The 72,089-nt window shown below is 37.7% G+C and overlaps 2 protein-coding genes and 1 non-coding gene across 3 annotated transcripts; 1 reads left to right on the top strand and 2 right to left on the bottom strand.

Annotated features, from left to right (window-relative positions):
- Positions 1 to 2,096: 2,096 nt before the first annotated feature.
- On the bottom strand, positions 2,097 to 2,168 carry TRNAA-GGC (transfer RNA alanine (anticodon GGC)). Its single transcript has one exon. It is a non-coding gene; the product is annotated as a tRNA-Ala (tRNA).
- Positions 2,169 to 20,724: 18,556 nt separating this feature from the next.
- On the top strand, positions 20,725 to 71,855 carry Ddc (aromatic-L-amino-acid decarboxylase). The gene is made up of 13 exons (XM_089231314.1): positions 20,725 to 20,985; positions 38,012 to 38,237; positions 53,468 to 53,581; positions 53,744 to 53,863; positions 54,208 to 54,330; positions 54,468 to 54,611; positions 55,592 to 55,658; positions 55,769 to 55,863; positions 55,986 to 56,053; positions 56,386 to 56,476; positions 57,930 to 58,028; positions 58,181 to 58,282; positions 69,977 to 71,855. Exons 2-13 carry the CDS (start codon positions 38,037 to 38,039, stop codon positions 70,163 to 70,165), a joined length of 1,413 nt encoding a protein of 470 aa, XP_089087440.1. The 5' UTR covers positions 20,725 to 20,985; positions 38,012 to 38,036; the 3' UTR covers positions 70,166 to 71,855.
- Positions 60,760 to 62,596, bottom strand: LOC149087083 (uncharacterized). Its single transcript, XM_089231767.1, has 3 exons — positions 62,131 to 62,596; positions 61,457 to 61,559; positions 60,760 to 61,416 (listed from the first exon to the last, which is right to left on the bottom strand). Exons 1-3 carry the CDS (start codon positions 62,594 to 62,596, stop codon positions 60,990 to 60,992), a joined length of 996 nt encoding a protein of 331 aa, XP_089087893.1. The 3' UTR covers positions 60,760 to 60,989.
- Positions 71,856 to 72,089: the final 234 nt, after the last annotated feature.

The raw sequence follows: 72,089 nt of genomic DNA, 5'->3' as shown, positions 1-72,089 counted from the left end.
AGATTCCGAAGAGAAAAAATTAATGTAATCGAATAGAAAGTAAAACGTAAAATGGGAGTTCGTGATCACATGCAAACTAATTCAATATCGGGAGGGCACAGATATGCTAAATTTTGGAGCAACGGCAACATTAACGAGAAAGAATGGCTGAAAAACGGGAAGCAAGCAAGAAAAAATAAATTTTCCGAGGACAGAAGGACGTAGATGCAGTTGTGTATGATTGGTTTGGTTCAGCAAGAATTTACCCGTTTCTGACCCGATTATACAAGAAAAAGGTAGAGAAGCTGCTGAAGAAAAATCGGACTCACCAACTCAAAGCTCCAAATGGTTGGCTGAATCGTTTTTGTGAGCGTCATGAAATTGTACGATGAATCTGCTGATGCGAATGATAGAGTGTGCGAAGAATGGACTTTAAAATTGCCAAAAATTATCGAAGGATATTCGATATTCAAAAATTCGCGGAACCCCTGATTGTTATGAGGCTGTTTCACGGAACACCTTGATGATAATGAAGCAGTTCTTCGGAATTCAAACAAATTTTTGAATATTCATCCAAAAAAGTGTATCCCTTCTTCCGTTTCAACAGCATTAATAGCTCCACGGCAAAACGAAAGAACGCTTAGTCCCCGCCTCTTAATTTACATATTTATTGACTAATAATTCCACCATATCCTTATCGCGGACCCCCCGATGAGATTGAGGTCCCAGTGCCTTGCCCGGTCGAGACTCATCTGTTAAGATGCCCTTGGGTGCCCCGTAAAGTACACGTAAATTCTGTATATAATTCAAAAATCCTCCCTTCTAGTGAATAGAAAATTTCCAAATAAACATAGTTTTTCAAACTTTTAATTTCCCGATGAAACCGAAAATGACATTCACGAATTTCTGTAGCTTCTGGTTCGAAAATTCGATGTGAAAAAATGTCATATTACTGTTTTAAAGTTGTATATATTGATCTGATTTTTTTAACGACACTCTCTCGTTGAAATTCAAAATAAAGAACAGCTTTTCGAGCATCAGCCACAAGAAAGTTTTCTTCCTTAATACCGTTCACATGTGCAATATTGCTGTAGCATCCACTTGGCGACTTTTTTCCCCTCGGCCAGGAATTGCCCCTTCTTTGTTGGGATACTTGCGGAGTGTAACCTCTTTTCCTGTGATCCTTTGCTTGGAGAATTGAGCCTGCCGACCCACGTGACCTCTGACGACATCTCAAAAGTGGGATTGAAGTGACGGTTCATGTAAACGGGTTTTAGTGAAAATCCTTGAAGCGGGCTTCAAACCCGCTTTTCTCTATTCCCCATGTAAACTGGGCTTTTGAAAGCTCTCCGAGTTAAAGGATTTTTAAGGGTTTTGGGGCGTTTGATCTTGTGGAACCCCAAAAAATGCTGACACGGGTTCCGTGGAAATCCAGTTGGGAACCCATGACCTTGGGTATATTACACTAGTCTGCATTTTTTAACTTTTTGTCAGATGATTTCTTGAAAGTCAACGTTCCTGAATCAATTTTTGATGCTGATTCCAGAAATGGCTTCCATTTTTGTCTATCACGTCAGGTTTTCACAAAAAATAAGAAGTCATGTTTTCAATATTTTAATTAACGTAATCAGAAATCAATCACAATTTCATACAAATAATTTGGTTACACACTAAAAATACTGTAAAGAACTGTCCTAATAATTCCACGACTATTCTTTAATAAAACGAAAAGCGCAAACAGTGTTCCATTAAACAAACTTGCTCCTTTTTGACTTTCTTGCAGATCTTCCTTCATCAATTTTGTCCCTCTTCAACATCCAACAATAGTCCGCTATCATATTTTCATTCCATCTTCCCTGGTACCTATTCTGCATCTCTTTAATATCATGGTGAAAGCGTTCACCATGCTCTTCACTGTAATGTCCCAGATTTTCCGGAAAGTACTCGATATGGGAGATTAGAAAGTGCACTTTTACACTCATGTTACAGCCCAACTTCTTGAAATTCTCCAACAATGTTCCTGTATATAGAAACGTCCTCTCCACTTGTCAATACAAGATTCATCGAAAGACTGGTTATTTGTGGAGATGAAGATTACAAGGAAGAAAATTCATCACTGCCTCCACGGGGACTCGAACCCCGGTCTCTCGCTTGCCGGACGAGTGCTCTACCATCTAAGCTATGGAAGCAGATAGAATATTTCAATCTTGGAGCGTATATATGTTGAAAGGCACCGTACATGGACGGCGTCAACAATCAACTAATAGCTCGTGGGGGCAGTGATGAAATTTCTTCCTTGTAATCTTCATCTCCACAAATAACCAGTCTTTCGATGAATCTTGTATTGACAAGTGGAGAGGACGTTTCTATATGCATATGGCCATCTGGTTGGCCTTTGTCATTCACGAGATATTAGTTGATTGTTGACGCCGTCCATGTACGGTGCCTTTCAACATATATATACGCTCCAAGGTTGAAATATTCTATCTGCTTCCATAGCTTAGATGGTAGAGCACTCGTCCGGCAAGCGAGAGACCGGGGTTCGAGTCCCCGGGGGGGCAGTGATGAATTTTCTTCCTTGTAATTTTCATCTCCACAAATAACCAGTCTTTCGATGAATCTTGTAATGTTCCTGTAATTTGGATCTTTGTTATTCCCTAGAAAGGTTTCGGAAACAGATGAGATGGCGATCCATGTATCTTCTTCTCTCTCATTCATCATTTTTTTTTTTCAAAATCTTTGTCCTTCATCAGTTTTTTGATTTGAGGATCAACAAAAATTTCAGCTTTCAATTTTTTGTGTGTGATGGAAGGAAATTTCACAGAAAGGTGCTTGATGCAGGGCCCCATATTGTGGTAGAACCCTTACATACTGCTTCATCAACCCCAATTTGATGTGTAATGGTGAAAGCAAGATTTTTTGGGGGTCTACGAGCGGTTCGTGCATGATATTTTTAGTCCCAGGAACAAAATTTCTCCGCTCTGGCCAAACTCTCTCAATCCAATGCTTTTGCTATGCCCGACTGTCCCATTCACATAGAAAGCAAGACATTTTTGTGTACCCAGCTTGTTGTTCTAATAGTATTCCTATAACTTCGAAGTCACCACAGATGAGCCATTTGTGTAACGCATACTGAATATTTCTTTACAGTTCTTTCATGTTCTCGAATGTCTCTTTCATTTGAACTGAACGGGCCACAGGAATGGATCCATACACATTCCCATTATTCAGTAACACGCCTTTGAGACGGTTTACGGAAAATTCATCGCCATGCAATTCACCGCTAGGAAAATTCACCGACCAACAATTCACCGCCATGAAATTTACCGCTAGGAAAATTCACCGACTAACAATTCACCTCTAGGAAAATTCCCCGCCGGAAAATTCACCGCTAGGAAAATTCACCGACAACAGTCCGATGCGAGTCAGTTAGCGTGGGAGTGAGCGAGTGAGTGATTGAGTGAGCGAGCGTGCTACTGAGTGAGTGACCGAGCTACTGAATCCGTGAGTGAGTGAGCTACTGAGTGGATGAATGACCCAGTGAGTGAGTGAGCTACTGAGTGGATGAGTGACCCAGTGAGTGAGTGAGTGAAGTCACTCGCTCAATCACTTAATCACTCACTCACATACTCACTAGGTCACTCATTCACATACTCACTAGGTTACTCACTCACATACTCACTAGGTTACTCTCTCACATAGGTCACTTACTCACATACTCAGTAGGTCACTCACTCACATACTCAGTAGGTCACTCACTCACATACTCAGTAGGTCACTCACTCACATACTCATTAGGTCACTCACTCACTCCTCGCTCACCTACTCAGTAACTCAATCGCTTACTCCCACGCTAACTGACTCGCATCGAACTGTTGTCGGTGAATTTTCCTAGCGGTGTATTTTCCGGAAATGAATTTTCGGGCGGTGAATTTTCCTAGCGGTGAATTGCATGACAGTGAATTTTCCGGCGGTGAATTGTTGTCGGTGAATTGCTGGCGGTGAATTTTCCGGACACGCTTTGAGACTCCTCTTGGAGGAGTCAATAAAAAGTCTCCACTCAGTAGGATCATGTCTGTGCGGAGGCTGTGACGTCCATCGAATCCTACCTCCTGAACTTATGTGGACTGTCCCGCAGGTGCAGTCGAAACACCTGCCGGTTGGAAACACCTGCTCTTGTAGAGGTAGTACGCCGTCGTCTAACCAGAGATAAGGAGAGAGAGAGACGAACTGAGATAGAGAATGGATGTGCGACCAACGCGTGGTCCGCACTATAGTATTTAACTAAAACGTAGAATGTACATATATTGTTATTTAAAATTAAAAATCATTTAATCAAGAATAATGATTTGTTATCTCATTGGCGAAAATGAGTTCACCACCACTACGCTACAGGTAAAAACTTGGTGGCAGCGGTTTGGATGTTTCAAGTCGTTCCGAAGTTCCTCTTCGTAAAAGTCTTTGACTGTTGATGTCTCCAACCACTACGCTACAAGGCCTATCTCTAGGAGGTGCTGGTCACGATCCGTTTGTCATTGTAATAAAGTCTAAATTTATCACTACTGAGTAAATTTAATGTCATTTCTCAATTCGAAGAGATAAGAGAAGTTAGGTTGGAATTCAATTTTTGTTGCGCTAACCCCTCGATGAGGGACTCCCTGCGGTAGCATTTTTTTCTGTGGTCATGCCGTCGTTTGTGTTGTACCCCTGTGTCAGGTAAGTTTGCAGGGAGAAATGACATGTATCATGTAGCATAAATCGAAGGATTTTTGAGTCTACTGATTGCTATAGTGAAACATTTAGGAATATTGAGAAAAAGCTTATGTTAACACAGCAGTCATATAATTTAATTAAATCTGATTGTAAGAGATGGGAATCATTGCTATTGGAAATACCTCGAAATATTGTTCGAAATAATTTTTTACAGGAGTCCTTCAAATGAGCAGGAGATGAAACGAAATGCAGGACCGTCACAAAGCGATCCATAGATCAGACTTCGTTTTCCGACTAAAATTTTACAACTGCTCTAGTTCTCTTTTGGTGGCGTTACTATATAAGCAAAAATAAATCTAGAAAAATCTCAATGATTCGCGTGACATCTTTACATTTAGTGTTTGGCATCATGTTATTGCTGAATCGGAGCTGTCACCAAACGTGCCAAGTTTGTCGTTAATTTGTCGATATTTACAGAGATATGGGCCACTGATTATTTACAGGTAAAAGATGACGTAATAAATGATAAATATAATCACTATTTACATAATTTTCATAACAATATCTTTAAATCATCAGCAAAAAGTAAACAATAATCCAAACTATCAGCCAGGTCGTTGATAAATAGCAAAAAAGCAGAAGCCCAAGAATAGATTCTTGAGTCACATCAGAAGTGTTATGAAAGGCTATAAAAAAGCAGATTTATAGTTAACTCATAATAATCTCTCAGTTAAATAGGTTCGTAGCCATTTAAGCAGAGGAACACTAAAACCAATTTTTCTAAGTTTCACAAGCAATATTTAAAAATCTACAGCATCAAATGCTTTTGCAAAATCAGTCAGATTATATCAAGCTGCTGATTGATTATTAAGAGCACCAAGAGAAGTCCGTTATAACGACGATATTCCTAGTGATTGTGAACTGCCGTAAAACGGAATTTTAGTGTACTTTATGATGAAGTTGTTGGAACTCATTGAAAAAACGTTTTTTTTTTCACTTGCCACTCGGTAGCGTATTTTTCACATTTTTCTCTTCTAGTCACCATTGTCTTTGGTTTAAAATACTTTATTTCATGTATAGGGAAAAATTTTTTTTTCTTTGAAGTTTTTCTTTTTCGTAGTGAGTAAGAGATGGAGTGGAGGTAGGCAGCACAGGAAAAAGAAAAAAAAAAAAAATTCGATCATTCCTTTTTCCTGATCTCTCTTGAAGATCAATGGCTGCCGTATCCGTTGCCAATGGATACGCAACCATTACGCTCGGAAAAGCTGTCCAATTATATCGGCGGGGGGCACTTGCCCCCATACACGAGAAGAAACTTTTCTTATACGGTATAGTACGGACGGCGGCATTCTCTCACACCATCTTACTTACCCCTTTTCCTGATCTTTCTTGGGCTTTGCTCTTTATCTTAACTCAGAAATATGTGGTCGACACCTTTTTCATGCATCCGAGGAAACACTTCACCCATGACCGATCATTACAATGTCGCTAGGGTCTCTCTCCGAAGAAATAATCTTCATATCTATAAATAGTCATTTTTCTTAAGACTTACTTGTATACGTTTTTTTATACACCGTCTCAAATACTCGAATATAAGCCGGAAAAATCCAATAGAAATAAATAACTACCGATACGTTTAAGTGAAGGATGAGTAAACTCATAAATGTTGATTTTATTTTTGAAAATTTGTGATCAAGACTTTGTCGAAGCCTAGCCCTGAGGGCAGAGTAACCCAAGTTCCTGGCGTTGAAATAGCCGAGGGAGAGCTCGGCGAATTTTCTTGCATTCCGCACTTTGTCGAAGTTGAAAGTTTTGAATTGAAAACCCGGATATAACAATTACTCCAGAATTTCAATTGCTTGACATTTAAAGGTTTGAATGTTTTGTATGGATCACATATATGTATCTTTATACCTCATGTGAAAACATATTTTTTTAATATATAGGGTGCCTCATAAATAGCTTAAAAGTTTATAAAAATTGAAAGAGAATTGGCATTAAAAAAAAAATATATATATATGGTATTATTATTAAAAATATAACAATGATAATTATATATGTTACGGTAAATGTGATAAATACGGTTATTATGAATCATCAAGAATTTTGGTAAGTTTGATAAATGTCTCTAAATTTTTTTTTATTTTACCGGCGATTATGCACATCGTTGGTAAATGTAATAAAAACTAAAAAAATTTTACTTTTGCGTAATACCCAAGCTTCGGTCGTGTCGTTGGTAAATCGTACTATATGATATACATGATAATTCATACATGTATTGTATAATTTGTTATTATATCGGGGTACGATCGTAAAAATTTGTTATCATTATAGCGGGGTCCGACTATATTCATTACACATATTAGACTCGGGGCCATAACTAAGATTTTTGCCGCCCGGGGTAAACAGTATTTTGCCTCCCCTACAACTTTAAAATTCAATAATTTTTTAACGGTAAAAATTTTATAAATATATACTAAATCATTATTCGTACAAGTATTCTTTGCTTAAACAGTGGTTATCGCACGTTGCTCCTGTGGTTGAAATGGTAACAAATTCCAACGTAGATAGGTCCTATGTAAAAAGGTGTTTTTGGTTTCGTTTCGAAATTCTCCATATTGCTACGCAAAAATTTATAAGAAATTAAAAATCGTGATTTTATTCGATCGTGACCAGCGAATGATTATCGAATTACTTAGGTGGCCTGTGGCACATTTTTATATCACATGAGTGCATAGACACAAGATTAACAGATAAGATGGTAAGATTATGCTTATGTTTGAGTGTCTCGTGGCATATTTTTAAATCACCTAAGCGGTTTACGGAATATTTTTTAGATCACCTAAGGATCGTATTCACACCGACATGGTTTGAACTATAGTCGCGATTTTTTAGATGAGAGATCAACATAGATTGGTTAAAAACTTGAATTTAACCAAACCGTGTCGATCTCTATCAAAAAATTGTGGCTATAGTTTAAATCATGTCGGTGAATACCGTCCTAAGTGGCTTACGGAATATTTTTCAAATCACTCAAGTGATTTGAGCCTGTGGCACACCTCTGATCACCAAAGTGTGGCCCGCGACACGTTTCTAAACTAATGAAGTGGCCTGTACTCAACAAAAAAATTGAGCCCCCCCCCCCCCTATAAAGATAGGGTTACAACATTCCTCGAAGAGCGTCCAACTCTAAAAGGAATTGAAATTTTATGATTGAGATTTCTCTAGACATTAAAATAGCGAATGGCGAGCGAAATTCAGAATTGGTAGTGCCAAAAAAAAGAAAAGAAAAGCCACTTTCATAAAATAATTAGAGGGGAAATATAAAAATCCATAACTAGTCTAGTCCCTAATTAAAAAAAAGACTTTCTTAAAAAAAGACTATCTGAGTTTAAAGGTTCGAAATATCTGCCGAAGTGTGGATTGTCTTTCAATTTTTATTGCAAGCACGGTGCCTTCATTAAATGTATCTCTGCTGATACAACCATATTTTTGTGTCATCATAATTGCTGACTAAACAAAAAACTTCTAGTAAACAGATGTACAAATAGATATCAATACATCGCTCAATTGAAAATTGTCTACAACGTAGTGAACAACGATTTTTATAATATTTATAGATAACTTAGGAAGCGGAACGCACATGCATTCTCTAATAAAGTTGCTGACGATGCCAAAGTAATGGCAATTACTAGGTACATGCGATATACAGTACAAATGTGTTTCGCAGGCTATTTGGTCGAAGGTGTATAGAGGTGTATGACACGATCATTGACAGGCGTGCAGCTTAAAAACTAGAAATTCCGTAGAGGAATGCGTACGAGGTACATGTACGGTTGAGTAGTAGCAGCCTAAAAACTATATGATGACAGACTTATTACTCTATTTTAATAGAAATTGTTTTCCTTAGTTGGAATCACGGGGACAATAACGGTAACACTCAAAATTTTGAAGACAGGATAGACCATAACACATTGTTCCGGATAAACTCTCGCAAGCACTCGAGATGGCAAAGTACGAAGCAATTTCAAGGACAACAAAGATTTATTCTACAGAACAGCTATTTAGACGCGTTCACAAGCATCGATCTGATGAAGCACGCTAATCGCGGAGAGCGGCCTCTCTCACATGCAAGAGATTTCGAATTGTAAAAACTTAACAAAACTCCTTATTAGTTCTGCTGTGGCGGCGCTTATATACAAGCGAAGAAAGGTTCGAAGAGTTCTATAATATTCTCGTTAGATCCTATCCTTTCCCCGACAACTGAGTTCATCCAATGCAAACATATTCAGAAAATGTGTAGTCTCTTCATAACTCAAGCCCCGTGTGCCAATAAGGACACGCGTAGCTCTTCTCTGCACCCCTTTAACCAAGTCTATGTCCCTCTATATATGATCTCCAAAACCTTACAGCACACTCCAGTCCAGGGCGAACTAAGCCTCGGAAAAGCGGAAGAATGACTTTAGGAGAACGCGAAGAGACCTTTCTGAAAATGAAACTAAGCATTCTATTAGCTTTTTTGGCCACCGCTGAACAATGTTCAGAAAACTTAAGCCGCTCGTCAATGAGAATTCCCAAATCGGTGACCCTAGTTGCGTACAGGATAGATAGATAGATAGAACCGCTCACAGCCCCGGACTGATGCAAAGCACCTTACTTCCGTTACCTCAAAAGAGGCAGAGTTGTGTCGGAAAAGTTAGCAAAGATTTATAGTGGTGGCTCCCCTTGCCCCGTGCTCGCAAGTTTCGAATTACTCGCGTCGTTCTCCCCATGAAGACAGCCATCAACTCGATGCAACGTACAAGCCATTTGACTAAAATGGGTGACTGAATCCAATGACTAGGGAGAAAAATTGCACGTGCGCCCAGTGGCACATAAGGGCCGGAGACCGCAGCTTGGGATTTCAAAAGAAGGGTGGAAAAGACTTGTGGACAAGAAAGAAGAAAAAGAAGCTGGCATGTTGAAGTGGGAGAGATTTGAGAATGGTCTAAATACACAATGCATACAAATTACATATATACAGCGCCTCGACTGTGACGGGAAACGAAGAAACAAAGCCTCCGTCCACAGCGCTGAACAGTGTGTTCTGCTTCTTCTTACAGAACATGTAATATATACACACACAGAACACAGAATACACACATAGCCCGCACTGCGACGGGAACAATCAAACAGAGAATCCGTTGACAGTACTGGGCATTCACATTTGAATTACATGCATACATTATTTACTTTACAAAAATTTCCCTTTTTTTTATACTATTGGGAATGCACATAAACATTACTATGAAGGTAGTATTGGGTGCAAATATCACCCTGAGCTCATACAAATATATATTCAAGGTTACAAAATTACTATCATACTATAAAAGTGCGGCGGGAACAATCAAACACAACCCCCGTTCACAGTGCTGGGTGGCAGTGATCACATTTGAATTTCCCATACATATATTTACATAATATATTTATATAATATACACTATTTACATAATATAAATTTCCATTTTTATATAATTATTGATACACATAAACATTACTATGCACGACACATATATTCTAAACAAATGCCATAATGAGCTCATACAAATATTCAATTACTAAACCACCATCATACTATGAAATTGTATATACAAAAACATTCATAATTTATACAGGGTGTATTACTAAAATATTATAGTTTAGCAGCGTATATAAGTGCGCCCCTCTATGTTGAATCTGCATCTGTTTCAGATTCTACTTCCGAATCATTAGTGGATTGTTCCCTGCTTTCAGTTATTATCAAAATAGTTTCTTTATTATTCATCAAATAGCCCAAGACTTGTTGTAGTTTTCTCGTTGCAGATCTTTGCAAAATAATTTTCCGTTTCCACAAGATCTCTCTTCCGCTCGGCGGCGCCTCCAAATGGTATCCCTTTGTGTACTCACACTGTGTCACATAGTGTATCACGCTTCCCGGATGGCCGCATCTACACGTGCTGGTCTGGCTGATTTTGAACCTTTGCATGTATTCACCGAATGGACCGTGTTCTGTGAGGAACATTATTATTTCTCTCGGCATGACTTCTTTCATTTTACCCACTTTTGGTATAACGTCGAAGACCTTTCTTCCAGTTGTGCATATTTGCCAATGGTGTTGCCATTTCTCTGACGCTTCTTTCGAGAGCAGATTTTTAATGTAGGATGCCGGTAATTTCATTAGGTGGTTTTCAAGTTGATGTTTTGTAGCCTCTTTCGCGAATTTATCCGCCATTTCATTCCCCTCAATGCCTACATGAGCTTTTACCCACCGTATTGTAATCTTCCTGTTGTCCATCAGTATTTTTCTAATGTCATGCACTAGGCTATGAGGGGATTCTACGTCTCGTATTGCCTGTATACATGACATGCTGTCTGTGTTTATAGTTGATTTCTCTGCAAAATGTTTTGCATAATTGACCGCCATCCAGATTGCGTATAACTCTGCTTGGAATATAGTGTTGTTATTGAGCAATCGGCAGTTCCATTTGTCCGTTACTTCACCCATGTATATACTGATGTAGGCGGCCCCTACACCGTCCACGGTCTTTGAACCATCTGTGAAAATAATTCGATTTGTTGATTCTTCTGCATCTGTGGTCAAGACCTGTGTCGGCAAAATATCTTTCACCGGGTGATACGTCCATGGTGGATGTTTATGCTCTACATCTGTACGAAGATATGCTACATTGTTTATTTTAATCTCACGCTTTAGCCTTAAATTTGCTTTCTGTACTTCGTTGTCCAAAAGTACATGTAGTGGGGGATTGTTAGTTAATACTTGTAAAGCACTGTTTGGTGTTGTGGAAAAGGCTCCAGTGATGAATAGCAGGAATTTTCTTTGAAGAGAGTCTACTTTTGTTTTTAACTGTTGTTTGGGATCACCGAACCATGCGATGGCACCATATGCTATAATGCGGATGGCGACAACTTTATAAAGCGTATTTCTAATTCTTGAATTAATGCCCCATGCAGGACCAGCCATTCTTTTAAAATTTTGTAAGCATTTCTGTGTTTTCGTGATCAGATAATTCACATGTTTGAACCATGTCAGGTTTCTATCAAATATTATTCCTAAATATCTGATGTTCATATTGTGTCTTATTGGATTGTTTCGCAGTCTAATGGTTGGTCTTCCCTTTTTGTGAGAAATCCACAAGTAATTTGATTTGGAGAATTCGATCTCTAAATTATTTTTCGTGAGCCAAGTATCCAATAATACCATTGCTGCTTTTGCGTGCTCAGTGACCTTGCGGATTGTAGAATCACCAATTACCATAGCAATATCATCCGCATACACTTGAATTTTTATATTTTCAGGCCAGTTTTTTGTGAGTAAGTCATTTATGACAAGGTTCCACAGCATCGGCCCACTACAGGAACCTTGAGGGCACCCTTTCGTTTGAACTATAGTGGCCTCGCCCTCATCTGTAAAAAGGGATATGTGTCTTTCTCTGATTGCATCAATCATTGTTCTTCTCACATTGTCCGGATGAGATGTTGAGAAGTTGTTTTACTATTGTTTTATGTGAAATGTTATTGAAGGCTCCCTTAATATCTACTGATATTAGGGCAACATCTTGTTTTTGGCTCTTAAATGTTTGTATGCTGTCATGAATCTTTGAGAGTGCTGTCTCAGTCGAGAATCCTCTTTTAAATCCATGTTGTTTATCGCTGATCCACTTCGTTTTCTCGATGTAGTAGTTGATCCTTTGTGTCAGCAACTTTTCGAGAATTTTGCCCACTGTGTTTAGAAGAACTATTGGACGGTATGAGTTGATATTGTTCGGATCTTTTCCTGGTTTTAGAAATAGTATCAGTTGCCCTTTCTTGAATGCTGTAGGGAAAATATTGAAGCTGAGGCATTTATTGAATAGAGTCAGGAAAAAGAATTTGTGGAAAGCATGTATACTTTTAATCAATGCGTGTGTTATTCCATCAGGACCGGGAGCTTTTTTCACATTTAGTTTATCAATTAATCGATTAATTTCTTGAATTGAGAAAGGTGGATCGTTTTGCGTACAGGATAGATAAATAACATCCTTATCCAAAGCCTTCGTCATGTGATCATAGAAGCAAAGGAGGTTAGTCACACATGACTTTCTCTTCCTGAACCCATTCTGATTATCGGGCAGTAAACTATATTCTCGTCTATCCACTTCATCAACTGCGTTTTGATAATAATTTCCAAAATTTTCTTGAGGGAGCTCGTCAAACTCACTGGACGATAATTGGACACAGCTTCTCTATCATTTTTAAATATCGGAACAATATTAGCAAGTTTCTAATCCCTTGGGACGATAACCTCAGCAACGTACTCCTGTAGATCTGTGCGACTGGCCCCAACAATTCACTAGCACATTCCCTGAGGACCCTGTGATAGATATCATCTGGTCCTGGTGCTTTGCTTGCACATACATTTTTTAGAAGATTTAGGACCTTCACGTCTTCCTTCACTTGAATATCGTTGTGAGGATTTTATTACCCCATGCAACACCCTTACATTGAATATCATTATCTGTATTAAAAACCAAGGCGAAAAAGTTATTGAAAGCACTACACATGCCTACATTGCTCTCTACTCGACCCTGCTATTGAGGGGGGGGGGGGGCAACTCTTACATCCATTATTGACCTATCTAAAAAATGATTTTGGATAGAGCTTTGTTATCTGCCAACGTAGATTCAACTTCCTGTTTACTACTCCTTATCGCTTTCTTCAACAGTCTTCTTTTATCAGTAAACAATGATAGGTCCCCTCGTTCATTTTTATACTCTCTGAATGCTTTTTTCTTTTCAAGATAAAAGTTACGCATGCTATCCACGAACCATAGAAAGCACGATGCACAAACACGCTTTTTTCGAACAAAGGGTATGACGTCGTGCAAAACAGAGGACGGCTCCGTACTAAATTCTTCCCATTGACTTACCACTCCGACCGATTCCAACCGGTCTTTGAAAACTTCTGACTTCTCTCTCAAAAAATCAAAGTTAGTTCTCCGAAAACACAAGGAACCAGTCTTTTGTTATCACCCTTACCTGAAGGAAATTACTGAGGAAACTGAAAAACAGAGGAATATTGATCACTGGAAGAAAACTCTTATCCCACCGAAACATGTTCAATAAGATCCTCAGAACTAGTAAGAACTAAATTCCAAATAACAGTACCCTAGTGGCTTCTGGTACATGCTGATACAAAAAATTATCGGGCACAAACTTATGAAAGTCTCTTTCATATTGATCTCTAGCTGAAAGATTCTCCCAAGCTATACCCGGGTAATTGAAAAATCTCCTAGTATTACAACCCTCTTACGCTTACACATGTAGGAAATTTCATCATGAAATTTGGCGACGTAGTTTGGATACCTATATTCGGTGGATTGTAACAAACCCCAACAATAAGAAAGTTTATGATGTCTTTTGTATTCAAGCTCAACCCATATATAGTTTGAATATCACTTCTCTGCCCATTAAACTCTAGCCTTCAAACATGATTTCACGTATATCAACACTCCGTCTCTTTTCCTATCGGATCTTTTTCTCAAAAAAGTATCGTATCCTGAGATGTGTATGAAATATTCATCCCCATTGTTTGCCCAAGATTCTGTAATGGCTATAAGATCTAGGGGTCATCCACAACTGTTTCTAAAAAATATTTCTTACCCAAGTTCCTGGCATTAATTAGCACACATTTTAATTTGCATTGTGATTTAGTGTCAATCGAAAAATTATCCAAGTCAGAGGTGGATAATTCCCCGTCAATACTGTTGCAATTATCATTTACTAACCCGCATTTCCGTCTGACCTAAGCCTATCGTAAACCTCCCAAACCCCCTTCCTATTCAGATGAATCCCATCTCAACAAAGCCATCCATCGGTAAATGCGCTCCAACAAGCTCTACACAACACTAGTCAGTAGGGGGGGACAGGCCAATATATACCGGTGTCACAATTTTGGACCTGTCCAAACACTTGATGGCGGACTTTCATTACAATTTCATGAAGAAAAAGTACGAACCCGGTGTGGAAGTTTTGTTCACAGATACAGATTCGTTCCTGTACGAGATCAAAACCGGTGACATTTATAGTGACATGCGGGAGGAGCTCCACAGATTCGACACATCGAATTATCCAAGTGACCACCCTCTGTTTAGCCTGCATAACAAAAAAGTGGTGGGCGTCATGAAGGACGAGAACGGTGACGAACCCGTTGTGGAATTCGTTGGTTCAAGATCCAAAATGATTACAATATGATTACAGCAGTCGCGGAGAAGACCGCCAAAGGGGTAGTACGTGCGGTCGTTAAAAATCATCTAAAACAACGGTTATCAGACTTGTCTGAGAAATTATTCCTCAATCAAAAACACAATGATAAAAATCTCCTCCATACATCATAAGTTGCAAACGGTCGCCCTCCGAAAAACGTCTCTGTGACCCCGTGACGACAAAAGATACATTCTCGGTGATGGCATAAAACATATGCGTATGGCCATTACGCAATTGCCACTGAATAGAGACGGTGCGTTGGTGTATACAGTCAAACCTCGTTAATGAGTCGCTCTTGGGAGAGCAAAAATATGACTTAGTAAGCGGAGTGACTCGTTAAACGGAGTAAGCCATCGCTGTGCCAATTCCTACCCGAGGACAATTGGGATTTCCAAAAAAGTGACCCGGTAAGCGGAGTGACGTGTTAACCGGGTAACTCACTAACGAGGTTTGACTGTATATATATATTTTTTTTTATTCTTGTAAATATTTTTTTCTCTTTCAAGTAATTTTTTTTCCTTTCGTGTAAATATTTTTTTCAATTATTTTTTTCTCTTTCAAGTAATTTTTTTTCCTTTCGTGTAAATATTTTTTTCAATTATTTTTTTCTCTTTCAAGTAATTTTTTTTCCTTTCGTGTAAATATTTTTTTCAATTATTTTTTTCTCTTTCAAGTAATTTTTTTTCCTTTCGTGTAAATATTTTTTTCAATTATTTTTTTCTCTTACGTATATCTTTTTTCATGATTTTAATATAATATACTGTAAATAAATGAAAACTTGATTCGCCTAAAATGAATCTATTTTATAGCTCCTTTGCTTTATTATTTTTTTACAGCTAATTTGGGAATCATAATTTAATTTTTCCAAGTGTTAAAAAAATATCTAGACTTGAAAAAAGGTAATGTGTGAACTTTAGCAAAAGTTCAATTTAAGCTGGGGAAAAAAAAGATAATTTTTTTTTTAAATCATCAAACCTCTTTGAAAAAAAAGTAAGAAAAAATTTAAATGCAAATACAAATACAACACCACAACAGGCAAAATGCCCAGCGAGGTGGCTGAGAAAAAGATGCCCATAACAAATATGGATGTCATATGTTTCAAAAATAAAGCAACCCAATTAAAAATGTAATTAGAAACATTATAAACAATATATACACATGATAAAATATTATACAATGCCCGTAAAGAATACTTATGGTTGTCTTATTCTAAGTATGAATAGCTTCTCGGTTTATCCCAAAATGTTTATCATACTTCTTTTTAAACGTGTCAATAAGATATAAGATTAAGATTTAAAAATTTAAATTTAAGATAGATCCCTCTTAGCGTTGGAAACTAATTTTCGTCATCAGCTTGAAAAAAAGATGGCATTGAAAACGTTTTTAGGAGAAGGGTGATGTCTTGGAAGACGCCTGTATACAGAGGGTGACGTTAGACTTGGGAAAACTTTTTAGGATGACATAAAAAAAAGTTTAATTCAAGAAAGGTCCCTCTTAGAAAATATGAATAAAAAAGTTTTCCAACCTCTTCGTGGGATTGTGACGTCAAATGTTAGCCCGAATGAACAAAAAGTTGCAAACGGTAATTTAAAAAAGATCCCCTTACAAACGATAAATTGAGAAGATCCCTCAATTCGCAGCTCCATCAACCGAGCCTTACCTTCGTCCTCCCCTTATCGCGTGGGAGCACCCCATTGTAAGGGAGGCAAGGGGGGCTCCCCTTTGGGGAGCAAAGGGGAGCAGGTGGGCAGCGTTTTTGTTCTCGTGGGGAGTCCTATTTCGTCTCCCAGTACTCCCGATTCTCCCCTACTCTAGTCGAGGTTTAGGCATACTAACACTATTGCTCAAAACTAGATAATCTATATATATAAAAACGAATATATGTCTGTTTGTCCTTTATGCATTACTACACCATTCATCCAATCGCCATGAAACTTTGGGAAGTTGTTGAGTACACTCCCGCGAAGGGGTTTCTGGCGTAGTTTTTCTTCCTTTCCTGTCCTTCGTTTCTTCTGAGATCGCAGCAACACGCGACGGGAAAGCTAGTAATACTTGAAAAATAGGAAAATGAGAAACGTTAACAGGAAATTAAAATAACGTAAATACGTTACAATGTGAAATATACATAGAAGATTGTACGAAAAAATTAAGTATAATAAAATGCTCAACACCAATTCACGGAGAAAATATATATGCATGTCAAGAATACAACACTCCCCCAAAAAAAGTGTTGGCTACAAAGTACAATTTATACTTATCAGTATTAGCTAACTATCTCTATTCCCTGACACTAAAACAATAGGGCCCAAATGAAAAAAAGAATTAGCGAGAGTAGTCGGGAAAAAGTATACACTGTTCGCTAACACTAACGTCCAGAAAACCCCCGAGTTTATATCAAAGAAGCGGAAAAACACAAACCTGGCGAAAGTACAATGAAAATGACAGCGAGAAAAAAATTTAAGTCGATCGAAAATACACAACGGAAATTAAAAAATTGAGAGCAATAAAAAAAACCCACTTATCTAGCAAATACAACAATGTGCAGTCCCATTTAATAATTTCTATAATTTTTATTTTTATGATTTGTAAAAGTAAGGAGAAATTAATAACATGAATGAATTTTGTATAAAATTTTTTTATATTGAATAATTCTAGATATAATTTTCTGTAATTTTTATGACTTTATTTCGCACATTTTTTCATGTTTAGTATTGGTTGATACAAAATCGTAAGAAATAATCATAATAAGTACTAGATTTTTGTCATCACATTTTTAAATAACCTGAAAGATTTTATTAATATTTAGCAGTGAAATGATAAATAATTATTACTTATGTTTGTAAAACCAACATCTTAAAAATTCATCAATATCATGTTATACAGAGGCGGTGTGGCTACGCAGTTAAATCACTATTCTTTCCTCGTCAGGGGATTAAAAAGAAAAAAAGTTTCTCTTACCATATTTCACGTTCATAAGGCCCAGACATTACATTTATCAAGTAGTTTCATTATATACTGTTGAAAATAAAAAGCGCCCCTCAAAGAGTTAAACACAGTGAATCCCGCTTTATAACGTTTTTCAAAACGCCGTCATTGAAACCTTGTAAGCGGGAAAAAGCTTTAAACGGTAACTCTCGATGAATATTAGTGAGTTGGGACCACGCTGAGCCGCTCTTAAAAGGGGTGTGCGACAGGTGCGATCACACCGGGCCTCACGTTTTATGGATGTGGGGGGGGGGCGGCAACTTGTGATAACAATATAATTTCTTTCGTAAATTCTGAATTTTCATCTAATCTGAAAGATTCCGCATTTTCATCTGGGAAGAAATAATTTTGGAATTATTTTTTTCATAAATTTTGGATTTCCACCAATTTTGGAATTGTATTTTTAATTAATCCTGAATGTTATTTTTTATCACTTCCGGAATTCTGAATGTTCACTTTTTTTGGAATTCTGAATTTTCGTCAATTCTGGGAGGAACTGAATTATTTAAATTGTTCGAATTACTTTTGTCATTTATTCTAAAAATTTTCATCAATTCTGAAATTATATCTATCATTTATTCTGTATTTTCATGGGGAATTGGGGGCGGGATGAAATGATATCTTTCATTTATTCTTTTATTTTTTGAATTTTCGATTCTCCTGCCCCACAGACTATATACACTGCTCAAAACAATTAGGAGAGCACATGGTTTTAACAAAATTACGCAAAGATGTATACCGATAAGTAACATAAAATGAATCATCCGTAATTTAAAGCCTAGCAGGAAACGGAAGCAGAAAACTTCATATGCAAATAAAAGTTCATGACGTCAAAAACCAGAAAAAGGAGATAAGGGCAGAAATCGGGATGTTGCAGAAACGTCTGTTTTACTGCCGTAACTGTGAAATTCGATTGCGCAGTATTGTTTTTTTTTGATACAAGGTGACTTGAGGATGTCTCAACAACGTGATTTACCGGAATCCATGGCATGGCGTGTTATAGGCAGACTGGAATCCGGGCAAACACAACGTAGTGTCGCGGACGCTGTTGGAGTCGCCAGAAGTGTTGTTGCAAGGCTGTGGAATCGATTCCAAGAAACAGGAAATGTTAGACGTCGACTAGGGCAAGGTCGGCCACGCGCCACTACAGCAACTGATGACCGGTATATACGGTTAACAGCCCGTCGAAACAGAACAGAGAATGCTACGCAGCTGCAAAGACGGTTGCTCTTGGCAACAGGACGAAGGTTGTCCAGCCAAACAGTACGTAATCGGTTTCATGAGGGAGGGCTCTATGCACGTAGGCCAATGGTCTGCATTCCGTTGACCCCACGCCACCGTGCGGCCCGAAGAAGATGGGCTGCTGAACATCGAGATTGGGAGCAACATGATTGGAGCCAAGTGCTGTTTACAGACGAGTCCCGATTCAGTCTGGAGTGTGACACCCGACGTGTTCTGGTATGGAGGGACAGGGGCACTCGAAATAACCCCACATTCGTTCGTGAAAGGTCACAATACAGACGAGCTGGTTGGATGGTATGGGGTAGAATCAGCATAGGCGGACGTACGGACCTGCATATCATTCGGAATGGCACTTTGACGGCCCGAAGGTATGCAGACGAGATACTGCGACCTCATGTCATCCCTTACGCTGGAGCCATTGGAGATTCCTTTGTTTTCCAGGATGATAATGCCCGAACGCATAGAGCTCGTCTGGTGGAGAACATGCTTGAAGCTGAAACAATACAGCGTATGGAATGGCCAGCGTGCTCTTCTGACCTGACGACGCATTGCTGCGCGACCAAGGCCGCCTGTTACTGTGCGAGACTTGCAGATTGCACTTCTTGAGGAGTGGAACAGTATTCCGCAAAGTCTGATCGATAACCTCATCGCATCCATGGCAAACAGGTGTGCAGCAGTCTTAGCTGTTCGAGGAGACCACACGCCCTATTAAAACTCATGCATCATGTCTAAACAGTACTTTTTTTTTATGTTTACATGTAACCAAATTGTTGCCCTAAATCATCTTTTCATGTTTTTTCCATATTTTCAAAGAATTAAAGCTTAATTCCAAATTTTTTTACGTCTTTTTTCTGTATTGCGCATTGATACGCGTGTAATATCCATTGTATGCCAATACGTGGCTGTTTCGCACGGTTTTCTTCACTTTTTTGCTTGCTCCCCTAATTGTTTTGAGCAGTGTATATTGTTGCTAAGGGGACACCGGAATTATTAAGATTCCTTTAACCCCCCCCCCCCCACAATTAATTTCGCATCGGGCCCGCGTCTAGTAAGGGTGGCCCTGGGACCACGAAAGTAAGTCGCACTAAGCGGGAAAACGTTTTAATTTGGAACGTTTTAAGCGGGATCCACTATATTTATTTGGACAAAAAAAAATCACAAATAATCAGTAAAATAAAATAAGAAAATTTTTATGTAACGGAAGAAACTTGAAATAAACTTCTAAATATCTTAAAGATGGTAAAAAAAAGTCATCAACTGAAAATATTTGATAAAGACTAATTTGTTTCATTCCCTTCAAAGAAAAATCAGAATCTTTTGGTAGAACTTGACAATAGCGGTAAACACACGAGACGTAAATGCAATAATAATAGCAATAATAACAGATGTGACAACTGTTGAACATCTCGCAATAGCCCCAGAAAAGCAGCAGCTCAAGACCCCGGTCGGTTCTTAACGCAAGCGCACAACTGCAACATTTTGAAGCGTCGAATCAGTTTCAAGCTGCACTTTCCCTTGCTCTTCCCACTCTCTCCCTTTTACACACTCATAAAAACACACTCTCACACAATTGACAGCACATTTAGCAATCTCCTATTCAACAATCTCCAACTCTGCTGCTTTCATTACCGAAGTTGTCGCCTGTGAGTGAAGAACATAATATCGCTCTTGCTTAATATCTCAATTTTTCCCACTTTTTATTTTTTTTATAGTCATTCAGTGAAGGAAGGACACGAGTTTTAATATATTTGTCCCAGCACTGTCAAGTCTCATCTCACGCCGAAAGGTACGTGTCACAAAAAGTGCAATTAATTATGAAATACCGAATTAAAAGTTCGGACTGCCATTATTATTCGATATTTAAACTTCGTCATTTTAAATTTTCAGTTTAATTGTTAAGTTTCTACGTTGCAGTTGAGAAATCATCTTATTTTAGTTTTTTATATTTTATAAGAGAAATAGATGAATATATATTTGTAATATATAAAGTAATTTCATGTTTTGTTTACGTATGCTGATTGAATGTGATAATATTTAGCGTACTTCTTGGCGTAACTTCTTTCCATAAGAATGAAATTTTACTTTCAAGTGATATTACAAGTTTTTTTTTTTCCTCTTTGCTTCCTACAAATATGTATTTGCTGGAAAATACTTAAATAAATGCTCAGAAATAATTCTGATTATCCCAATTTTTATTTTTTTATAGCCATTCGGTGAAGGACACGAGTTTTAATATTTTTGTCCCAGCACTATCAAGTCTTATCTCCCTCATCTCACGCCGGAAGGCAGAGCCGCTCTTAGGGGTATGTGATAAGTGCGGTCGCACTGGGCCCCACGGTTACCTGGGCCCCGCACTTACGGTAATAGAAATGAAAAAATACATATATATATGGTACAGTATTTCAAATAGGTTAAAAAAGTTGTCCGAAGTTCAATTGTTTGATTCTGGAATTATTACTTTCATTAGATCTGGTATTATTACTCTTTCACTAATTCTAAAATTTCACCAATTCTCGAACTAGTTTTCTGTCATTAATTCTGAATTTTCATCAGTTTTTCAATTCTTTCATTTATTTTGAATTTTCATTGGCACCGGAATTATATCTTCCCGTTATTTCTCATTTCTAACTCATCAATTAGCTCTCAGAACATTGATCCCTAATTTTCATTAGTTTTGAAATTTTTTCTTTCATCAATTTAAAGTAGTTTTCTTGAATTCTGAATTTTTATCGATTCAAAATTCATTTATGTTTGTGTTAAGTTCCATTTAACTGTATTTATATTTTGTTGTGAATGTGTGTGAATAATTTTCAGTATTCTCCTGTATATATTGTGTGAATAATGCACGAATCTTTTGATGTGCTCGTTATTTTACACTCCCACAAAATATATAAAATCGAGGCTAAGGAGCCCCAAAATTATTTTCACACCGGGCCCCGCGTCTGATAAGGGTGACCCTGCCAAACGATACATGTGATAAAAAGTGTAATTAATTATAAAATACCGGGTATAAGAAGTTCAGACTTCCACTATTATTCAACATATTTAACTTCTTCATTTTAAATTTTCAGTTTAATCATTACTTTTCTACGTTAAAGTTGAGAAAGTAGAAAGTATCGAATAACATATTTTGTAAATAGATACATCTTCATATGACATGAAGTAATTTCAAGTTTCCTTTACTCATGCTGATCAAATGTGATAATATGTTGCGTATATTTTCTTTGCGCATGCACTACACCGCTCTAGGATAAAATTTAACTTTCAAGTAATTACTTTTTTTTTTAATTCTGCAAAGAAATATTTGATGGAAAATGCTGAATAAGAAATAATTTGAATAGTTGGAATCAGAGCCGTTAACTAGGATTTTTGCCGCCCCAAACACCTTAAATTATGTAATTTTGTTACGGTGTTCTTTGTTGCCCCCTAAAACTGCCACCCGGAGCAGTTGGCCCCCTACCCTCTCTAGTTACGGCCCGATTGGAATACAATTTAATTAGTAGTTTTAATTTAATACGATAATGTAGATAGTCGATTTCTTAGAGATCGTATGTAAAATGATACAAAAATTATGGTTCATCAGTGTAAATGCCGTAAGCTTTTATTGTGTTTTCAGATGCGTGAATATCGTGACAGACCAAGAAATATGAAATGATATCTATACATGTAAAATTGATTTTCTGTGTCTGTCTATGTTCTCTATACAAATGTACAATTTTAGATCGATCGTCGCCAAATTTTGCATATATACCAAGCAAGGCCCGTATTAAACGATAGGTTACTTTAGAAGTTCATCAGAGAAGGAAAAATGCCCGAAATGGGCGAAAAACTGCCGGGCAACAATGGTTCCTGGGCCTAAACAATCACTTTCGGAATGTTTACTTCGGTTATCGTGGTTCCAATGTAACAATGCGTTTCATACATGCACATTTGCACATGCCTTTACAATGGTTTGTCACTTCTTTGATGCTTGCCAGTATCGATAATAGTTTGTCTTTATAATGGTTTGTCGCTTTTCGAATCCTCTCAGTAATTGAAGAATACCCGGGCAGCGCCGGGTATTGTAGCTAGTGATTAATAAATGTCAACAGAATGAAAAGAGTCACGGAAGAAAAGCTCAGCTTTATGTTGAAAATTACTACCAGGAAAGTTCGTTTTTCTCGTAGTTGGCATAGTATCTGCAATATTCTGTAATGCAATTAGAAATAGAACATAAATCAGTAATTTTTCAATGCTGCGTATCTCGTGAATTTGTTGCTCCCTCTTTTCGTGAGAAGTGAGTTCTTTATTAAAAAAATAATTATTCATTTTGTGATGCTTGCGTTAATGCGTAAGTCTTATTTTGAAAGAAAAATTAAACTCCAAAAATTTTTAAAATAAATTACCGATAAAAGAAAATAATTAAAATATTCTTCCATTATTTAAATCCATTATCATAATCTTATTTATAAATAGAAATTTAAATTTGTAACTCCGAAAAATGCGGTAAATGCATTTAAAATGCTTTTACCGGTTATTTGTTTTCTAATTTTACATATGTAGTCTATTTAGGGACTTTTTTCTTAGAAATTTTTCCTGTTATGGTAAAATATTATTGAAACAAAACAATTTTTTTGACACATATATATATTTAAATAAAATGTTATTATAAGTTATTTTCTATAAATCAGTGAATTTAGAATACATTGGAACCTCGATATAACGGACCAAGAAAAAATTTCGTTGCAGAAGGGTTATCGTTATATGGAGAGATAGTATTATCATCAGTCACCGCCAAATTTATGCTGTTATTGGCAACTTTTCCGAGTTGGCGTTGTTATCATACCATATAAAATGCATTTATAAGTATTTATTTGCAACAAAAAAATTCCAATTGATTACTCGATGAATAAAATTCAGTTAGTTGTTTCACACTGTACGGTGGTTTACTGTGCAATACTTTTGTGTACTACATGAAAAATAGCTTCACGGCAATTTTATTTTCGGAGGGTAGATGGTGCAAAATATCAATGCTATAAAACATCGTCGAAAGAAAAAAAAAACTCACGAAAGGTTTAAAAATATATTGAAAAAACGCTGTAGCACTTTTAAAATCCTCTGAAAAATTATCGTTACATAGGGATTCATCGTAGTAAAGGATATCGCTGTATTGAGAGGAAATAAAATTAAATTAAAGGCAATTCGAAAAAATATCGTTGAAGAGGGATTAATCGTTATATCAAGTATCGTTTTGCGAGGTTTCACTGTAGATGGAATTGAAAATCAATAAACGAACAAGAGGCTTTTGAACCCTGTATATAGCGAAACATTTCTTATATAAATACGTTCAAAGTCTGATATTAATGTCTTCAATAAAATGATATATATATAATCTTATGACACTTCAAGATGAGAAGTACCTTTTGTGCGGAGAAGTGCTTTTTTTTATCAATTTGATCACAAACAAAGAATCAGCTCCTCTAACGTTTTCTTTGGCGATAAGACGTTTCTTCACTTAATCAGGACGTTTTTCTTACGGTCACGTGGAATAAAAATTTATAAATGCTATGCAACAAATGGGAATTTTTATATTTTCTTTCAATGAAAGGGTAAGGCAGCCATTTCTTAATCATTTCAAAAATGGTTGAAATAGTCCTGATACTTAATTATAGAATAAATACTTAAAATTATAAAAGGAAATATTTAAAATTCCAATACCTATAATAATTAATGCGTTAAAAAGAGATTGGGTAAACTTTATCATTGACATGGTCGTAAGTTTAAACGTTATAATATTTGTAAACATCTTTTGCACCTCATTACAGTGCACTACAGAACATCTCTCTCCTAAAAACCAAAATGGGTTCATATTAATAGGGTATTGCTGGATTTATCTGAACAGGATCTATCCGTAGACACCAAAGAAATATCTTACTTGAACCGTATATTTCTTGAAACATTGACGTATCAAATGTTGTATTTTGGTTACGTCACGTTACGTGACAATTTTGATGAAGTACCACGTATATAGCTCCTCCATTTTATTGGTATGGAACATTAACAACCAAAATATTTAAATTGATTTAGTTAACATTGAACATTATCAATAAACACAAATTCAAATTATCGATAATTAATTTAATTATAAATTTAATCAGTTATGATTTTGATCTGCGGTGAAGAGCACGCATGATTGATTCATTAATGGAGGTATGGATCAATTCATGGACTGAAATCCTATCCACATCGGAAATATTTATTAACTACAAGTCCTCGAAATCTTCCGAATTCAGTTTATGCGACAAAATTGCTTCTGAATGGAACCCTTGATTTTAAGCAGTTTCCAACAGCAAAGATTTACATGACTAACATATTTTGAAGAGTTACGTCTTTTCTATCCGTTGGATGTCCTTATATTTTGAATATTTTCTCAGATTTTCGATGAATTAGGTGATGAGTGTCCTGAATAACATGTTTACCGTTTCCCCAACTACAAGATAATCCGAGGAAATCAAAAATTTATGTCTTTCGGGAGCTTTAACATAAATCTGAAGAGAGAGCCGAGGTATTAATTCCTATTTCTGGTCGTGTTATAGATGCATCTTTCGTAAACATTGCACACTTATAATGGCTAGAAATGAGAGAGAGAGGCTGGGTCCTCTTCAAACTTCTACGATGGCTCCAAATGGTTCAGGTTCACGATGGATTCACATTCTGAATTGGTCAGTGAATATTATAATCAGTCACCCCAACTGAATAATGTGCTTGTTCGATAAGAAAGCAACGTAACTTTTCATAATTTATAAGCTGTGTGCAAACATTTTGCTATACACTCTGCAAAAATGTCGCAGTTCGGAAAAAAAAAAGAAAGACGTTTCATTTCTCCTGAATAACATTTAACTAAAGTTAATCATGTAGAGTTACAGTATTCTTGTACAGGGTATTGTTAAATAATTTAAATTCGTAAATAGTTTAAAAAGTCATAAAAATGAGAGAATTGGTATAATATTCGAAAGCAACAAAGTTATCCTCACGAGAAGGGGGGGGGGGGTTCGTAAAGGGGGGAAATAATTCAAAATTTTGTCAATAGAGGGCACTGCCCGGAATAATACCAGAAGTGATTGGACTCGAGCCTTTCTTCGATCTCTTCTACGTCCAAAACGTTCTTAAAGCTGCGGTCGGAGATTCGTGTGACGAGGTAAAAAACCTTACCAATTGTGCTTTATTGGCAACATCACAATAAGAACCTTAGGAGCCGTTCAAGTATTACGTAAGCAAATTTTTAGCCATTTTTGACCCCCCCCCCCTTGTCAGCAAAATTTCGTCATCAGCTTTGCACCCTCTGAATCCTAACTCATATTTTCATAAAGGGTGGCTGATAACGTAAGCATTATCCAAACTCCCCCCCCCCTCCCCCCTTGTCATCAAAACTCAGCAAATCGGAAACCCCCTTCTCCCCCCCCCCCCATCGATGATGACGTAATACTTGAACGGCCGCTTATCTAAGCGCTAGTGACAGGAAAATTCAGAAATGAGCTTTTAATCGTACACCTTGGATATCGCAGGGCTCTTATTTGCATATTTCCAGGGATTTGCTTTTGTGCAGCGCCTTCAAAAAAATTGAATTAAATTTTTTTCTATACCAAAAAAATCCCCCTTTATGAGAATAACTTATTTGCTAACCGCATTCAAATGCACCAATTTCTTCAATTTTTATGAATTTTTAAACTAAAGTCCACGCCACATAATGCGCTCACATCGGGACTCGGATTCCGATAACAATAACCAAATTATGACTATATCCCGTTTTGCAAATAACATACATCTCGTTTGATCGAATGGGACGTATGGTAAAAGGGACATTTGTTTTTCTTCCCTACATAATCGGTTGCAAAGTCTTCACAAAATTGTTCCAATTTTTTTTTATTCTATTCTAAAACGGAACTTTTTTCCATTTAAGCTAAAATCCAGCATTTTTTGTTATTCAGACATTGTGAGGAGTTAGAAAGAAACTGTCTAATGTGTACATCATTAACTATTTTTTTTAATGTACAATAAGTTTCATAGATCTCCTGAGAGAGTCTATCGGAAAAAGAAATTCGAATCTAGTCAACTGAAAGAAACCGATCAAGAACTGAAAGAAAGGGTTTTTTTGTTTGTTTGCCTTCACAATAGGAAAGCAATTGATAACACAGGAATTGATAACATTATCCGAAGTCCCGATAACTGTAAACGTCAAGTTTTCCCTATACAAATACAAATACAAATACAACGCCACAACAGGCAAAATGCCCAACGAGGTGGCTGATAAAAAGATGCCCATAAAAATATGGTTGTCATATGTTTCAAAAATACAGCAACCCAATTAAAAATGCAATTAACACAAATTACAAACAATATATACACATGATAAAATATTATACAATGCCCATAAAGAATACTTATGGTTGTCTTATTCTAAGAATGGATAGCTTCTCGATTTACCCCAACATGTTTATGGTATTTCTTTTTAAACGTGTCAATTGTGTTACAATTTACTACCTCCGGGGGTAAGCTATTCCATTTATTAACAACCCTATTGTAGAAAAATTCCCTGCGACACCATAACCTTGCATTGTCCCTCACCAATCGATACTGGTGTCCCCTTGTAAAAGCAGTCGATTGGCGGTGTACTAAAAGTTCATGGTCCATCCTATCCATCCCATTGAAAATTTTGAACACTTCGATCATATCTCCTCGACACCTGCGTTCATCCAATGTAAACATATTCAAAAAATGAAGTCTTTCTTCATAACTCAAGCCCTGTGTGCCAATAAGGACACGCGTAGCTCTTCTCTGCACCCCTTCAACCAAGTCTATGTCCCTCTGTAGGTATGGTCTCCAAAACCTTACAGCATACTCCAGTCCAGGACGAACTAAGCCTCGAAAAAGCGGAAGAATGACTTTAGGAGAACGCGAAGAGACCTTTTTGAAAATGAGACCAAGCATTCTATTCGATTTTTTGACAACCGCTGAACAATGTTCAGAAAACTTAAGTCGCTCGTCAATGAGAATTCCCAAATCGGTGACTCTAGTTGCATCCGGGATAGTGACACCATTCAACTCGTAAGAGAACCGTGGGTTGTTCGAACCAAAATGAGCGACCATGTACTTGTCAACGCTAAACGTCATGCTCCATTCTTTACCCATGATCCAATTCTGTTTAAGTTGTTCTGAAGCTACTTCCTATTGCTTTGATTCAAGAGTTTAACCATGTTGGACCCGACCGAGTGCCTTCTGGAAATCAAGGTAAATAACATCCGTATCCAAAGCCTTCGTCACGTGATCATAGAAGCAAAGGAGGTTAGTTACACATGACTTTCTCTTCCTGAACCCATTCTGATTATCGGGCAGTAAACTATATTCTCGTCTATCCACTTCATCAACTGCGTTTTGATAATAATTTCCAAAATTTTCTTGAGGGAGCTCGTCAAACTCACTGGACGATAATTGGACACAGCTTCTCTATCATTGTTAAATATCGGAACAATATTAGCAAGTTTCTAATCCTTTGGGACGATAACCACAGCAACGTACTCCTGTGGATCTGTGCGACTGGCCCCAACAATTCACTAGCACATTCCCTGAGGACCCTGTGATAGATATCATCTGGTCCTGGTGCTTTGCTTGCACATACATTTTTTAGAAGATTTAGGACCTTCACGTCTTCCTTCACTTGAATATCGTTGTGAGGATTTTATTACCCCATGCAACACCCTTACATTGAATATCATTATCTGTATTACAAACCAAGGCGAAAAAGTTATTGAAAGCACTACACATGCCTACATTGCTCTCTACTCGACCCTGCTATTGAGGGGGGGGGGGGCCAACTCTTACATCCATTATTGACCTATCTAAAAAATGATTTTGGGTAGAGCTTTGTTATCTGCCAACGTAGAGTAGATTCAACTTCTTGTTTACTACTCCTTATCGCTTTCTTCAACGCTAAATCTACGCTAAACGTCATGCTCCATTCATTTGCCCATGCTGCAATCTTGTTTAAGTTGGTCTGGAGCAACTCCCTATCGCTTTCATTTCCGATTACCCCCATTAGCTTCACATCATCTGCGAATTTGCTAGTAATTCCATCGATACCCTGATCGAGTTTGTCGATAAAAAGTGAAAAAAGTATGGGGCCAAGGACACTTCCCTGAGGAACTCCACTTGTGACGTCTGTCCAACCAGAGAATTCCCCGTTCACCATAACTAGTTGCGACCTATCTCTTAACCACGATTCTATCCAATTCAGCAAGTTGCCCCCTATTCCAATCTCGTGTAAACGCTTCAAGAGTTTGCCATGTTGGACCCGATCGAATGCCTTCTGGAAATCAAGGTAAACAACGTCGACATTTTTGCTCTTACCCAAAGCCTTAGTCACGTAATCATAGAAGCAAAGGAGGTTAGTTACACATGACTTCCCCTTCCTGAACCCATGCTGATTATCCGACAATACATTATTCTCGTCTATCCACTTCACAAACTGCCTTTTGATGATAATTTCCAAACTTTTCGAGAGGGAGCTCGTCAAACTCACTGGACGATAATTAGACACCACTTCTCTACTACCCTTCTTAAATATCGGAACAACGTTAGCCAGTTTCCAATCTCTCGGGACGATACCCTCAGCAACACTACTCCTGTATATCTGTGCGACTGGCCCCAACAATTCATTAGCACCTTCCCTGAGAACCCTGGGATAGATATCATCTGGTCCTGGTGCTTTGCTTGCACATACATTTCTTAGAAGATTTAGGACCTCCACGTCTTCCACTTGAATATCGTTGAGCGTTTTATTACCCCATGCAACACCCGTATATCGAATATCATTATCTCCATTAAAAACCGACGCGAAAAAGTCATTGAAAGCACTACACATGCCTACATTGCTCTCTACTTTTGAGCCTCCTATCGAGAGGGGGCCAACTGTTCCCTTACATCCATTATTGACGTATCGAAAAAATGATTTTGGGTCAGAGCCAATGTTATCTGCCAACCTAGATTCAACTTGCTTTTTACTATCCCTTATCGCTTTCTTCAACAGTCTTCTTTTATCAGTAAACAATGATAGGTCACCTCGTCCACTTTTATACTCTCTGAATGCTCTTTTCTTTTCAAGATAAAGGTTCCGCACGCTATCCGTGAACCATAGAGGGTGTGATGTACAAACACGCTTTTTTCGAACAAAGGGTATGACGTCGTGCAAAACAGAGGACAGCTTCGTACTAAATTCTTCCCATTGACTTACCACCCCTACTGATTCCAACCGGTCTTTGAAAACTTCCGCTAACCTTCTTCGCAAAACATCAAAGTTAGTTCTCCGAAAACAAGGAACCAGTCTTTTGTTATCAACCTTACCCGAGGAAAAGTTACAGTGAAATCTGACGATACGATGATCACTGGAAGAAAACTCTTCCCCCACCGAAACATGTTCAACTAGATCCTCAGAACTAGTAAGAACTAAATCCAAAATAGCAGTACCCCTAGTGGCTTCTGATACATGCTGATACAAAAAATTTTCGAGCACCAACTTAAGAAAGTCTCTTTCATACTGATTTCCAGATGAAAGGTTCTCCCAATCAATACCCGGGTAATTGAAATCCCCTAGTATGAGAACCCTCTTTCGCTTACACATGTAGGAAATTTCATCATGCATTTTGGCGATATAGTTTTGATCCCTATTCGGTGGATTGTAACAAACCCCAACAATAAGCTTATGACGTCTTTTGTTCTCAAGTTCAACCCATATGGTTTCAATATCACTTCTCTGCACGTTACACTCTCTAGCCTTCAAACATGATTTCACGTATATCAACACTCCACCCCCTTTCCTATCAGATCTATTTCTCAAAAAAGTATCGTATCCGGAGATGTGTAAGAAAGATTCATCCCCATCGTTTGCCCAAGATTCTGTAATGGCTATAAGATCCAAGTCCTCCTCAACTATCATAGTTTCTAAGAAATCTTTCTTGTTACCCAAGCTCCTGGCATTTATTAACACACATTTTAATTTGCCCGGTGGTTTGTTGTCAATCGAGAAGCCATCCAAGTCAGAGGTGGGTAATTCCCCGTCAGTACTGTTGTGATTATCATTAACTAACCCGCATTCCCGACTACGTGGTCTGGGAGTAAAAAACCTGACCTAAGACTATCGTAAACCTCCCAGACCCCTCTCTTATTTAGATGGATCCCATCCGAACGAAGCCACCTATGTTATGATATTGGTCCGTTCTATTCTTTGGAAAAGCGATAACACAATACCCGAATGACATTATCATCCGGGATTTTGATCAGCGGCGTCGACTGTGTTTACGAGCTAATGGAGCACTCTGTATTTCACAAATGAATATTCCCTGTATTAAAGTACTTGTTCGACGCCAGGGACCAATTTCAAATAATTGAAATGCGATTTAATTAGTTTATATTCGAATGGTGTCAGATAAATCTTCATAGTTAATTTCTTGGAGAGATTGGGGTCTGCTTGAAACACTTACTAAAACGCAGGACTCTCCAAAATTACAGGGTGATTATAAAAAAACTATCCCGACATATGGGCCCCTAACTATCATACCATTCACAGAAACTGAATGAAATTTTGGCATAAGGTATTTTGATGTATGCGCTCAAGAATGATATGGAAAACAACAGTGTCACTCTAACAGTTACGGTTACAGTGAGGAAATTTCGAAAATATCAAATGGCAACACCAAGTTTTTTGTATTGGAATGTGATCTCCATTGTGAAAAACCCTAAATATCGTTCGAACGGCAACTGTAGCATGAAAATCACCGGCGGTAGATAGGCTAAAAGTGAGGACAACCAATAAGGACAGAGAAGCAGCATAAAATAAAGCATTTTATTGTGTTTCACAAATTTTCCACATGATCTTGTGGAGGGCTAATCAGGCTGGGATCTCAGCCGAAGAAACGCTGTGACGAATGAAACGAACATTAATGCTCTGGTGCACGGCAAAGTCCTTTTTAATTTTTCCTTGCCTAGCTCCGGGGATTTTCGTGCTACAGGTGCCATTCCAACGCTATTTAGTGTTTTTCAGTATGGAGATCGCATTCCAATACAAAAAACTTGGTGTTTCCACTTGATATTTTCGAAATTTTCTCACTGTAACCGTAACTGTTAGAGTGACACTGTTGTTTTCCATATCATTCTTGAGCGCATACATCAAAATACCTTATGCCAAAATTTCATTCAGTTTCTGTGAATGGTATGATAGTTAGGGGCCCATATGTCGGGATAGTTTTTTTATAATCGCCCCGTATATTTTTTTCAATACTTAACCTGCTGTGAATAGGCGAACTAATTCATGAAAACCAGACCTGAGAATCCCTTACATTAAAAAACAAAAACCAAAATATCTAGCACATATTCCAGGTTGCTTTCGGTCTCTCTTCACACACATGTGCAAGAAGATAAACGGATTATAAAATAATCCATCCAGTTATCGTGAAAAAAAAAAGTAGAAAAATTAATTTTTTTTTGCGCTTGACAAATCCATATTAACGGTGGTATTAAAAATAATATTTTAAGAGAAAAAAAAATTAAAATCCTCCACATTTTTTTTAAAAATCCTTGTTTTAATGATTATAAAAAAATATATTTTGTGCATTAAAAGAAAAAAAAAATGCAGTAGAATCTCTGATTAACTGATATTTCTCAATATGTGAGAAAACAGGATTAATTTTTTTTCGTCCCGTTTTTTTTGTGTGTGGCCATAATCGGGGCTGATTTGTTCGTGCCATGAGAAATGGAAATTATATTCGTTCAGCTTATAGGTTATCGTTCTTATCTGAAGGGAATTTTTTAGTTGTTTATTAATTTGGAGGATTTTAATCTCTTAGCGTTGCGATCTCCGCACTGGAGTACTAGTTAATTATAAAATACGAAGAAGCAACGTTAGGAAGGCAAATACAGTAAACCCTCCCCCTCAGATGCGGTCACCCCTCTTTTACAGTCAAATTATAATTTCCCCTTGCATGATGAAAGTATGTATTTCAAACCCCTGATAAATGGTCACCTCCTTTTTACGGACGAACACGGTATCTGTATAGTATTTATAAATATTGTTTTCGTATCTTCATTTTGAGGCAGCTAGTCATTTAGGAAAAGTCTCATAATATTGCGGACATGCACTCTATACGAACTCACTGGAAATTATTAAAATACTGTACACACGTAAACACATTTCTGGGCAGTACCTAATAAAAAATTCAATTGTGAAAGTGAGAGACAAGAGTAAAACTGTTTTTGATTTGTTTTTTAACGGAGAATTATTTCGTCCTACTGAATGGAACGTCCAATGGCCTACTATTAAAGATTATAAGATTACATACCTTTGGTGCTTTCAGCTATTGTCCCAATAGAGCTGCTTAGATTATTAATTCGATTACAGACGAATACCGTTATAGTGAAAATCTCGTTTCAGCGAACACTTTTCTAATCCTCCAGACAAATTTACATAGAAACAATGCTAAAAACGGAATTCCTTTATAACGAAATTTCGTTATAACAAAGTGATTGCTCCGGTCTCTTGGAGTTCGTTATAACGGAATTTCACTGTTCACAGTCTCAAATTTTCTAATAATTTAGAAATTTATAAAAATTGAAGGAATTGGCATATTTGAATGCCGTTAGCGAAAAAGTTATTCTCACGAAGGGAGTTTTTTTTTTGTTATGAGGGGGAAAAAAAAGATTTAATTCAAATTTTCGTCGATACAGGGCGCTGCAAGAAAGCAAATCAATGTAAATATGCAAATCACAATCCTAAAAAAATGCAGGTTGTACAACAACAGTTTATTTCTGAATTTTACTGTTACTGGTGCTTAAATAAGATTTCCATTGTGATGTTGACACACTATTGCCATGAAGTTGTTTTACTTCTGCCACGAATCACCTGCTGAAGCTTCACGAAAGGTTTGGGCACAGAATAGATTGAAGAAAGGTTCAGGTCCAGAATTTTGCGATTTGCATTCACGCAGCGTCATCATATATCGATTTTGAAATCGATATCATCACGTCATCATATACCGAAAATTTGAACTAAATTTTTTTCTGTACGATAACTTTTTCACAAACATTCAAAAAAATAAAATAAAAAAAATAAAAATGAATAAAAGTAAATATGCCAATTCTTTCAAATTTGAAAACTATCAGTAAATTTATGGGATACCACGTATGTTAATTGAATATAATATTGTATATCAATTTTATGTTGAATAAAACTCAACACGCTAATGAAAATTTTGCAATAAATTTTCATTAGCGTATATTTAGAACTAAAATAAAAATAATTGCTGACAATCACACCATGTCAGGGGCGGTCTTAGAGCAGTGCGACCGGTACAACTGCACCGGGCGCCGAAACGCGTTAAATATACATTACTAGAAAAATTTACAATACTAGAGGATTTACAATTGCCCCCCCCCCCATTCGGCTCGGGGTACCGCTAAAGTTGCCTCAGAATAGTTAGGGGGGGGGGCCTGCCAAGCTGCAGGTCCCGGTGCTTTAGCTGGTGTTTACCTGCCCCTTCCGTTTCTTAGTACTGGTTCTGAAAGGGATAATTTCAAATGAAGTTCACATGAGTTCTATAAATATGAAAGAAATCCTACGGAAAAATATCACTGTAATTTAACCAGTTTTATTAGCAGCTTAGCCCGTACGTGATGCGTGCACTCTGCGTATTTTACCATAAAATTCAATTAAAATGAGTATGAAGAAGATATATTCTTCGTGATGAGTACCCTGCGTAAATGTGTGACGTTTTGCTTTTTTAATATTTTAAATCTGTTAGTTAAATCAAACAAGTTGGATTTTATGCTTGTTTACAAATTGAATAGCAGTAATCCCATTCTAGGAAGAAAGTTTTTCCTACGGGACAAGTAATGACTAGCAAAAATTCCCTCCTCCGACACGATTTGCGCCTGGGGGGGGGGGCACACTGACTACTGCTTTTGCACCGGGCGCCACTTGGTCTAAGACCAGCCCTGCACCATGTTGACCCTGAAACCATATAAAACTATATACATCATTTTTAAATAGTGTATTAGGTCTTGAATTAGAAGATATGTTGGATATTCAATAAACTTCGACGTATTCCTTGAAAAGTTATTGACAAAAACAAAAAAGAGGCTCAAAATCCATGACACATTGACGGTTGAGCAGCACACAGAATTCTCTAAACCTTTGAATTCCAGATACTGATTTATTTAGTCTTAAATTCAAGAGATTTCTGATAAGAATTTATAAAATTTTCAAATACCAAATTAGAGTTAAGATATTATATTAGAGTTTGTGTTAAGATATTATATTAGAGTTTGTGTTAAGATATTATTTATTAGAGTTATATATTAGAGTTTGAGGAAGAAATATATATTCAAATGTTTTTAGTATGGATGTGTATTCACTGTTATAATAATAATTCTAACATTGAAACTCTTGAAGTTTAAGCATTGGGAAAAGGAATTTAAAAAAAAAAAAATGTCATACGAAGCAAGGTCAGGTCTGTAGGTACACATTCAATATTTTGTCGGGTCAAATATTGGAGTGTGCCCTGAGCTGAGTTTTTCTGTGGTTACTGCCAACGCCACTTTATTGCACGCTCATTCGATGTCAACACATTCTTGCTCAATATTTGACTCGGCAAAACATTTAATACTTCCGCACTCAGCGTACAGTCCTAACCTTGTGCTCCCCGTATAACTTTTCTTAAAATATATATATCTCCCGAGTGAAATCATGGGGGAGGGGGGGGGGAAGTTGAGTTTCACAGCACATCTAGAATTACAAACGGACAGCCAAGCTATGACAGTCTTCTGGGTGCCGGGGCTATAGTCAAGTCTATATACGCCTAAGGCTAGGGTTACCACATTCGGAAACCCCAAAATGAGAACGCACGCTTATGTCACTTTAAAAACGATCCACATTTATGTTAGTTCACAACGGATGGCTCCACATTTTACGTAAAATATCAATAGTTTTCCAATCAAAACAGAACCACTATCACATTACCTTTTTTAGACACAGGCTTCTGGTTTCCCGTTTATGAAAAAATGAGGACACATGTGTGTGCACTCTGAGCAACGTCACGTATTTTCACAACAAATGGCACCTCTGCACCAACAAAAAACAACAATGTTTTTCCAACCAAAACAGGAAAACATTTAATTATGTGTATACAGGATTTTATTTTACTACAGTATTATTTTTTTTGGGAGGGGAATACTTTTTAATGAAGGTAAGTAAAGCCAGTGGTGTCGGCGCTGGAAGTGTTGTGGGTGCTCCAGCATGGGTTTAAGCACCTTCAGAATTAATTTAGAGAAATCAAAATTTCCCTACATAAACTCAAGTGGAGCATCCACGGGTCTAAAACACTTCCGCAACACCCTTGAGTACAGCCTTAGTTTGCATCGAAGAAGGGGGTGTAAGCAGGATCGACCTTTTAAAGGGGGAGGGGCGCATACAAAAAAAAAAATTTCTTCCCGATAAATACCACCGTTCATAAAACACTTAAATTAACAGAAATTGATTAAAATAAAATTTAAAGAGTATTTTCTTCTGATTACATTATTTTTCTAATTTTTTGTCGGCTTGGGGGGTGGGGAGAGCACTAGCCCCTTATGTCCCTCCCCCACGTATGTCTCTGCCTCAAAGATTGTAAATATTGTGAATATATAAAAAAATATATATGAGAGACAGGGGTAGAACATTTCGATTTCACACACAGACAGTGCATTTTTATTTTCTGGAAAGAAAAATAGTAAAAATATTGTGGAACCCTGAAAATGTGAGGGCAAAAGGCAGAAATTTCAAACACGTATGAGGACGGTTAAAATGCGGACGTCTGTGGAAAAACACCCGACTTTTAACTAATGAAGCTTGGGAGGAACAAAAAAAAAATTTTTTATTTGTTAATCTACATGATAATCAGGCGTCCACCTTGTGCTTGTGTGTATGGAAAATAAAATAAGTTTCTTCGCATAAACAATTTTATTGAGTTAAATTATTATGCAGGGTGTCCTGTAAGTGCTAATGCTTCCTTTATCTCATCAACGTACGTCGTAGAGGTACGATTTCAGTTTAAAAAATACTTGAAAGACATTCAAAAATTACCGCGTACCACTTTTCAGAGTGGGAATACAGTGGTTCACAAACTAAAACATCTAAATTTTTATACGGTCCCCCCTTGTCCTCTAACTTTAAATTAGGAAGTTGTTACTCTGTATATCCCGAGGCTAACAGAAAAAAAAATTCCATGTTTCTAAGCGCAATATTTGGCAAGATATATGAATTCAAAAATTGGCGAAAGCGTATGAAAGAAGAGAAAAAACTAACGGTCAACGCTCCTTTCCCAATTTTTCTCAGATTTTTGAATTCGAACATCTCTGCAAATATTGCACTTGGAAACTTGGATTTTTTTTTGCTGGCCTCAAGAGAGATAGGGCAACAACTTTCTTACTGGAAGTTAGAGTACGGGAAGGGGACCGTATAAAAATTTAGATCTTTCATTTTGTTACGCATAATGATACGCATTTTCACTCTAAACACTGGTGCAGGGTAACGCCTTTTGAGCATTTTTTTAAATTGAAACTATACCTCTACGACGGACTGTTGATTAGATAAAGGACGCATTAGCACTTACAGGACACCCTGTATAAATTGCAAATACACATCGAATTTTATGTGGAAGTATCCAATGCTTATTTATGTGTTTTATTTTATTTTAAGGCATTTAAAAATATCATTTCGTACAGACTTGTTTTTGGTTATACACATATTATAGACTCCATCGAAACATTCGCAAGAGGATGGACGTGGAGGAATTCAAGAGTTGCGCAAAAGAATTGATAGATTTCGTGGCCGACTACATCGAAAATGTCCGGGACCGTCGAGTTTTACCGGATGTTCAACCAGGGTACATACGCAAGTTGCTGCCGGATGCCGCACCGGAATCGCCAGAGCCCTGGCAGAATGTTTTGCAAGATATCGAAAAAGTCGTTATGCCAGGGGTGAGCCAAAAAATGCCATTGATAAATGGTTTTTTTTTACATATCTTTTCCAAATGCTATCAATTTCTGGTTAGTGTTCGAAAAAGTTTGCAGATTCCAATAAAAAAGCCTAGAGACGTTCTTAATAGTGGAAAGTTTAATAGCGAGAGATATATCAGTTCTTCTCTTAAAGGTTTTTGAGAACGGGCTTCCTCTCGTAAGCTATTAGTTATATCAAGGGTGCTCAACATTTTGAAGACTGCGGGCCACTTCACTGGTTTGAAAACGTGCCACAGGCCACTTAAGTGATCTGCAAATGTGCCGTGGGCCACTGAAGTGATCTGGAAATTTGTTACGGGCTACTTAAGTGATTTGGAACTGCACTTAAGTGTGGGTGCAGGGCCTGTTCCTTACAAGTTTGGGCGCCCTGGCCAAATATGAATTTTCGAGAGTCCCTTGTGTTGAGGCAGAGGAGCATGTGGGCTGTGCCTATAATATAAAGCGCAGCTAACTTGGAGGCACGTGCCCCATTTGCCCATGCGAGAAATGTGCCCTTCCTAAGTGGTATGGGGCCATTTAAGTATTACGTAAGCAGATTTTAAGCCATTTTTGACCCCCCCCCCCTGTCAGCAAAAGTCAGCAAAACACTGACACCCCCCCCCCCCTGTCAGCAAAATTTCGTCAGCAGCTTAGAATATTTCATGTCTTCAAAAAGGGGTGGTTGATGACGTAAGCAACCTTCAAACCCCCTCCCCCCTTGTCATCAAAAGTCAGCAAATCCGAAATTCCCCCCCCCCCCCCGATACTGACGTACTACTTGAATGACCCCTATGTGAATATGGGAATCATTTAATTGAAGTGAGAATGTGCCATGGGTTGCTTAAGTAATCTGGAACACCACCCCGGATCACTTGAGTGATCTTTGAAACTGCATCGGTGCAGTTTACAAGCTACTTAGGTGTTTGAGAATGCGCCGGGGTCACTTAATTGAGCTGAGAATGTGCCGTGGGCCACACAAGTGATCTATAGCAGCACCCCAGGTCATTTAAGTGATATATAAATATAGCGCGGGTCACAAGTGATCTGAGAACGTGCCGCTTAGTTCAATTTTATAACATAAGGTTTGAGGTCGCGGCCCACATAAGATGCCTCCGAGGGCCACGGGGCGAGCATATATGAGTTATATGGACTACTAGCGGCTTTATATTGCCCAAGCGATCTCTGGCGCTCTCATTGTTGTAACTGTTATAGAAATAAAGGCGAATGGTAAAGTGAATGAATGAATATAGGAAATAAAGGTACGAGTCGATGGGACGTCTTTAACCAAGTTTGGCGACGGGAAGTCACATCACACACATTTTGAGACTGCCATATAGATATTCTTTAAGATAATCATATAAACAGACTGGTTAGTATCTGTTAAATTAGAATGTGTAGGTTTTATTTGAGATACAGCACTAAAACCACAACAAACGTTTGTAAAATTCATGTTGAACATGAGTGAAATTTCTTTCATGAGTTGAAATGTCACACACACAATCTCTCTTATTAAATAAGCTCTTTACTCAAGAAAGATTTTTATATCTGTAAAAGTGTTCGTTTCATACAAGTTTGATCCCTATCCTGTCTATACGAATGTCAAGAAAAATACAGAATGCCTACAATGATTGGCCTAGTTCTCTACTAATTTATAGCTTCAATATTTATTGATACAGAAGAACCTCTCGATAACGGAACGGACACCGAAAATTTTGCTCGTTAACGAGGTCTGTTAATGGAGATGGTAAAATACATCGAGTTCCGTTGATGTAATTAAAAAAATGTGTTCGTTAATGGGCGGAATCGAGAGGGGCAAATTGTGCAAGTTCGTTTTACGATCGTTTCTATCGCTCCCCACCCCTGGATCTGTGCCTGAGCGAAGGCAGGCATCTTCAGCTCCCGAATGAAGCGGAAGCAGATATTTTCATCTGCGAATGAAACCGAAGCAGACATATTCAGCTGCGAACGGAACGGATCCAGAGCGATGCATCGGAAAAACGACTTATCGTGTAGGTGCATTGTATCATCCCGTATTTTACGGGACAGGACAAGTTCTTCCCATATTATTTGGCTCTTAGGAGGAACTATCGCCCCCCACCTCGCCCTCTCTGGTTCCGCGCTTGGTTAACGGCAGGTGTCCTGTACGGGAGGATCCGCTGTATAGGGATCGAGTTTGATGTTTTCAGTATCTCAAAGTTTTGTTCGATTCACGCTAATGTCCGCAAGAGGTCAGTGGATGTCCTTCGGTAGGTAAGATAACGCCGAGAGCAGCGAAAAAAAATGCTTTTATGGTTCTTTAAACAGGCTGCTATCTGAACATGTTTGACATTTTTTTCATGCAGCAGATGGAAACCGACTATAGAAATAGTACAAATTCTTATTCTTACTCTACGAGACCGACTAAGATAGAAATTTTCTTGCAGGAGGCCTTCAACCTTTCTCGACTCACGAGCACTGCCTATGTTTTTAATCCAACAGAGAACACCTCTTAAGGCAAGTGTGCTCACCCTTTAGAGAGTGTGGGGCACTCTCTTTATTGGTTTGAAAATGCGTCGCGGGCCATTTAAGTGAACTGTAAATGTGCTGCGGAGCTCTAAAGTGACCTAAAATATTATGTGATTGGCCGCTTGAGTGATCTATAGATGTGCAGTGGGTCATTTAAGTGATCTGAAAATGGTTACGAGTCAATTAAGTGATCTATATGTTAATGTGCCGGTTCGTTTGAGTGATTTGTGAATGTGCTGAGAGTCACTTAGGTGTGCAAATTTGCCGCGGACCACTTAAGTGATCTAAAACTATGCCGCGGGTCCCTTGCTTCAGTGTTCTGGAGTTATGCCGCGAGCAGCTTACGCGTGATCTGGAATTGTACCATGGGCAGCTTAATTATCTGTAAATATCCTGCGGGTCGCTTATGAGAGCTGCTGATTTTCACAAAATTAGGGTTCAAGGTGGCGGACCACATCATATTACTCAGAGGGCCACATTAGGCCCAAGGGTCATGAGTTGAGCATGTATGCTCTACGGTGACGTTTACATACGTTCGCTTGAGATCTGCATAATTGTAATTCTTGAATACAATTTTTACAGAGTATTTAATTGAAGAGTTGATCAAGTACTCGCAAGCACTAAATCTCACATGAGCATTGAGCACGATGGTGCTCGCGAGCAACACAGGTTGGAGATGGCTGACTTACAGGATGGTGCTCCATGCTATTTCCATTGCGTTGCACGTGAACGCTTCAACTCCGGGTTACGAAAACATTGGATCCAGTCGTGAGGGTGGTGATGATCACCAACTTCTGTTATGACAAACTTTTAAAAACCTCTGATCTTGAAGTAAAATGTGCGTGCGTGTGCTTGCAATTGCAGCTAATATCTTCAAACACTCCAATCACACATTTGCAAACACCCAGTACAGTCTTATGCTATCAAGGTAATATGCTTTCATTAACGTATTGCAAAATGTGAATTTTCAGATATTTTGACAATCTTAATGAAGACAAAAATTCAGATATTGAATGTTAAACCTTGCTGTATAACAGGCATCTTCAACCCGTTGCTCTCGAGAACCACGGTGCTCCCCTGAAACACCTAGAATGCTCGATGCTCGTGTCCGATTTCGTGCTCGCGAGCACTTGATCAACGGCTCAAGTAAACACCTTGTACAAATTGTATTGAAGGATTAAAAATCCTCATTTCAAGTATGTTAAACTTGCCATAAGGGTGCTTTTCTTTTGATGATGGGTACAGGCAGTGCTCGTGACTAGAAAAAGGTAGACCACCTCTGATCTATAGGTTGAAAAGCGTAGTAAGTGGTAAACATTTCTAGATACACTCCAACTGAACAATGTTAAATTATTTTAAAAATGACTAGAGAAAAACAGGATTTCCAAACTTTTATTAGTATTTTAAAATTTGTTGGTTAACAACTTGGCTGGGGCTTCTTGTAAAATTTTTCCAAACTAAATTTGCTCATACAATATAATCATTATTTTTCCTCTCAATCTTCAAATTATCCGAAAAATTCGGAAAAGAAAGTTCGAATTAAACAAGAAATTTCGAATTAAACAAGAAATTTCAATATTAAATCAGATAAAAAAAAACTCAAGGGGGAGTTCGTAAAAGTTCGAGTTATCCAAAATTCAAATTAATAATGTAAGTTATTTCCCCTCAGAATTCCAACCATGTATAAATTCTAAAAAGCCGCAACCAAAATATACAGTACCTCCTATAGCCATTGAAACACAAATAAATAAAAATTTTAGTACTCCATGGGGGAAAAAAAATCGATTATACTTCCATGAATCAAATTCCATAGGAAGTCAGGAAACGAAATGAAGGATGGCCGAATTATCTCCTCCCAGCCTCATTCATAAAACTCTGAGCAAAAGGTGAGACAGTATAAAGGAAAAGGTATACACGCGTGTATCCATATTCAGATGCCTACCATTTCCAAGAATTGCATAATCTAGAGAGAGAGAGCAGAGTTAATGGTGTTGCCATGAGACGAGATTGGAACTCTTGAATAACCCATGACAGCAGGAAAAGGAGGGATCACACACACACACACACACATAGAATGAGAGAGAGAATGGCACGTTAGTGCGCATCACATCGAAATGTTCTACGAAAACCGTCAGTGCCCTATCGTCTTCTCATTATGGAGTTAACGGCTTCTGAGGTTTATAAACCTAAATAGAAGAAAGAAATATCTCCATCGGAGGGAAAAAAATGCAGTCTACGCTCCACGTAATGAAATCTGAGTAACGCTTCCTAATGAACACAGACGGAATGTTATTAACATTTTGACTTGACATTATCAATGTATTCAGCGTAAATATGCAGAAGGTTGGGGGGGGGGGGGAGATATAAAAAATATTAAATGTTTTTTGCGTATTCACAACCGGCTGCCCCATAAATTTGGACTTAATAAAATAAAAAATTATTAAAAATGCAACAATATGACATACCGAGTTATGATTCACATCCCCTTAGACTTGTCAGAGTCGAGAAAAAAAGTTGAGATTCTTGCCGGTAGGGAACGTCTTATTGATGCCACTTTAACAAAAAATGCATGAAAAACTTCTAGAAGAGTCTTTCAAAGAGACAATTTAACAAAGCTGTATAGTCGGCCCCGCTTAATCAGATATCAACGATTCCAACACACAATATCGGGGAACAATTCAATCACCATTTTACAATGTTAATATAGTTTGCATATTTGAAAACTGATGAAGTATCAATATTAATAAAGCTTCTCGAAGAAATCCGACATCAAAAATGAAATTAAAATTATATTTAATTACAATGTGATCGCAATACCGGAAATTTTTACTTTTCATTCGGAAAGTTAGTGCCCTCTATTGACTCAACAGAGAATGAAAATAAAATAATTAAATGTACGTATTGAATACAACTTAAATACTTGAAGGCCAGCACCTAATCTCAGATGTATATTTTTTTAAATCTTAACCCAGTGGCGTATTTTCCATTAATGCAATAAAATCATTAAGTGTTATAATGGTTGATGTGTATTGATAGTTGACTTGTGAAGCGTATTATTCGATTAAGTGAAAAGTAGTTGAAATGATCATATTAAGCGGGATCTAATACGTTTACATCGCCTCGGTGTGAGAAATTTTGCCAAAGTTGTGTTTGACCTTGACGCTGATATTGGATAATTTGGTTTATAGGTGCGTTCATGTGTAATTAATTAGAAATATTTTATTATTTTCTAACCTCCAGGGGTGATTTAAGTGAGGGCGCAACAGTTCTGCAGATTGTAAGAGGCTGCAGCGTGGGCTTCAGTTGGACATAAAATTTTTTTAAACATTTCTAACTCAAAAAAAATTCACATGACATGGCATAACGCTTTTGAGTCATACTTTGACGATGAAGATGTTGAGATAACTTGAGGGAAACTGACAGGACATGGAGTCGTAATACCAGAAACAAGAATGCACTCTTTCACAAGGATAACAAGCGTATATTTTAGTGCCCCCTCCTCCAGTAATTTTTCTGGAACGGTCAAATAAAATGAAGGTAAAGGAAAAATTCGGCCTGTTACTTGTCCGGCCCTGGATCACAGAAACAAAATTGAAATAAATCAATCAAATCAAATTTATTCATTTCCAACATACAGAGATTTAAATTAGTTAAAAAAAAACATATTTATCATCCAGAGGCTGTGATGCCTGTACGGATGATTGAAAATTTACATGATAATTAAAGAATAAAATAGATAAAACATACGACATGAACAGAAACATAAAAAAAAGACAGATATACAACATAAAAGAGACAAAATTATAACTGTCAAATAAAAAAATACGTAAAGATAAAAAAAATCAAGAACGATCATTTGATCATTTTTGTCGCACCACGGTCATTTTCTGCACACGAGGGCTAATTAGACCGGGACCTACAATTTATTGCCGATTCCGAACGGCAGGCTTGTTTTTTATACTCGTCGAGAGGTTGGTGCGCTAACCCCTCGATGGGGGACTTCCGGCGGTAGCAATTTTTTGCTGCGGTCAAGTCGCCGTTTTTTTGTTGTACCCCTGTGTCAGTGAAAGTTTTCTGACAAGGACGAACCGGGTATCGAACTCGCGACACCTCAAAACATCCTTTGGTACTTTAGGCGAGCATCTTATCGACCTGGGCTACCGCACCCAAACCAAGAACGAAAAAACATACACAACACAAAAAAGTGTCATGTCTACATAAGAGTCTACATCGTCTATTGAAATTAATAATTTGAATAATGATTTTTTAAATGCCGCGCGTGTGTGTGTGGGTATATTTTGTATTTCTAGCGGTAGTGAATTACATAATTTCGGAGCTATATAATAAAAATGTTTACGAAAAATTTCTTTCTTAAAGGAGGAATACGGTAAATCATACGAGGTCTTCGCTCGGAAACATTATCTTTTAAACTGCATAAGCCTTTATTACGGTTTAAGAAAATAATAATACGAAAAAGAGTATTATGGCGTAAAGGAAGTAGATTAAGATTTCTAAAAACTGTAGAAGAATGAGGCTGACCCCAATTCAAAATTTTGAAAACTCATTTTTGTAATGGCAATAAATTAGTTTTATAATCATCACCCCATATAATTGTACCATAATTTATAAATGAATAAAACCAAGCATAGTAAAGGTCTTTTAAGAAATTAGCGGAAACTTTCTTACTTATATAATAAAAATTATATAAAACAAAACGAACTTTTTTAAGTAGTTCATGAACATGAGATTTGCATTTAATAATAAATTTCTTCCATAATTTCTTAATGATAAATTTCGTAGCCTCATTAGACTTCCTTTTTACGGAGTAAGTTTAATAAATAATGATCGTGACACTCACACGGTTGGAGCTGACAGGCTAGGAAGATTCTCGTCATTTTTTATGTTTTTTTTAAGCTATAAATTCACTATAGAGGGGACCCACAAAGGTTCCAGAATAGGAACCCTGCTGCAGTTTTGGGGGGGGGGGGGAATTAGAAATGATGGCTCATCAGTAACAGCGGTAATATAAATCAAATCTGGCCTAGTTAGAAACGGTAAATTAATCTTGGACTATAAAATGTGGGACAATTTCTTTAAAAGCGGGATGTACGGAAAATACATTTTGTTCAGTGAACAATGATGTATGCCTTTTGTACGCGAAAAAAAAAAAATCAGGTTTGACAGGGTCACCTAGGCCAGTGTTTCTCAACCTTTTTCAACCCATGACTCCTTTGGACCACATTTTCTTCTCGTAGCTTCCCAGTCTTATCGAGGGCCCTACCTCTCATCTGAAACCTTTTCTACTTATTGAATCGAATTCAGTCAGAACTAAATTTTAACGAACAATAAGTTTTATAAATATGATCGATCTCTGGAACCATGGTCCTAGTACAGATGCACATTGAGGGGGATTCATTCCACCCAATAATCGAATTATATGTCTCTGTAAATGTCGGTTGTATACATGGCAGTCTCAAAATCATGGGTTCTCTGACAGTGATGTTCTGGGCCCATAATTAGCTGGTAGTATAACAGCTTGCATATTTGCTACTTACACTCGAAAATTATAGCACCAGATCTATTGCTTTTTCTATTCTAATCTATTTTTTCATTATATAGTTTTTTATTTTTGAAGTAATCAAAAAAATTAACACAAAAATTGGAAAAAAATTAATATGATATTTGGGAGTGTATTGAATTACAAAGTTTTGAAAAAATAGACTGAAAAGAGGATTAATACAAACCCGTATCTGGAGCTGCGTTCAATTTGCTTCTATATTTATTTTTTATGTAAGTATACGAAGAAAACGCCTGTTCAACAAGCTCCGTGCAAACAAACGGCAATAAAATCATTATGGCTTTTTTAGAAAGTTCACTGTATTCGAGCGCGGCGAGCCCAAAAACTGACCAGGTTCACCATTCCACCATTGAAGAGAATCTTCAGAGTGGTATCTGATGTGAGCTCTATCAATTTCTCCTTTTCTGGAATCGACAATGAAGCCGCAGTACGACAGCTAATGTAGTAGGAGGCCTCAGTAACTTTGACAGAATCACTTTTGACAGATTCAAAATATGTTTTCACGTTTACACGTGCACAGTACTTCATTTTGGTGTTTCAGTCAACTTCCGCACATATCTAGTTTTTAGCCACTGATCCATAGCGTAAATTACGTGAGTAGTAGGTGCTTGGTAGAAAAGTTGACGTAGAAAATTGTAGGAGTAACACGCACACGCCTCAATTCAAACACCCACAACAAAAGTTAAACACAACAAGAATTAATTAATTCCTATTCGTTTTTATGCACAGTCCGGCATCATAGGCAGAGATAGACTTGGAAGTCTGGGGGAGGCACGATGGGGGGGGATCATGGGACCCCCCTATCTCCGCCCATGGCCGGCATGTGTCAACAATCAAATCTAAAACGCCGAAGAAAAATGAGCCGAGAGGAAAGAGTGCGCGAATCTGGATCATAGGTTGGGGACGGCAGGAGGAGGAAAGGCCGATCCCCCCCCCCCCTTCCAGCGGACGCAGCCCCTCTGTTATAGAAGATTTTATTGACAGGGAAAGTCAATATATTACAACTGACAATATTGGTAAAAACCTCTACCTTCTTTTTAAAATTCTTTTTAATCTTTTGTAATTATTTTGTTCTTTTTTTAGATGGGTGGCCGCCATTACCATTTTCTTTTCGCGTACCCCCTAACAGCCTCCCCGGTTGGGAACCACTGGTGTAGATCATTGAAGTGACCCCGCGATACAGTTCTAGAGCACTTAAGCGATCCGTGGCACATTTAGGGATCCCTTGAGTGACATGTGGGATAGTTTTAGAGCACTTAAGCGGCCCCCAGTATAGTTCTACATCACTGAAGTTACCCCCACGGCACATTGACTAATTACTTAAGTGATCCCCGCGGCATAATTACGGATCACTTGAGTGATACGTGGCACAGTTCCAGAGAACTTAAGCGGCTCGGAAACATTTCCAGAGCACTTGAAGGATCCGCCAAACATTTAGTGATCACCAAAGTGGACTTATTAGGGAAAATATTAGTTCAGGTGCCCACAAAAACTAGCGAAAGGTTTTTTCTCGTTTTCGGCGCACCGAGAAAGATGCTATAATGAATGTTTCATATTTTATAAAGGTTGGTTGATAACGTAAGCATCATCCAAACCCCCTCCCCTCCCCCCCTGTCATCAAAAGTCAGCAAATCGGACCCCCCCCCCCCCATCGATGCTGATGTAATACTTTAATGATCCCATTTCCAGAGATTTTGGTGATTCCCAAAATTATTACAATTCACAAACATTTCCTGTAACTAGTTGGAGAAAAATCCCATACAGTCATGGTCCCTACATCCTGGAGCAGGGCCCCCTAGGCTGGGACATATGGCGGGCCCCCAGACCAGACTTTTCACGGGCCTTTCAACAGTGAATTTATAGCACGAAAAAACAAAAAATGATGAGAATCGTCCCAGGCCTGGGGTCCTGCAAGCCCTGCCCTTGTGGGGGCCATGCATACAGTATATTGATATCTAGTGCGCCATGCTTCTGAAAAATGCAACAAAAAACACCAATTTTTAAAGACTTTTTTTTCTCTTTGATCAAAAAATAAACAAACTCCATACGATAGTCTGTGATGCTTTATCACAAAATTCACCAGACAAATCACACATCCCGTCATCTTACTTCCACTTATTGCGCTCCCTTTGAAATGTAGTAAACTATTCTGTGATGTCAGATGATTTTTTTTTTTTTTGCCCCAAAACTAACTGAATTCTGAGGCCGGAATTTCGAAAGTGCTCGAAAAATATCTGAAGGCTGGGGAAAATAATACAAGTACTCGAAGAAATGTTCTTAAATTTAATTTCCTCTGTTCAAAAGTTCTTAAAAACCACTCAGAACATTCGCGGCGAAATAATAGCGTGAGAAACAGGAGCCCGAATTTATCTGCTTTCCACTCTCTGTGTCGGTAATTCGCCGTTAAAATTCGTGTAAATTCGTAAAGACAAGAATTGTGGAGAAACATTCAAATAAACACACATTTCAAAACTTAGGGATAAAGAAATTTCACCCCTCTGACGTTTCGTCTCCAGTACATTTCATCCCGGACTTTTCGCCTGTCCAAACCGTACGAGCGGTCAAGTGAGTGACTGACTGTGTGAGTGACCAAGTGATTTTGTGAGTGGACAAGTGAGTTTGCGAGTGATTGTATGAGTGGACAAGTGAGTTTGCGAGTGATTGTATGAGTGGCCAAGTGAGTTTGCGAGTGATTGTATGAGTGGCCAAGTGAGTTTGCGAGTGATTGTATGAGTGGCCAAGTGAGTTTGCGAGTGATTGTATGAGTGAGTGATCAAGTGAGTTTGCGAGTGATTGTATGAGTGAGTGATCAAGTGAGTTTGCGAGTGAGTGTATGAGTGAGTGATCAAGTGAGTTTGCGAGTGAGTGATCAAGTGAGTTTGCGAGTGAGAGTATGAGAGTGACCGGATGAGTAACCAAGTGCTTGACAGTATGAGAGTGACCGGATGAGTAACCAAGTGCTTGACAGTATGAGAGTGACCGGATGAGTAACCAAGGGCTTGACAATATGAGAGTGACCGGATGAGTAACCAAGTGCTTGACAGTATGAGAGTGACCGGATGAGTAACCAAGTGCTTGACAGTATGAGAGTGACCGGATGAGTAACCAAGGGCTTGACAATATGAGTAACCAAGGGCCTGACAGTATGAGTGACCAAGTGTCTGACAGTATGAGTGACCAAGTGCCTGACAGTATGAGTGGCCAAGTCGGTGACTATTTGAGTGACCGTTTTCGTGATCAAGTTAGTGGACGCATGAATCATCACGCTCACTTGGATTCTCATACGGTCACTCATTTGGTCATTCATACGGTCACTCACTTGGTCATTCATACGGTCACTCACTTGGTCATTCATACATTCACTCACTTGGTCATTCATACGTTCCCCCACCTCTTCAATCGGTCACTCACTTGGTCATTCATACATTCACTCACTTGGTCATTCATACGTTCCCTCACCTCTTCAATCGGTCACTCACACATTCACTCAGCCACTGATATGGCCACTCACCAACCCACTCACTACATCACACATGCAGTCACCTACTCACCCACTCATTTCGTCACGCGTAACTTTTAGTTCAGGGCAAGCGAAATGGAGGGGACGAAACATCGGGGCGAAATGTCGGAGGCGAAACTTCCGTATACCATTAACTCGTAGTTCTTTTAGTTCTGGGTATTATTACGGATATGACGCGCATGTAAATTCCTGTGTGAAGGTTTTCGAGTAGTTTTCCCACTATGCTTCAATTATCGAATTGGTTCTGCTTCTCAAGGGAATCAAATAATCAAAATTCCATGAACCACGAGCGACAAATTTTTCGAATATGCTCTTCATAAATTACAAGCCTTAATAGTTATTCTCTCGTAAATGCAAAATTGATTCGACATGATCACTTAAACATGAATAAAATAACCACAATTCAAAAGTTTACTTTGAAGTGAAAAATTTAAATAATTTGAAATAACATCACATTAACAAATGTTCGATCTCGTTCTATACCTTGAGTAGAATAATATGTTATAAAAGCAATATAAAAGGTCTTTGGATAGAGAGGTAGAGAAGAGGAAGAGAAAAAAAAAACATTATTAATCTCGAGAGCTCTCAAGGAAAAATCAAAACAACATCCGGGATTCCGGACTCCTGCTCATTAGGATAAAGCATTCGGAATAGTTCCGGTATTTTGCTCCAAGATGGTGATGTTCGTCGTGCATTTCAAGAGTTCGAAAATCGCTTGGGAACAACTACTTGGGAAATGAAGTAAAAGAATTTTCGAAGAATCCTCTACCCAAATTCTTAAAAGCTTTTAAAAGAATTTTGTTGTTGTTTTTGTTTTGGTAATGCATTAAAAGTGCAGCTCGCGCCTTTCTCTGTCCCTCCATCTTTTGAGATTCTTACAAAATTCTTAATAGAGAAATGTGAAAATATAATTATACAAGATTCTTTCCAGCTTTTTTTTCCTGTCTTTTATTTACGTGATAAAATTCAAAATACTAATGTTTTTGATCTTAGGAATTGTATCTAGGAATATCTTTGAAAACGCACGAAAATATTCTTGTAAATTAGTTGCTCCATTTATATAGGATTAAAATTTCTATCTTATACTTCTCATGTTATTTTTCAATTTTTGTGGATAACCGAGAGATTTTGATTTCACGGCCGTATTTGATCCTGATTAGTACAGTGTGATCGTACAGGATGTCCAACTCTTATCCAATGGCTATTTCCTGAACAGTTGGTTTTAGAGACAACTTATGAGAAAACAACAATTATAAAAAATGTTTCAAATGATGTCGCCCATCACCTTAAATGACGCTCAAATGAAAAAAAAAATTAATAAAAAAGTTACAAAATTTGAATTGTTATACGGCCTCACAGTCCTCTTACTATTAACTGAAAAATTATTGCTCTGTCTCTCCCGAGACCACAACAAAACATTTTCATGTTTCAATACAATACAATACAATACAATACAAATACAACGCCACAACAGGCAAATTGCCCAACGAGGTGGCTGACTTAAGAACATCATGGATCCCCGAGCCATTTTTTTGGAGGCCCTACCTACTACTGCTACACCACACATGCACCCCGCCCGCGGAACCCCCCAACGAATCGGTACATGCCGGAATGTGCGTGCACGTGTAGTGAAACCTGACGTGAAGTTTTTTGTTTCTCTGTAATGCTTGTTATGTGTAGTGCTGCCATCTGCCACCAGTTTTTCAAACTATGAGTGAAGTGTTATGATTGAATGATTTTATCGTTGTAGGACTGTTGCTCTCTGTGGCGAGACTTTTTAACGGGGAGATCGGCTCGCATTTGCGCCTTGAAGTTGGGAACCACAGAAAACCAACTTCAGCCGACCACCACTGTGGGGGTTCGAACCCGGATCCTCGCATCGCGAGTCCGTCACTATAACCACTCGACCACCACAGCGGCAAAGAGATATTAAAAAATCGGGGGAAAGAGTAGCACATATATAAATGAGGGAAAAGAGTGTTGTGTTTGTTGGTTCATGCTGTTCTTTCCCAAGTTATGTTTTTTTTTATAATTCAAATATCTCAATGAATATATTGCACTTGGAAACATGATATTTTTTGTTGAGCTGAGGAGAGACAGGGCAAAAATTTTCTACCTGGAAGTTAGAGTGGGGAAGTATAAAACTTTAAATTTTGTAACTTCTTTATATTAATGTACTTTATTGTCATTTGAACGGCATTTAAGATGATGGGCGACATCATTTGAAACATTTTTTCTAATTGAAAGTTGTCTCTAAAACAATGGTTCTCAATCTTTTGAAGTCCGCTGCCCGGTTAATTTATTTTTGTAAGTGGAACGCCCAGTGAAAAGTACACTAAATAAATACCAAAGCTGCATTAAGAGTAAACTTTCAAGCGGCTTTAAATAAATACAGATAAGAAAAAGGGGCTACAGCAGCACCTCCTAGAGATAGAAGGCCTCTGCACGCTACTCGTGACGCCAGCAAGTAGTCCATTTGCCTTCATAATATTCAGTTAAAAAAAAATTCCCCCTGGTCGTGCCACAGTATCATCGTTGTGCGGAAAAGAAATGATTGGGCTCAGAATTGGCGATTTCTATGCCCCATATCCAATCAACATGCGGTATTTGTGAGCCAACCAGAAGGATTATAGGGGCCATTCAAGTATTATGTCAGTAGAATTTTAGCCCATTTTGACCCCCCTCCCCCTTGTCAGCAAATTTTCGTCAGCACTCCCCCCACCTCCTCACGCATATTGGAATCAGATACCTACGCGCGGGGAGGCATAGTGGGGCTCATGCCACTCTCCCGATGATAATGCAAAAAAATATTTAAAAACAAATTTATTTTGGGAAGAAAGTACCTTTATATGTTATTAATAATACATAGAACACAATTTTTTTTTAAGAAATTCATTGCGACCCCCCCCCCCCCCAAGCCAAAAATGCCAAACACGGCCCACGGGCCAAATGTGGCCCTCGGGGATATCTGATGTGGTCCGCCACCTCAAACCTAACTTTGGTGTAAATGAACTAAGCGTTACATTTACAGATCTTTCAAGTGATTCGTGGAGCAATTCCAGACCATTTAAGTGGTCCGTGACTCATTTTCAGATTACTCAAGTAGGCCTTTGGCACGTTCACGGATCACTTAAGTGACCCGCGACACATCTACAGATCACTTGAATCCCCCACGGCACAGTTCCAGAACACTTAAGTTGTCTATGGCACATTTAGAGATCTCTTATGGAATGTGGCACAGTTTTGGAGCACTTAAGCGGCCCGCAGTGCAGTTCTGCATCACTCAAGTTACCCGCGGGACTTTCCCAGATTATTTACGTGATCAACGGCTTGAATTATCAATTCAAATTCATAATCTCGATGATAGTTCTATCAAATACTGTCATAATTGAAATATAGTCGAATCCCGTTTTAACGAATACCGTTATAGCGAAAATCTCGTTTTAACGAACACTTTTCTAATTCCTCATAAAAAATCTGGAATTCCTTTACAACGACCTTTTGTTATAACGAAATGATTTCTCCTGTCTCTTGGAGTTCGTTTTAACGGGATTAGACTGTACTGCATTTTATTAAAATTTTTATATTGACACTCACGTTATTTTTTAGATGACTCATTGGAATTCCCCTCATTTTCATGCGTACTTCCCGACGGCCAATTCGTATCCAGCGATGTGTGCGGATATATTGAATAGTGCTCTCACATGCATCGGATTCACGTGGGTAAGAAATGAGACCCATTATGTTGCCATAATGTCTCAATCAATAATTAATGAAACGGCACTTATTGATTCAAATGATGTCGAATGTCTTCGATAGGCATGTAGGTCCAACATAGAGAAAATTTCAATATTAAATCTAAAAGTAAATGTCTTTTATCCATAGATGTCTTGCCCTGCATGTACAGAATTGGAAATGGTCATGCTCGATTGGCTTGGCCAAATGTTGCAATTGCCGGATCAGTTCCTGTTCAAATCCGAAGGGCCTGGAGGTGGTGTCATACAGGTAAGAAAGATATGGTATTTTTAGGGTACGAACAATAGTGCACGGTTTCCGATTCTACAAGTCCTGAAATTGGTTGGAGCAATTTCATTGGTTGAAAACCTGAATTTCAGGATGTTTTTTTTTAACAAATCCTTGACGGTGCCGATTCGCGGTATCGAAAACCAACGTGCACTATGTTCTTACCCTTGGAGTCCTCGATACTACACAAGTACTATTTGATAATACTCGATACTGTACTCAATTTTAAATGTTTTATGTAATGCGACTTATGTTGGAGGAAAGAAAGAGCAATTTTTTTTTCAACTTGGTGCATGAAAGTGTCATCTTTTTCAAATTGTGTGCAGGGTACTGCGAGTGAAGCCACTCTGGTAGCTCTGCTGGCTGCTCGTAGCCGGGTTCTCACGAAACTTCAGAACGAAGACGAAGAGCACGGAATGGAGAGGCTCGTTGCCTATGCTTCTGATCAGGTTGGTTCCCGACTCGGTTTCTTATGATTTCACAAAACGATACACGTAGAGATAGATGCTTGATAAATTATTGTTGATGGTTGAATGCATAAATTTCTTCGTTAAAACTCTTCCAACTAATACTTTTCCGTATGAAGTCTCATTCTTCAGTGGAAAGAGCAGCTCTCCTCGGGGCAGTGAAGATACATTTGATTCCTTCAGATGAGAACTTGAGCCTTAGGGCTGATGCTTTGGCCGAAGCCATCGACGAGGACAGGAAAAATGGACTCGTTCCTTTTCTGGTAAACATTTACTCGATATCAATTATATTCATTAGTAGGGCTACAATTTCCATGACTTTGTATGTTAAATTTTTTTGCATATTTTACTACTTTTACGTGATAGAGCATAATTTAATGATTTTAAGCCATTATTTTGCATATTTCTTCATTTTCAATGAGAATTGTTTTCCACACCAGTCCTATATCCTCAAGATTTCTTGGGTAATTCCCCAAAACCTTCTTCCACTTTCCCCCCTAAAGAATAACATGGCAGTCAATTCATTTATCATTTATGCTTTGTGTTCAAGAAGTGCTGCCACCTGTCTTTGAATTCAGAAGCAAAAACTTAGTAGGTTGTTTTGCCTGTGTGTATTACAACATCAATACAGAAAAAGTCGAAGAAATACAAAAAAATATTTCGTACTAAACGAATTTTGTATTTACCAACAAAACAGTTGAATGATTATGTACAACGTGAAAAATACTGAATTCGTACTTAGTGAAAATTATATTGAGCAAGTTTGCCTTGGGTAGGTTCGACTATACATCCATTTTAGCATTAAGTTTTTAGATTAATTTGTACGGATGTTTTTAAGCGATAAACTTTTAGTCTGGTACAAAACTAAAATCATTTTTTAAAGAAAACTTTGTTACTGATTCTATGAGACGTTTATACATTTGACAGTTTCGTAAATTGAAGAATTTCAGTTCAAGCTTCTACTGATTATTCGAAATAGTTTTAGTTGCATTAATATTCCTCATTCATTCGTTCATAATTTCACTGAAATTAATTTTACCGGAAATGGAAGAGGAAAATTTTTTAGATCATTTTCTCGTTTTATAGAGCATATTTTTAGGTTTTTTAGGGCATGAATACATTTTTTATGAAGCATTTTCAAGCAGTTTTTATGTCATAAAAATCCTAGCCCTTATTACAAATTATAATCTTTTCTATCGAATTTCAAACCGAAATGAACACAATTTTACGTTTCGTTGGTTAGGTGGTGGCTACTCTTGGCAGCACCAACACCTGCGCATTCGATAACCTGCAAGAAATTGGTCCTGTATGTAAGTAGACGACTGTTGTTATCAATTCGTGTACGAATTTCAAAGTCTCACAATTATCAGACTGCGAGCTCTCATCGTTTTATTTTTTGTTTTTAATTAATATTGAATAGGTTTAAGAGAGAAATTATGGCTTCACGTCGATGCCGCATACGCTGGCTCCTCTTTTATATGTCCCGAGTTCCGACCTCTTCTGGACGGAGTCGAGGTGATTCAACCGAAGCAAATACTATTTACATTTATTTATTCACAAAACAATTTTATTCAGTGTTTTTGATGGATTTTTTCCTTGAAAAAGTCGTCACTAATTGATTCTCTCTCTCCATACAGTTTGCTGACAGCTTCAATTTTAATCCTCACAAGTGGATGCTCGTTAATTTTGATTGCTCAGCTATGTGGTAAATGTAGAGATATCTTGTATGCTTACTGTATTGCTTAACGTAATCTAATATCGTTTTCTGACTAAGAAATACTCGAGATAGTCACTTTTGGAAAGACTTCGGGGTCAAAGTTGAAACTTTATTTATTCTTCCATTCTACTAATGATAAACTTGGGCTCAATGAGAACCAATTGTAACATGTAAAATATCATCTGATTTGGAGGTGATAGTTCAAGGAAGTATCCGTGACATGCGGTTAATTAAGAAGAAAATATATAAAAATTAGAAATAAGTTTTTTTAGCGCATACTGTACAATCTAGTTCTTATGTGACTGATTTTACTTGAAAAGGGTGAAGAACAGATACGAGATTACTGAAGCTTTCTCAGTCAACCCGACTTATTTGAAACACGAAAAGGAAGGACAAGTTCCCGACTATCGGGTACATGATTATTTCTGTAACTCATTTATTTTTGCATGTCTTTCATCGAGAGATGGCACTATACAGGGTGTCCTGTAAGTGCTAATGCGACCTTTATCTCATCGACCACCTGTCGTAGAGGTGTGATTCCAATTTAAAAAATGCTCAAAAGGTGATCGAAAATTACCCTTCACCAGCTTTGAGAGTGATAATACAGTGCGTCACAAAGTAAAAATCTGAATTTTTATGCGGTAATTCCTTTACCTTCAAATTAGAAAGTTGTTGCCCTGTTTTTCCTGAGCCAACAGAAACAATCCCGTGTTTCTAAGTGCAATATTCGCCAAGATATTTGAATTCAGAAATCGGTGAAAAGTTGGGAAATGACAGCAAAATCTAACGGACAACGCTCTTTTTGTATTGAATACTTGGCACCACACATCCTAGGAGTGTCTGGTTTTTCAGGTTCAGGTCCTACATTCTTGAACGGTACTTTGATTTTCGATAGGACCTCAGACAAAGATTTTTAGCTGGCTCCTTATATTGACTTATTAACAAAATTGGTTGTCATTAATGTTGGAAAAATTTAATATCAATATCTAAGCCCCCCCCCCCAGCCCTCCCAGTCTTTCTGAATGGGGGGCATGGTCTTAACAGCACCAGGAACCCTCGAGAAAAGAGATTTATTGAGCCCGTCGTCCTATCATAATTGAAGTTCCATTATATATAATCTCGATTCAAAATCTTATTTCATGTAATAGACATGGCTCGTTATAACGTCAGGTTCTTTATCCGCTTGTACTACCCAGTATGTCCGTGCTCTGAGGCGGCCTTGCTTTCTGGACAGGGGATTGACTTGGAAGTCTGGGGGGGGGGCACGATGATAATGATGTCAATTCATATATACATTAGATCAGTCGACCCCACCTTTGACTCTGGGCCCCCCCCCCCGCCAATCCGTATCTCCGCCCATGGGAAAACCTTATCGGAAAGTTTTTTGTTTTGTTTTTTGACGAATCTGAATTCCAAGACTTTTAGCGGGCTAAATTGGATTTCGGTTTACATATGGAGCAAAAATGAGTTAATATATCTAAGCTTTACTCCCATCACATCCCTTCGCAATATTGAAGAGGGCAACAAAATTGTTCTCGCACCGGGCCGCTAAATGACCAAGTTCGGCCCTGCGTAGATAGCTCTAGCTATGGATGACACTGTTGTGTAAGATAAACGAAGAAAACTTCCTCACGCAAAACAGAAGTAAATAGAAATTGATTTCGGAGTTGCTAAGTCTCTCTCGAACTGACTTTGATATTGTATTTTCACTTTTTATATTGGATTGAATTTATTAATAAACGGATTTCTTTCAACATGCTAATTTTTTTCTCCTGCACAATTTTTGAAAATTTTTATTGATGTACACACACACGTACAGTATACATCATAAAGAATAAACATTTTTCCTTCTTTTCTACTTCAGCATTGGCAGATACCATTGGGCCGAAGATTCAGATCCCTGAAGTTGTGGTTCGTATTTCGAATGTATGGAGTGGAAGGAATTCGAGAGCATATCAGAAAAGTATATACGTATATTGTAAAAGTATATGTTGTACATACACAATGTGCAAATATAGTGTTAAATATTTGAATTCAATTTTAGTTGACTGTTACATTAAATTGAATTTCGTAAATTTAAACCAATAAAATTGTATATGTATTCTTATTTTCTAGCACGTGAAATATGCGAAGATGTTCGAAAGGATGGTTTCAGAGGACAAGATATTCGAAATTGTTTATCCAGTTATATTAGGATTGGTTTGCTTTCGGCTTAAGGTACTAGTCTTCTCTTTTTTAATTTGCAATTAACGTTTGAAAAATAATTGTATTCCTCCAAAGGTAGAAATATAATTAATGGTAATATAATAATTAGAAATGGTAAGTTTCACATGTACAAAAAAAAAAAAAAATATGAAAGTGGTGTTTAACGAGGTTTCTTAAAACCAGGGGTATCAGACGTCCTCCTTTACGAGGATATGCCCTCCTTTTTTGATGTCATTTCAATCGTCCTCCTACATTTCAGAAAATTCGCCCCTTTAGTCATTTTTTTTCAGGTTTTCAGAATTATTTTCTGGGAAAATTTTTTTCCCATTTTCCCATTAATTGTCATGAGTGTTTTTGTGGGGTTTTTTTTTCCAAAACGCATTGGCCAACAGCCGTTAGCTGTGGTGGTCGAGAGGTCATATCAACGGTGGGGTTGCCACAGTGGTGGTCGGCTGGAGTTGGTTTTCTGTGGTTCCCAACTTCGAGACGCGAATGCGAGCCGATCAACTCTGTCTCGCCACAGGCAGCAAGAGGCCTACACAACGATACAATTATTCAATCATTGCACTTCACTCATAGTCGCAAAACCTGATGGCAGCACCACACATAACAAGCATTACACAGAAACAGACTTAACAACACATGTATGCATTGCACAGCTTTCAGCATGGCCAAGGTCTTCTTTGACCACCTGCCGAAATTTCTTCATTGAGACAGAGAGCGTTGAGCCATCTGGTTAGGAGGAGGAGGCATGGTCCCCACAAGGGGTGGGCTGACAAGGCTCCAGCCCTGGGGCCCGAGACGATTTTCATCATTTTTTTCTATAAATTCATCATAAAGGGGGCCCGTGAAAGTGTGGTCGGGGGCCCACGAAAGATCCCAGCCTAAGGGCCCTGCTCCAGGATGTGGGGGCCATGGGAGGAGGAAGCCAATAGCCGTTGAAATTCCTAGAATATTTTTTAAGCGGCTAGTTGAGAGAAACTACTATTGTGGCCGGTTTTATTGGTCAGAATAGTGGCGCCATGTGTTGTGAAAATCTGAAAAAGTGAAGTTATTAAAGGTGTGCGCTTGAACGTCCTCCTTTCTGAATTTTCAAATCGAACTTAATTAAAACTGAACTGAGTGACGAAAACGAAAGTAAACTTATTGTATGCCTAATAAAAAGCTTTTGCCATTTAGTGACTATCAAACACAATAAAATATAAAATACTAGCTTACCCGTCGCGCGTTGCTGCGATCTCAGAAGAAAGGAAATTCAAGGAAACTCTCTCGTTATGATAACATTCAATTTGTATTGTGTCATTTTTATTGGAACTTATTTATTTTCATATGGAAAACATTTCAAAGCGTCGTTTTAATTCTATTTATGTATTAGAGTGCTTGTGGGTACACGATATTTTTTGTTTTTCCGTCGGGTGCGTACACGAATAAATCGGAAGGTTTTCCGACGCGTGAGCTGGACACATACAGTTGTCCATGTGAGAAGCACGGATTCTCCAAATCTAGCCCACACACTTGCAGCGATTGTTCTTGTGCTTTGTTGATGGTCATTGCAAAAGCGAGTCGCACCGGAAACTGTAAACGTTTGAATTCAAATGGCATATCTGTTGGGATCATTAGAATACGTGGCAACAATATACATCTATTCCCCCCACTGAATTTTCCATTCAAAACTGTAGCTTGGATGACATTATTCATCATCTTTGACACCGAAAGTCTTGTACCGTTGCAAAGTCGTGGTGGATTGATGTTTCGGAGAAGAATGATAGGCACGCCTATTTTCAATGTTAAAATGTGCGGTGGCATACCTACTACTACTACTATACCACACATGTACCTCGTCCATATTCCTCTGCGGAATCTCTAACGAATTGGTACATGCGGGAATGTGTGTGTACGTGTAGTGAAACCTGACGTGAAGTTTGTTTCTGTGTAATGCTTGTTATGTGTAGTGCTGCCATCTGCCACCAGTTTTCCTAACTATGAGTGAAGTGTAATGATTGAATAATTAATCGTTGTAGGCCTGTTGCTCTCTGTGGCGAGACTTTTCAATGGGGAGATTGGCTCGCATTTGCGCCTCCGGTGGCATACTTGGCAAATCGAGTGAATTCAAGAATTCCGTTGGGTAATAGACAACTTCGTCTTGGTTAATCGCAGTATCGATGGACTTGTACGTTGTCGCTTCGCCTGGTATTCCGTTTTGAATGCTGAAATTGATGGCATTGACATCGTTATTCGTAGCTGCTAATATAGCACGTGCACTGAGCCACTGATGATTTTTGTGATTCCGCGCGATATTTGGGAAAACCTTTTGAATCAATTCGTTTTTGGTTGATGTCATCTTGCAAAAGTTTGTTGGCGATGTGATACATTGTGTAGATCTGTCGATTGCCATCTTCCCATTCCCAATATCCAGCAATTGTTTTGCGAAACGTTCGGAGGATGCATCATTTTGTAGTTGAACACGCATATTGGTTTTCAAAATCAATTTCTTTACATGTCGCCATAGAACTGATGATTTGAGACATGCATTAAGTTCATCAGCGGGTGTTGAACGTGGTATAACTGGCAGAGTTTGTTGAAAATCACCAGACAATAAAATGAATGCTCCACCGAAGGGCTGTCCACTTCCCCTCAAATCTTGCAGTGTACGATCAAGCGCTTCCAATGCTTTTTTGTGAGCCATTGTGCATTCATCCCACATGATAAGTTCACATGTTTAGAGAACTTTGCCCATTCCGGAATTTTTGGTGATATTGCATGTTGGCGTCTCAGTGGTTTCCAAATTCAACGGCAATTTCAGTGCTGAATGCGCTGTTCGACCATCATCCAAAAGTGTTGCCGCAATTCCAGATGATGCAATTGCCAGTGCAATTTTATTCCGTGATCGTATGGTTGCCAAAATGATTGAAATGAGAAAAGTTTTGCTTGTACCTCCGGGCGCATCTATGAAGTACAATCCCCCGCTTTGATTTGTAATTGCTTGCATGATTGTGTCATATACAATGCCTTGTTCTGGAACCAATTTCGGAAGATTCTTTTCAACAAATGTACCCAAATCATCGACGTCGAAGTGTGTTTCACGTTGCATAAGCGTCATTTGCAGATGGATTTGGTGCACACATTCCCAACTGCGCCAATCCTTTGTTAGCGATTGACAAACATATATCCTCGATCGAAACCAACGCCTCATTATACACATTTGGTGTGAATTGCATGTCCGGATTCGTTGCTCGCAAACGACGTAGGATGTCTTCACTCATGTAATCTTTGTATTTTTCCCAAAGATCTTTCGGATTGGAGGGGAAACACGTTGTCAATATTATCGCTGCTTATTTGCTGTGATTGAGCAGTATTCGATGCATCAGCGATTGCTGTGTCCCAATGAGCATCGTTTTCAAGAAGATTAATTCTTGGCAAGCTTCTCGATAGGTCACACATACTTCATCATTTACTGTTCTCAGTTCTTGGAAGGATTTCGGTCCACGTACGTTAACTGACAGTAATCGCAGGTAAAAACATTCTTGATTGTTTGGATGAACTGTATACAGACGGCCTAACGCGTCGGACGAATATAAATTCGGATGTCCTTCAACTGGTTTGCCCTGTTTACGACGTTGAAATTTTTTCGCTGATGCATTCAATGTGTAGTATTTTGGCACTTCTGCGTAAAGTAGCATTCTCTTGCGAACAAATCATCCGTGCACAATGAGAAGAACGCAGTTAACGTTGTTTGCGGTGGCGAAAATGCCTTTGCATGTACATTTTCCGTTGTAAAATGCACAGCTGTGTATGAACAACTGTTGGATGACGTTCATGAATTGGAAATGAGAAAAGACGCCAAACAGCTTCATTGCTACTAATGTAGCATCCCAATTGATATCGTTCGATTTCATCGATTGGTGCAGATGCATTTCCCTCTCCAAAAACTGCTATATCGCTTCCTTTGGTGACATATTTGCAAATGTATTTGATCGATTTCACTGAATTGCAATACTCGACATTGATGTGTGTTTTGAACGTCTTTGAGAGTAATAGTGAATACGGCACAACCCAACGATTATCGACTTCAATGTCATTGTTGCGCACTTTTAGAGTGATGAATTTGCCACCATCTTCAGTTGATCGTCGACGATATTGTGGATATCCATCATTTCCAGTGATAGTTTCGGCGTGTAAGTCTCTTGGATAGCGTTTCGTGCATTTTCCATCCTTCATGCACGGAGAATTGTTGATCGTGCCACATGGACCATGAATCATGTTTTTGGTAATGACTTCGAATAAGCCTGGATCAATGAGGACATCTGCTTGCTGAGATGACTTCATCAATTTTGTCTGGTGTAATTTTGTCGATCAACCAAATCAAAATGTGTGCATGCGGTAATCCTCTTTTCTGCCATTCAATGGAATACATCCAACTGCGTGTCTCCCCAAAAACATGATGTATAACAATTAAATCCATCACAGATTTCAGTTTTTGTTTGAACTCACGTGCGATAATGTCATGACGATTCGAAGACGATTATCCAGGCAACAGAAGTTCTTTAATTTCATCCCGCGTAGGATTGCACGTGAATGTTATGAAAAAATCTGGACCACCGTATGCGCGAACATAAGTCATTGCATCTTGTGAGTATTCATGTATGTGCCGTGGGCTTCCTGTGAATGTAGCTGGCAGTATGACCATTTTCCCCAGTTCATTGGGATTACCATCAGTAGCAATTGCATCGCGTAAATGAATATATTCTTCTGAGCGCAGTTTGGTTTGATTCAATCAAATAAAGGGAAGTCGTTTGGCCTCGATTTTTGCATACATATCGACAATGTATTGATGGAACAATTGCCGACATTTCAAAATGTGATTGTCTGGGTTCTCACGAATCATCAATCGATATGAATAGTAATTCGTGGCATTGACTTTCTTATTGGTCTCTTCATGTGGTTGTGGATTTCTCAAATGATATCCATCTTCTCCTTGCCAGAATAAAATTCGATATTGCAATGCATCGTATGAGCGATGAGTTTCGGAGACTCACTGAACATTACCATCTCTGATGAAGAACTATATCACGCGAGTTAAATTCTTCGCTAACTATGACGATCGCCACTTCATTAATTGTTGGTGCGTTGTATTGTCTTTCGTGTTGACCGGCTGGTGTTTTGTCATTCTAATGACAACAACGTAATCATCAGCTGGCATTCGCTCAAGGGCCGTCCTGAACAGTCGAACTAATTCGTTGTGTTGATCGAATAAATTTTGAATAGCAGCAACAATTTCTCTCTCTCTCTATTAGTGCTGGTATTGAATCGACAACGTTGATCAACTTGTTCATCAGTGGTTCCCATGAAATAAATTTGGAGAAATTTGTGATCTGAATCCGGCAGTGGTAGAAGTGATCCAGCACGATGATAAATTTTCCCTTGGACTTTGAACGTTGGCATGTAATTGTCACGTATGATTTCTGTTGCACCGAACGATGTCATTTGGAAACATGAATTGCACTTGCGTATGTTTGCCAAGAAATATTTCGACTGGCTTGTGTCACCTGATACCAACGTTGATAATGGCTCGGGTGGTAAATGCAATTCTGGCAATTTCACTTTCCCACCTGCGCAGCACATTCCTGGAGTTTCATTCTTGAATTTCAATGCACGGCAAAATTCACATAACTTGTCCATTTTTCCAATAACGACACTTCGATGAAGACTGTAATCATAATCAACATCGTAATGGAACGCAGCAAGATTCAAATCAGCGTGCAGGGTCCATCTGGATTGAACATTGCGTTCTCGATTGGTTCCCAGTCTTGCTCTTCGTTGGTCAATTGTTTCATTCGAACGGGCTTGAGCAGTGCGTACTCGATCGGCTTCCAATATCGATTCTCGTTGCTCCTTCGTTTGAGAAGAACGGGCTTGAGCAGTTTGTATTCGAACAACTTCTAATCTTGCTTCCCGTTGTTCGTCTGTTTCTGAAGCTCGTGATGCCTTTTTCTTTCGTGTTTCAGATGTAGATCGACCAATCGATTTCCGTTTGGGGGGGGCATAACTACTACTTCACCAAACACCAACTCTGGCCATATCGCAATTTACTGCCATTAGCGAGATGGGTTGGAAGTGAAGGCGCTGTCTATCGGTGGTCGCCTCGAGTTCGTTAGGGAAAATATCTTATCTATATCCTCCCTTGGGTTCGAACCCGGGACCCTGACAACAACCTTCACGATGGTAGACGAGCATCTTACCACCATGTCACTTGGGCACTGGGGGGCATAACTGTCGACTATGCTCGCAAATTCGCTGAAAATAAATAATCCTAAAAAAAAAATCGAATAAATAAATGGAAAAATTCCTGGATATGCCACACAGTTCGTTATAATGATAACGAACATAATGATCGTAACATGATGAATGGATCCTGGGCCCCCAATAATCTTTTTCGGAATGTTTATTTTGGTTACTGTGGTTCTCAAAAAATGCGTTTCAGACATGCATATGCCTTTACGATTGTTTGCCTCTTCTTTAATGCTGTTAGTATAACAGTTTATTCCTTTGTAATGGTTTGTCACTTTTCCAATCCTCCCAGTAACTGAAGAAAACCTGGGTAGCACGGGGTATTATTGCTAGATGAACATGATAGTCATAATTAATTATTACTCCTTTTATGTTTATAAACAAAATATTTATTGACACCTCAACTTGATTTCTTCGGAAGTTACTTTTTTCGTACTGATTATCTTATTGTTGTATCACCAAGCTCGATGATTTTTGTTATATTTCAAATATTTCTTTTTTTTTAATAAATCAATATGTGTATATAATACATAATAATCAAATATAATATATAAATCAATAAAAAAATGATTTAAAACTGTTAAATAATGAGATTCACTGAGAAGACATTCATTACAAATAAAAATTCCAACTGCCAGGAACAATGCTAAATTTTATAACTTCCGATGCCGAGTTGGAAGAGTATGGAACAAATTACCACCAGATCTCGTGTGTTCATCTACATATCACAGATTCTGTCACTCTCTCAACGCTTCTGATCTTTCAACATTTTTAATGTGCTATGCATTTTAGTTCATGTCGGGTTTTATTGGTGCATATATGCTTGTTTTATTTATATAACTTTTTTTTTTCCATCAGTTCTATTGATTATTTCACTTTGGAATTACATGTGATGATTTTTTATTTACTTTTCTTTGTTTTTTTTAAATATATATATATATATATACATGTATTTTATTCTGATTTATATATTGAATTTTATTGTGTAAACATGTTTATTTTATTGTTGTTTTGTGTTCGGGGATTTTTTATTTTTTTTATTTTTTTATTGGCGTCATCTTTTATGCATTTTTCTCTTTGTATATATTCGTGTGTATGAATGTGTACTGATGTTCCCTGCCGTCTCTTTCCAATTTTATTGATTGTTTGAATAGTGCACCTGTGGAGTTAGAGCCTACTGGCCTTGCACAGGTTTGTATATAATAAATAAATAAAAAAAAAAATAAAATAAAATTATAAAAATAAAACAAATCGCCGTTGTCTAGCACCAGCTACACAACTATTTCAGGAAACTACGACACGCGTGCCACCTATCGTAGGATAGATGTACTATGATAGAAACCTTCCCGGGAGTATACTCAACAACTTCCCAAAGTTTCATGGCGATCGGATGAATAGAGTAGTAATGCATAAAGGACAGACAGACATACATTCGTTTTTATATATATAAATATAGATTATTTAAGTATGTGCTGCTATCTAGAGGCAATATTTTCTAAACTTGAGATCGAATATCGGAAGAAATACGTGAATTGATTATGATACAAATCAAAATATTAAAATATATATTCTTCATTTTAATACCTTCACCCTGTATTTTGCAGTGACTTTTTTTTACATTTCGATATTATTTTAAATGAATATATTTTAGAATAAATAAATATATATTTCAACGAATTTGAGAATTTAAATAACTCTATTTTTTGATTCGTTAGATTGCATTCTAACGAATAATAAACAATATCTGTAGCGCCTATTGATAGGGTAAGTTTTCACCATCTTACGGAAAATCTAAAAAAAAAAAAAGGAATTTAATAGTTTTCTGTTAACGAGCCTTTCAACGGCCAATGTTACCAATTGGAAACATCGGTTTTATTAATTAGAAAAAATATTTTTCTTACATGAAAGCACTTGGTTTTTTTTTCCTGAAGGCATGACATTCCAAACTTAATTGACAAAACAACAATTTCATTCTTTTCAGGACTTACGCCATAAATTTAATTGATTTAAATCACCTATTTTTAAGGAAGAATAAAAAAATTTTTGTTTTGATTTTAATGTTGTTTCTATATATGGATAGATAGATAGAACCGCTCACAACCCCGGACTGATGCAAGCACCTTACTTCCGTTACCTCAAAAGAGGCAAAGTTGCGTCGGAAAAGTTAACAAAGGTTTATAGTGGTGGCTCCCCTTGCCCCGTGCTCGCAAGTTTCGAATTACTCGCGTCGTTCTCCCATGACGACAGCCATCAACCAATGCAACATACAAGCCATTTGACAAAAATGAGTAACTGAATCCAATGACTAGGGAGAAAAATTGCACGTGCGCCCAGTGGCACATAAGGGCCGGAGACCGCAGTCTGGGATTCCGAAAGAAATGTGGAAAAGACTTGTGGGCAAGAAAGAAGAAGAAGCCGACATGTTGAAGTGGGAGAGCTTTGAGAATGGTCAAAATACACAATATATACAAATTACATATATACAGCTCCTCGACTGTGACGGGAAACGAAGAAACAAAGCCTCCGTCCACAGTGCTGAGCAGTTTGGTTTGCCTGTCCTATTACAGAATATGCAATATATACACACACACACAGAATGCACACAGAGCCTGCACTGCAACGGGAATAATCAAACAGAGCCTCCGTTGACAGTGCTGGGCATTCACATTTGAATTACATGCATACATTATTTACTTAACAAAAATTTCCCTTTTTTATACTATTGGGAATGCACATAAACATTACTCTATGAAGGTAGTATTGGATACAAATATCACCATGAGCTCATACAAATATATATTCAAGGTTACAAAATTACTATCATACTATAAAAGTGTGGCGGGAACAATCAAACACAGACCCCGTTCACAGTGCTGGGTGGCAGCGATCACATTTCAATTACCCACACATATTTACATAATATACTTATATAATGTACGCTATTTACATAATATAAATTTCCCTTTTTATAAAAACTGTTGATACACATAAACATTTTTATGTACGTCACATATTCACAACAAATGCCATAATGAGCTCGTACAAATATTCAAGGTTACTAAACCACCATCATACTATGAAATTGTATATACAAAAACATTATAAATTATACATGGTGTATTACTTAAATATTATGGTTTAGGAGCACAAGTGCTAACGCACTGTTTGGTGTTATGGGGTCCAGTGATGAATAGCAGGAATTTTCTTTGAAGAGAGTCTACTTTTGTTCTTAGTTGTTGTTTAGGATCACCGAACCATGCGATAGCACCATATGCTATAATGCGGATGGCGACATGAGAAAGTCCAGAAAACATACAAGAAAATTTTTTTTTCATGAATTTTATCTTATTTTATTTTATCAATCCAAATCTTAATTCAGCCGGTAAAAGGTTTTAATAAGTTCCGTCAAACGTGCTCGTATTATCGAATCAAACTTCCCCATAGGAAATAATAAAAACTCGGATAATTCGTTCCACAACTATTCATTCACTTAAAAATGAATAATAAAAACAGCATTCAATCAATGATAATACAATTAAATATCATGATAATACAATACAACACAATGATAATACAATTAAAAACTATATCATAAAATAACACCCTAAATAAACATATAATACAATGTAAAAATATATAAATTTGTAAAAATAGATAATTTTTACAAACTTACCGTATTTTAACGTGTATAAGGAACCCCCATTTTGCTAAAAAATTTGGGTTCCGGAAATGAGAAAGGTTTCTTATACATGAATAGCATTATAGATGTATCTATTCAACTTTTTTTTTTCCAAATTCTAAACCCAAAAAAATCAGGGGATTTCTTGCACTCGAGGGTTCTTTATACACGTTGAAATACGGTGCTTTCTGTAAAAGACGAGAGAGAGGAGGACTATCTCTGTGTTGTTTGGCAACTTATTCTTTTTGTGTGACTTTGAAAAGAACTTATCCAATGACACTTGCTTTTGCCGCAGGATTTCTCGGAAATGAAAATATGTATTGTCATTGCACAGATTCATTGCTCGCACTGCTACAGCTTTATTTGATTGTGCAAAATTTTGTAGAAAAGAACCAGGGATTCCACATTCTATACATCTCTCTCTAATATCATTTGAAAAGTGAGGGACTTCTCCACACTCCTGTCTTCCTCAGATGAGATATCCATGAACTTTTGCTGTTGCGTGAGGAGGAGATTCAACGGTCAACTAATGGCCATGTTATATAGCTAGTTCTTGAATATCATCCTCATGCACTTTCAGTAAGGACTGAAAGAAAAAGTCAGGACCCAAGAAAAACACTCTCTTCGACAAATGTCGGCTCCTGTTTATGAGCTAGCCCCTAAAAGACACGTTCAGTAATGCAATCAGCAGACAGTTTTCTCCAGGCAGAATTTAAGAGCTTCAGCCGCACATATGCGTGGTTACAATCCTACATCTAGTTTCGTATCGACAACGCCGAACAACGCCAAACAGTTACGCTGGCACGTGTGTAGTACCGTCTTAAGAGCCTCACGGACCAAGTGATGTTTCTGAGGCCCTCCCCGGCAAATGTAGACGCTCACTCTCGAAAATTTCAAACAGATCTAATTTTCGTGAGGCTCTTCTCTTGAGGCACCCGGGATGTTCCCGGGTAGACTCTACGTTAAGACGACACTGCACATGCGTTCATTTTTTCGAGTGAGGCACGCTGAGCGGAGACGGTGGGGGAGAATATTACCCATAATTCCGGCACGACTCACTAGGTAGTAAATTGCCCATACATGGCGATAGACCTGAGTTGTGCTCGGTTTGAAAGAAAGAAAGCTCAGTTGTGATAACGTGAGAATAAATAAACAAAACGCAAAATTTTTGCTCGTTACGCGAATCGCTCGTTCACCAAAGTTCTAATGTATAAGAAACAAACATATTCTGCTAATCATTGAGGCTTGCATGAGAACAGGGTGGATGGCATATGGCATGAAACTGATCGCAAAGATAACTTTTCACACATCTGCCTACTACTCTCTATTCTGGCCTGTTAATGATATCTAAATTGTAATAATAATATCATTTGATCATTTTTGTCGCACCACGGTCATTTTCTGCACACGAGGGCTAATTAGACCGGGACCTACAATTTATTGCCGATTCCGAACGGCAGGCTTGTTTTTCATACTCATCGAGAGGTTGGTGCGCTAACACCTCGATGGGGGCCTCCCTGCGGTAGCAATTTTCGCTGCGGTCAAGTCGCCTTTTTTGTTGTACCCCTGTGTCAGGAAAGTTTTCTAACAAGGACGAACTGGGTATCGAACTCGCGACACCTCTAAACATCCTTTGGTACTTTAGGCGAGCATCTTATCGACCGGGCTACCGCGCCCTAAAAATAATATTACAATTTAGTAACTTATTTTGTCCATTTTTTTTTTAAATTTCTGCACAGGGTCCCGATAGCCTGAACGAAAAGTTACTGAAGACGATAAACGAAAGGGGTAGGATCCACATCACTCCAACCAAATGCAAAGGACGTTTCATTCTGAGGTTCGCCATCTGTTCCAGGTTGACCACTGAAGAGGATGTCCGATTTGCTTGGAAGGAGATCCAGCTCGTTGCCAACCTCATCAAGCAATGATATAAACATCAGGACAAAGAGTTGAAAACGGACTAAAACACTTATATGCTCATTTTTGATGTGACTTTTATTGCTTTTTATTACCCCGCTTACAACGGTCCAAAAACCATATCCACGTATGTTTGAATGTTGGGTGAATGCATTCATTCCCAAGCCTTTACGTGTTCGATATTTTTAGGTATCACTGCCAATTAGCGTTCATTTATTTGCAATTAAAGACAGTTTGTTTCTGAGCTTAAGATTAACTCTATTGATGTTTTGAATGTATTTTTAGAGATGAATTCTCATATTTAATACGAAATACAATTACATAAGCTATTTGATTGAAGTTTTTATTTCTCAGCATCTCTTCAAGAAAATGTATTAGTTATTGAAAAATTTAGGTTCCTTGCAATTATTATTATGAATTTTTCTAAAGGAAAAAGGAATTTTTTAATATAGTTTTTAACAAAAATGTCTTTGAATATAAATTCTAAAACAGTATGGTTGTTTTAGGTATTAAAATTTTTCAATTCTTTTTTTGCATGATGACTTTTTATTGATGGTAAATTCACATCATACTGTAGTTGATGATCCATTGGCTATAATTATAGTGTAAATTAATTTGATTTTTTTTTGTATTGTAATAACATGCAGGAAAAGGATTCAAACATATTACATGGAATTTTCACACTTCTTTCTTGATCAGTGTGGATGTGCAACTGCGTATAACTTTATAAAAATGTCAACTGAGTTTTATATTTTACGGTAAATGTGATCAATCTGTAATTATATATAATAGCCGGTTATTATGTATACTTAACCAATCATCTTGACAAGTTTGATAAATTTATCACTTTTACCGGCAAATATGCATGGTAACCAAGTGCTGTTGATAAATTTGATAAATAATTGAAATTTATCGCCTTTATCCGCGATTATTCATAATATCCTATTGGTAAATTTGATAAATATGAACCAAATTCCATATGATTCTAGTATGAGTCGGACCCGATATAATATAACAAATTTTAAACACGTCCCTTGGGTGTTATGAATAATTGCGGTACAAGTGATAATTTTTTTTAGTACTTATTAAATTTACCAACGACGCTTGGTTATAATACATAACCTCCGGTAAGAGTGATAAATGGCCCACAGCCCAGTTATTAAGTGCATTTTAACCGTTTATCCACAATTTTTTTCATAAATAGTTTTATTTTAATATTTAATTATTTTTTTCGTTAGCAACAAATCTATTCAGTGCACTAAAAGGCTATTCAAATACGCCAAAACACGTTACAGTAGGCCATTATAACGCTACTTTATACTAAAAGACAGTTTTTAATGGGTAAATAAATTTCATGTTAAAATAGCCTGTTGCTATTAATAGGCTTATTTTAACCCATTAAGCTATTTTTGTCTATTTTGGCCTATTATGAAATACTTTTTTTTAAAAAAAAGGCATTTATTAAGTCTTTTTTTTTGTTTTGTTGATGTGGGGGGAGGGGACTACAACAATTTTAAGGTCATCTGCCCTTAAACTATTAAGATGGCCCTGAGAAGGTGTGACGACGTATTTACAAGAGTATCGAATGTATTCATTATCGATATGTGTTTATCATAATTTTAATGCAGCTTTCCTTGTCAAGATTATTGTAATAAATGTATCGTTTCGTTGCGCTGATGTAATAAAATAATTGAAGTCTGATGTGTTTATAATTTTCAAAAATTTCAAAAATTATTTCAAAATTTAAAGACAAGTTTCATGGCAAAATTTAGTTTTCTTTAGTTAAGTGTTGTTCTTTGGTTTTCTTTTCTTAAAAAAAAGAGAAAATGTAGTCTTTTTCTTTTATTGTTAATGATCATAGAAATAGGTTTGCCAATCGCCGTCTTTTTCATGTCATTTCAAGCATCCTCCCCAAGTTTCGGAAAATTCGCCCTT

This window comes from Pholcus phalangioides, unplaced genomic scaffold (assembly GCF_987345545.1).
Source record: "Pholcus phalangioides strain wild (caught in Gottingen) unplaced genomic scaffold, Ppha-v1.0 ptg000004l_1, whole genome shotgun sequence".
In the NCBI taxonomy this organism is placed as follows: Eukaryota; Metazoa; Arthropoda; class Arachnida; order Araneae; family Pholcidae; genus Pholcus; species Pholcus phalangioides.
The sequence above is the reverse complement of the archived record's forward strand: the minus strand, read 5'-3'. Positions and strand labels throughout refer to the sequence as shown.

Excerpts from the sequence above, each read along its gene's own strand:
- Ddc (XM_089231314.1), top strand. The coding sequence starts at position 38,037 with ATGGACGTGGAGGAATTCAAGAGTTGCGCAAAAGAATTGATAGATTTC. Across the intron at positions 53,864-54,207 it reads CTGGAGGTGGTGTCATACAG|GGTACTGCGAGTGAAGCCAC; the intron begins GTAAGAAAGATA and ends AATTGTGTGCAG. Across the intron at positions 55,659-55,768 it reads GCAAGAAATTGGTCCTGTAT|GTTTAAGAGAGAAATTATGG; the intron begins GTAAGTAGACGA and ends AATATTGAATAG.
- LOC149087083 (XM_089231767.1), bottom strand. The coding sequence starts at position 62,596 with ATGAAGTCATCTCAGCAAGCAGATGTCCTCATTGATCCAGGCTTATTC. Across the intron at positions 61,560-62,130 it reads TCAATTGGGATGCTACATTA|ATCTTTGGGAAAAATACAAA; the intron begins GTAGCAATGAAG and ends CCAATCCGAAAG. Across the intron at positions 61,417-61,456 it reads CCAAATGTGTATAATGAGGC|AAAGGATTGGCGCAGTTGGG; the intron begins GTTGGTTTCGAT and ends TCAATCGCTAAC.